At 36.5% G+C, this 58,103-nt stretch overlaps 5 protein-coding genes across 5 annotated transcripts; 1 reads left to right on the forward strand and 4 right to left on the reverse strand.

Annotated features, from left to right (window-relative positions):
- Positions 1 to 1,089: 1,089 nt before the first annotated feature.
- On the reverse strand, positions 1,090 to 9,968 carry LOC109011120 (GPI transamidase component PIG-T). The gene is made up of 5 exons (XM_018992189.2): positions 9,474 to 9,968; positions 7,566 to 8,822; positions 5,142 to 5,291; positions 4,872 to 5,052; positions 1,090 to 1,423 (listed from the first exon to the last, which is right to left on the reverse strand). Exons 1-5 carry the CDS (start codon positions 9,723 to 9,725, stop codon positions 1,242 to 1,244), a joined length of 2,022 nt encoding a protein of 673 aa, XP_018847734.1. The 5' UTR covers positions 9,726 to 9,968; the 3' UTR covers positions 1,090 to 1,241.
- An 11,641-nt stretch (positions 9,969 to 21,609) lies between these two features.
- On the reverse strand, positions 21,610 to 22,302 carry LOC118348399 (uncharacterized protein At4g02000-like). The gene has a single exon (XM_035689963.1). The coding sequence runs from the start codon at positions 22,300 to 22,302 to the stop codon at positions 21,610 to 21,612; it is 693 nt and encodes a 230-aa protein (XP_035545856.1).
- A 386-nt stretch (positions 22,303 to 22,688) lies between these two features.
- LOC109011121 (xyloglucan endotransglucosylase/hydrolase protein 2-like) lies at positions 22,689 to 24,574 on the reverse strand. The gene is made up of 4 exons (XM_018992190.2): positions 24,348 to 24,574; positions 23,836 to 23,936; positions 23,320 to 23,513; positions 22,689 to 23,179 (listed from the first exon to the last, which is right to left on the reverse strand). The coding sequence occupies exons 1-4, from the start codon at positions 24,535 to 24,537 to the stop codon at positions 22,765 to 22,767; spliced, it is 900 nt and encodes a 299-aa protein (XP_018847735.1). The 5' UTR covers positions 24,538 to 24,574; the 3' UTR covers positions 22,689 to 22,764.
- An 8,983-nt stretch (positions 24,575 to 33,557) lies between these two features.
- LOC109011119 (small ubiquitin-related modifier 1-like) lies at positions 33,558 to 39,671 on the forward strand. Its single transcript, XM_018992188.2, has 3 exons — positions 33,558 to 33,811; positions 38,770 to 38,919; positions 39,247 to 39,671. The coding sequence occupies exons 1-3, from the start codon at positions 33,719 to 33,721 to the stop codon at positions 39,313 to 39,315; spliced, it is 312 nt and encodes a 103-aa protein (XP_018847733.1). The 5' UTR covers positions 33,558 to 33,718; the 3' UTR covers positions 39,316 to 39,671.
- A 1,566-nt stretch (positions 39,672 to 41,237) lies between these two features.
- On the reverse strand, positions 41,238 to 50,480 carry LOC109011118 (ER lumen protein-retaining receptor). The gene is made up of 6 exons (XM_018992187.2): positions 50,084 to 50,480; positions 44,860 to 45,125; positions 44,460 to 44,575; positions 42,695 to 42,768; positions 41,745 to 41,808; positions 41,238 to 41,628 (listed from the first exon to the last, which is right to left on the reverse strand). The coding sequence occupies exons 1-6, from the start codon at positions 50,172 to 50,174 to the stop codon at positions 41,592 to 41,594; spliced, it is 648 nt and encodes a 215-aa protein (XP_018847732.1). The 5' UTR covers positions 50,175 to 50,480; the 3' UTR covers positions 41,238 to 41,591.
- Between the last annotated feature and the right edge of the window lie 7,623 nt (positions 50,481 to 58,103).

A 58,103-nucleotide genomic window follows, 5' to 3' on the forward strand; every position in this document is an offset into this window, starting at 1 on the left:
AAGCTTCAGTTTTGTTTGAATCTTAGTTTCATACGGTGCCCTGATGTTTGTTGGAGTTTTGTGGAGGGTTGTGATCAGAGGGGGAACTGTGTAGATGCTACTTAGTCTCGTTTGGTTACACAGTTCAGATGAGATGATATGTTTTGTTGAAAGTTGTAATAGAAATTTTTAATATTATTTTTGTTTTAAAATTTGAAACATTTCCACTAACCTATAATAGAAAATTACAATAAGTTTAAAACTGCGTTTGGATGTTGAGCTAAAATCAATTTTATGAATAGTAGTGAATTTAGTAGTAGAGAGAGTTATGTGAGGCCATCTAAACTGAGTTTAAAGTGTGTTTGAATATTAAAATGAGTTTAATACTTTTATGGGAAGTTGAAAAAGATTGTAGATTCCACGTAAAAATATGTGTTAAGTTAAAAAAAGTTGTGGGTCCCACATATAACGAGGTTTTGAGTTGAGATGAATTTAATAATTTGAGAGTTAGGTATTTGGATGTTAGATTAAGTTTAAAATTAGACTGAGTTCAGCTGAGTCTTGCAACCAATGCAGCCTAAATTTATTTTTTCTTTGACAAACTAAATAACAATTGAATAATAAAACAACTCTCTCTTATCTATCTTTCACTTTTGTTTTTTTCTTGCTCTTTTTCTATTCTTCACAGCATGGAGACTGCTTTGGAGTTGGAAAATTGTAGAATTGTTGGCTTGCTAGCAACCATGGTGGAGGAAAATGAAGTCTGGTTGCATTCAAGTGAGAATTTAGTTTGTTCATAGATAGCTACTTTATATGGTTAATATTAAATGTCGGTGACAATTGGTTTCATCAATTACTGTTCATCATTACATACAACACACTTTGCCAGTGCAAATATCAAATCCTAATTCCGCCCCTGCCCCTGTTCAAATCAAGTACTCAGTTCATAACTTCATCCAACCAAAGAAAATATCATGAATTCATTTGTAAATGTGATAAATCATGTTTGGAACTTAAATGGTAGAATTGTGATTACTTAGTTAAGGAAAATGGAAGAATAAATGATAATTGGTAACTAAATAAGAAAATTCTTGAACAAGAATGTCCAGATTTCCATATGAACCAATTCATTCAATGTGAGTTTTTCAAAAAACTGCGTATAACCCACTCCTAAAAATCTGGGTGTTAGTTTTGGAATTGTTGTACACTAAACTCAAATGCAGGTATTGTACATGGAAGTATCTAGTTGGTTACCAATGTCATCATTGGGAATAATATTGCCAAGCAATGGCAATCCCAGTCACTAACACAACTTTAACTATAAGTTTCAAGCTGATGAATGATGATGAAGCCGATGGTGACTGGGGATGTTCCCATTTTTTTCCTCTAATCTTGGCAGACAACATGGATAGCAGCTGAGCAAGCCGACCAGCTTTCTTGGCAGCTGCAAGCGGCATAATGAAAAGCAAGCATTAGAAGCTGATAACAACAAGCCAGTTAAATTATAGAATATTAATCACAAGGATAAGTTACATCTGCGTTCTGTAGATAAGAATGATGATTACTCAACCTACATGACTTCAACAATACCGGCGGGGGAAAGAAAAATGGATTTCCAGAGTTAACCCATAACATTTTTACATTATGTTTCTCTTTAGATAAAAACAAGAGAAGAAAATACCTAAAACGGCTTGTATCTGGCAACATTAAAGGAATTTCAAATCTCTAAATGATGAACTATCAGGGTAAGAAATTTTCTTCTCTACTTTTAGATAGAGGGTTGATTAATTCACTTCATATATCTATTGGATACTTGGTTGCATTTATGGAAAATGGGGAAGTGGTTCGTCTTAAATAAACACTTAAGCATCTTAGTGAATGAAGTAAGAAGAAAAAAGTGGTATTACAATGTGTTGCACTATAATTTGTTGTCCAAATAAAACCAATCAAAAAAAATTTGTTGTCCAAATCCTAGAACATTGAGACTAAATTAACTAAGGCCTCGTTTGTTTTGGGAAAATATCTCATCTCATCTCATTTCATCTAATCATTATAATTTTCTCAACTTCCAATACAAAATAAAATAAACAATTCAACTTTTTCAAATCCCAAAACAAAAATAATATTAAAAAATATACTCTAACAATATTTTATTCAACTTTTTAATTTTAATCTCATCTCATCTCCGAAAACAAACGAGACCTAAGACTCGTTTAATAGTTCACAATAAATTAAGGTAGGTAAGATCTCTTCTTTATTCTTCTTTGAAGATCTTTCTTTTGCACGCACAAACAAATATGTATTGTTCTTAACTTCTTAGCATTTAGTTGAAAATCAGACTTATAATGGAGCAGAGCTTCCTTTGAGCATGCTGAAAGATTATTCTCAAGTGCTATTTCAATGGATGACTGTCCTTGGGCAGTCTTCCATCTTTCTCTCTTTGGGTTTGTTTTCCTAACTTCATATGTTAGAGTGGAATCCCTTGGAGGTCCTCTCATATTCTAGCTGTATAGTTGTGGTCCTCTTACATGCTGTATGCTTGAGGCTGCTCTTCTTCTTCAATAAAATTTTCCACTAACTATAAAAAAAACTATTCGCTAAGATTAAGGTTTTATTGAATTGAGCCAAGTTGAATGGTGATTGATGATATGATTTTTCTATCCTAACCAGCAGAGATATGTGGACAAACTCACACTCAGAAGTTTTAATATAGTCGTTTATTAATCTCAATGTATATATTCTTAAATGATTCCATGCAACCCAACCTTACAAAATGGACTTAGATCATAGATGGTTTTCACCACCACAAGTGATGACTGTTATTATGTCCAATACTGTAGTGGCACAAAGAAATCTCAAATCACTTCTGAGCTAATACTACAAAAGGACTAGTCAAGGTTACAATTAGAGTTCCTTGGAATTATTATAAAGGCCAAAAACTTCTCCCTCCCACAAGATATCATTCACCACCTTCACCACCTACATACTCAATACATGGTGGTACAATTTCCCCTCCTAGATCTTTGAGGACCTCATAAGGCCATTCTGTTCTAGCTAGCACAATTCAAGTCCGACACTTCTAGTTGAGATTGTTCTAATATTATTTGTACCATTGGGAGATGTGGAGGGGGTCTTGTGGGATGTCAAAGCTCAATTGAAGGGAGTTATGGAGTATGTGAGAGATCTGATGATTAAAGTGGATAAGGGGCTAGACCTAGTCGTAGGTTTTGGTGGTGGGTTGAGAATGAATGAGGGAGGGTGGGGGGTAGATCCTTCGTGTTTGAAGGCCACAAGTGTGCCGGCAAAGGGCGTTTCAATGCCGTCACAAATAGGGTCGTTGGACGCTAGCATCTTTGTCCATGCCAGTGTCATTATGCCTCTTGAGGGAGCTGTAGGGCCTCAGGCACCAGTTGCAGATGGGGTTGGTACTTCTGTCCAGGGTTCATTTTTAGTTGAAGACGGGGGTCCCTCCAGGGTCTCGAGTACTTTGGAAGAAACAATCGAGCCTCTTTTAGAAGATGCAAACGGGGTAACAGAAGGTAGTGCTTCCCCTACCTGTTCTATTCCTGAGGGAGCAGTAGGGTCAGACAAAGTGGCACGACAAGGATCGTCAGGGGGTGGAGCAAATACGAGCAATGTTGATGGAGGGGAGGAACCTATAATGGTGACAATAACAATGGATAACAACCATATAGCTGTCGAGCGACCATATGGCAGTAAGGAAATTATTAGTTTGTCGTTGGTGCCTCGTGTGGGGGAAGGTTTAGAGTCGGGAGTGCAGTTTGGTACTGTGGCTGGAGATAATTTCGTTCCCCTGGTTTCTCTTCCTCTAATAAACGATATAGCGAGTTCACCATCGGATTGGATTCTGAATAAAGTTAACGGGATTCAGCAAATCCTGGGGCTTTCATATGGAACATGGAGAATGTGAAGACCAATTTAAAACACTACTCATTGCGATTGAGACAAGCCACGAGCTTGAAACCAAATCAAATTTTAAGGAAAGCAGGGAGTTAAAGCGTCTTTCGTGGGCAATCAACTACGATGCTAAGGGAGGTAGCTCAAGTCGAGGGAAGACTAAAGGGAGGGCATTTTGAAGACGTTCACGTAGTGGGATGTTCAAGTAGAGGATTAGTTTTATGGAAACAAGGGGCTGAGGTTGGGGAGGTATTTTGGGTAGGTTTCATGGGCTTTTTGGGTCATTAGGGGCTCTCTTGTATGGGTTAGGTGTTTTCTTGTATACGTCCAGTATACTTGGTTACCCCTATTTATATATATAATATTATTACTTATAAAAAAAAAATATATTATTTGTACCAACCCAATGAAAGTCCAAGCCGCATCTGGACTTATACTTTAAAATAACTAATCAAAATTACAATTGAAACTCCTTGGAAAGGGAAAAAAAAGCCTTCTCCCTCCAAGCAATGTGAAATCCTAGATCACCATTTCTTATGCTCAATACAAGACATTACAATCTCTTCCTCTCAAATTCTTGATGCCCTTGTCAAGCCATTCCATATAGGTGGGGCAGCTCAAGTCCCACACTCTTGACTATGATTGCTTTGATACCATTTGCAACAACATAAAAAAGCACAAGCCACATCTAGACTTGTGCTCTAAAAGGATTAGTCAAGGTTAGAATTTGGGATGACTTAGTATTTCTTCATTCATTCCCATCCAAAATCAGAGCCCCTTAAAATCATTATAAAGGGCAAGAACTTCTCCTCCCCCTAGGTAATGTGGGATCTCATTCACCACCCCCTATATTTAATACAAAGGATTATAAATACTATCGTCTAAATCATGAAAAGTGGTTGCTTACTCATTGGCCTACGAATTTGAATTATCTTAAATAAATAAAAAATGGCCAACACCAACAGATGAGTTACCTCTATTTTTTAGAAATCTTTCCTCCTCGCCAACACGTCTTCGAAGCACATTGAGTAAAGATCCAAAATATAATGCAAATGCTGTGCATGTAATTGTGATCACATTGTAAGGCATGCTAAAATCAGGAGTTGTCAAGGGTACAAGCAAGACTTCTGAGTAAGATCGAACACGACTCTTTTCCTGCACCAAAAATCCAGACTGTCTATCAGAGCAGTCAAAGAAATCAAAAGCACACTTATTACCAATGATATACAAGGAGTGGATGATACCTGAAATTTAGACAACATAGGCGACCTTTTCAAAGAGCTATCTTCAAAATAATGTGTTCTTGCATGAAAATTAGGGAAGCTTATTATTGCTGATGGAATGTCAAACCCTTGATTAGCATCTGGAGGATATTCATCAATGTGCAAAAATCCCTATGGAGACATCATATGGTAAAAAAGAATATCAACCATTTTGTAGTATAAAACCAAATGCACAATAAAGATGCACTTTACATGTTATAATAAACACTTCCAATAGTTTCTGATGTTATAACTTGCAATGTTGAATGCCAAATCATTCGAAAAGAACTCTCGCATAATACATATAGGCTCAAATGAAATTGAGGCACTAAGGTCACTGATCATTTACACAAGTTGCAAAAGGAAGCTTATGCCAGGTGAGCAAGGAATGTTTTCAAAAATTAAAAGATGAACAAAAAATAGAAGGTACATTCATAGTATAAGTAAACTACGCAGCTTCATTTCCAGTCTTGACTAGAGACCCTTATCTTTCCTTATTATCATCTTCTTCATATTCATCACAACAGACCTATGTTTTCCTTTATCCTGCTATACACACAAATAGAGACAGAGAGAGACAGAGAGAGAGAGTAAAAGAAATGTAATTGCTGATCATTAGGTTCGAAAAGTTTACATAATTTAGGCCCTCAAATTTGGAATTGTTAACTCCATACCCATGAAAAAGATAATGTAGATTTTCTCATAATCATAAACAAATAACCACAAAAACAAATAAAATTAATGGAAGCACAACATGGAAAGGGTAAACCTACTTCAGCTTCCATGGAAACAAGGCTATTCTCATCAAACAATCGTCATTAACCAAACACAAAGATAGCAGAGTACATCTCTAAATTAACCTCACCAAAAGTACAGTCATAGCAGTGGAACAGGAACCCCATGTACACTTGTACCGGGCATCCCAACTACAATACAAGCCTTCTTTGGGGTCAATATCACATCAAAACCATTCTATGGCCCCCACATTATACAGTGTTGGAATCATTTTTTTAGTCTTTTCTTTTCATTTTTTCTCCAGACAATTAAAAAAAAAAAGTCATACTGAGAAAAGATCAAATTGGTATACGGCTTTGTTGAGTTGGTATAGTCTAGGAATAGAGGAAGAAAAACTTCATGGAAAACATCAAAATTGATTTAAATGAAGGATGCCTCTTGAGTAATACAAATTTTCACCTTCAAAACCCTTCCAAAATTATTGAAAATAAATCTGGTCATTTAACAGGTTAAGAGAGAGATAGTACTTTTACATGGCAATGAAATATGAGTGAAAAAAATATTGCATATTTTTTTTTGATAGAGTTCCTTCCCGTTTTTCATGTATACAGAGTGCCTTCCCCTTTTTCATATTGCATATTAGAATTCAAAGATCGACTTTCTTTAAACAGAGTGCCTTCCCGTTTTTCATGTATACTAAATTCCATTTGCTTTACATGTTTTCAGAGTTGAGGAATAGACATTGCAGTCAGTTTGAATTTACGGTAGTTTTGAGTCCCAATAATTAGGAGAGGTAACTACTGATGAGTACAGATCATATAATAGTAGAGCATTTCAACTACCTTTTGGTCTTCTTCTTGTTTGGAGGTGGTTGATGAAGGTTTTTTTTTATTGACACCGGGTGTCCAAGAACAACGTCTTGACTAATCCCGGGGGTGCACAGGCCCTCGGCAAGGAGTTTTCCGCAAGTGCACATCGTGTAATTCAAGGGAAAAATCCCCTAGTCCTATGGCCCCTAGAGATTGTTTGCACCCAAGGGGATTTGAACCTTAAACCTGGGGCGAGCATACCCTCAAGCCCAAGGCCTTTACCACTTGAGCCAACCCCTAGGGGTTAATGGTTGATGAAAATTCAAACTGCTGAATTTGAAAATCTTTTTTTTTTTTTTCTGATAAGTAAGAAGTTTTATTGATCCACGTAAATAGGCAATGCCCAAGTACACAGGAAGTATACAAGAAAAAAACCTAATTACAAACTACCCACTACGAAAAGTAGCATAAAAGTCATTAAAGCTCACTCCATTCCATACAATGGATGAAGCCCAAAGCAACAAGTAAGAAGTTTATGACAATCTATACTTATTAAGTACATTACCAGACATGTTTGGGTCTAAATTATGAATTCATTTCAATGAATAAGAAAGATTCACTATTATAAGATATTCAAGTTACTTCATGGACACCATGTAACACTTTTCATACACCTCTTTTTTACACCTATGTAACCCATAACACCATCGGCAGTCTTTCACTCTAAATAGCATTATGTTTTGAATTGAGAAGATATGTGATTCAATCATACAACAGCAAGGCTCTTATCCAAAAGAATATGCTCATCCAAAAATAATCCAATAAAACATTGTTGAGGAAATGCTAAATCATAGATTCGTACCTTATCAAACTCTAATGTTAAAGCAGCTGATTTTACGTCACAAGGAAATTTTAGGACCAGCTCCATAACCCCAGGTGATACTTTGTCTTCAGAAGGTGAAACACGCATTTTCTCTACAACATCAGTGACTGCCTGAGGTTGTCCATTGACAAAAACTCGTAGAGTATGATAATAAACTTTAACATACCAAGGCACCACTTGGAAAATGTCAACTTCCAACTTACAACTGCCTTCAACAATATTAGCCCCCAGGAAATGCTCATTCAATCCTGTGGATATTAAGGATATTGCAATAGCACCCCTTTCATTCCCACTACCCATTAAGAACCTGCTAGCATGTAATGGTGCTTGTGGGCACGACCAAACTACAGGAGACTTCCATTTAAGTCCTAAATCAAATGGCCGAGAGTCACTGTACTTTGCAACTGAATATTCGTAAAGAACAGATGAGCTACTGCCATGCAAGCTATTCACTTCTCTGAGCACACTATCGGGATTAACAGACAAATCAAAGAAAGGGTTGGTCCTCCAACCTTCAGAGCCCACATTATCAATCCAAGATATCACATTCTCCTTCCGCACATTCTCTAGTTCAGTTACTAGACCTCCCTCAAGTTGAAGGTAAATATTACTAGACTTGGCAAGAACACACCTTGAGGTGACTTTCCTCCCAAAAATCGAACTCAAAGACCAGCTTGGTTGTAATTTAGTTTCACTGGAATAAGTATTACTAGCTCCCTGACTATCAGGCTGAAGAACAACCGTAAGTGTTTGTTTTAGTACAATTCCTGATTCCAGCCTGCCCTCAAATTCAGGTGAGGTCAAGCGCAACTGCTGAGAATGATAAAATCCTCTATATATAGAAGGTCTGTCCATTAAGACAGAAAGCCCAGCTTTGTCTCGACATGGAAGAAGCTTCAACCAAGGAGTTAGGTTCTCAGTGCAAACAGCCTCACGGGGCAATGTGCCATACCTCAGACTGCCTGAAGAAGGATGAAAGCTCCATTCAGGAGCAGAATAAGTGGTAGAAGACTCTAGGAAGTTGATTGAAGCACAGAAAAGACCCGAAAGAGTGTGGGTTAGATTCTTCCAAGAAGCATCTACCAGATACTGAGGGACATCAAACGCAGCCCATAATTCCACTCCAGGAGGCTTCGCATTGCTGCTTGAGATGGGGTCAAATCCACCCCAGCGATCATAGTTCCATCGACCTTGCGTAAAAGATAATTCCATTTCCTTGACTCGAAATTTCTGAACCTGCCCAAGCAATACGATAAAAGTTTCAAAAAATATCAAATAATAAAAAGCCAGAAAAGAGGTGACCAAACAAAGGCAATTAGGGGACATGGAAAAAAGAAATTGGACATGCAGATTTGAGAATAAGGCGAGTAACATCGTGTTATGAATGCAAAAAATAATTTAAAACTTTATGACGTAGCAATCAGTATTGCCATGTATTTGGCCTGGTAATCAAGGTGCAAGTAGAGGAAGGGTATATTTTCATCCAAATGAACTGAGCAAATGCGTAACTTGAATTTCAAAATAGCATATAATCAAATTTGCTAGGGGATAGAATTCAGTAACACAGTGCTTGAAGTTGAGTGGAGAGCATTAGTCACATAGCATAAACCTATGTTGTTGTTACTCTGATAAACCTCAATAGAAACAGTAGCCATTCGTTTTTTGTTCTCTCTCGCACTCTTTCTATTTTTAGCACTAATAGATAATACCTTTCTTTTTATGTCAATTATCAAAGAAATTTACCGAGCTGGGGTTTTAGAAACCATAATCAAAAGCACGAGACTGCAAGATCCATGAAATTAACTTTCTGTTCTCCCTATAACATATCTCACTCTCCAAAACTTTCTTAGAAACGAACAGAGGCTAAGAATAGGAACAGACACGTACCAGCTGAGCAATAGCTTTGGGGAAGAGGTGGTGGTGGCGGCCATGGGAGTCGGAGAGAGAAGGCGGAGCTCTGCTCTCGAAATGGAAATGTGCTAATACTTTCCGATCGGGTAAAGGTCTCAGCAGCAACTCTTCCGAGAATTCTTCTTCATCTGATTCTTGAAAATCCGATCCGAAAGCGATTGCGGAGAAGATGATTTGTAAGGAGAGTACGAGGAAGAGCGAGAGAGTCGGTCTTGGAAGGTGGGCCATTAGCAAGGTCTGGATTGCGGACTCCGGGTCAGTGAGCTTAGTATCAAGAGTTCGGGCTGCAAGTCTAGTACCTAGAGTGGTAGAGTGGGGGAGAGAGAGAGAGAGGAGTTGGGACGGTGACTCTAAGATCCTGATTCCAACTATAGACGATCCGGCGATCCGCCGTGAGACTACCGCAGGAGCTCCGACAAATGGTCAAAGCAAAACGAGTGGTTGGGCTAGAGCTTGAGCCATTAGAGAGCTGATATTATTGGGCTTCATGGACGATCCATATTGTTATAATTAAATTCAGACCCAGTCCAAAAAATAAAGACCTTCTTTTACCTTTTTTTTCTTTTAGAGCTGTGCTATGCATCAGCCGGAAGCCGCAGCACATCTCACATGTATATTTTTTTTTTTTTCACTCAATGCATTGAGTGTGCTGCGGCTTTGGGATGATGCGAATATTTTTTCTTTCTTTTAACAGCAGTCTCCACATGTTTACGATTTTACACTGTACACTTTGGATATAAGAACACTCCCAATAGATCTTTCATATTATCCTTTAAAATATATCATTAAAATTTACTTTTTCTATTTTAAATATTGATTTTTACAATTTACCATACATCAGCTTATTTATTTTTCTTCATATCATTTAAATATTATACTTTTTAATTTTTTTTATTCATTTCAAATATTTTCTCTAACTACCAACGATAACCTCATATCTTTTAATATTTACAATATTTTTCCATATACAATGTCATATAATATTATGTTCTATTTTAAATTAATCCAAATTTATAAGCTAAACTAAAATATAAATTAATTCAAAAAATAAAAAAATAATTATATCTGTCTCTCTACAAAACTCTCTAAAGAACAGAGAACGTACAATAATTGAAGGGAAATATTGGACTTGCAGTAATGGAAGGGAAATAATACTTTCCAGTGAAAGAAAAATGAAAATTTGAAAAAAAATACTGGACTTGCAGTAATTAAAGGGAAATAATACTGCCCAAAGAAAGAAAAATGAAAATCTAGAAAAACTATTGAGAAAGGGAAGTGCAAGAAATAAATAGATGGAGTGTGAAAAGGGGTTGAAATGAAATAAATTAAATCACAGTAGGAGAGGTGAAAGTATATAAATGGGAGAGATATAATAAAAAATTATTTACAAGTGTGAACAGTTATCGCTAGATGTAGCAGTAACACAACACTGTAGCCAATTGTAAATTGTAGACGAAATAAAGCATCCGTTGGATGCCACTTTTAAACAATTTTCTTCAAATTATACAAAAAGAAGGGTTTTACAAAACCCGATGGGAGTGCTCTAAGAAAATAATTGGAAAGGATATTTACACCCCTATCGAGCTGGGCCTAACTCATTCCGGGAGGCCTAGCGACTGAAGCATAGTCAGCCCACGAGTCAAGTTAAGAAGGAGGCCCAAAGACAATGAGCGAAGAGAGTCGACGTGAAAAGATTGGATGACATCTCCACTGACACAACCTTGCACACACACATAGTAGCAAAGCCAAGCCGTATTAAGGGGTCAGATACAAAACGTGGACAGAGATCCCGACGAGGATCCCTGTCCCTGACATAGCACAGAAGGTGGCCGCACTCACCAACCTGCCACTTAGGACATGATCTAAGAGAGCCACGCTATATTAAAGGCAACAATAAGGTACCTAGTACGGAAGACGGACGCATCTGACATGGGAGGAGGCATAAAAACCAAATTCCAAGTTAGAATATGACTTACATCCTCTCATATACAAAAAATTCTATCTAAGGATCAATGAACTGACTTAGGCAACATAGGTGTTTCACCAACCCCGAGCTCTCACCTTCCTTGTATTACAGGAGACTAAACTCGATGACCGATGTGCGAAACACATTGTTAACAATAATTAATCTACAACTCTCTTGTAACTTTATAATAAATAAATGATAGTTTATTAAACTCAATTTTAATGTAATGATACGAATGAATTGTGAAAGAGACCTCTATAAAAAGAGGAAATTTCTACAAATCTATAGATTTCTCGAGAGATAAAGGCTGCTCAAAGTATTGGCTCTCTCCTCCAGATTTCTACTGCAAATGTGTCTTCTTTAACCTCCCATAAGCCATATTATACTCCATTGTATTGAGACAAATGAGAGGCCATTAGAGACTGTAAAATCACTAAATATAGTATATTTCGACCCTAAAGAATCCATGGACTTAGGTTTTTATGCCGAACTATGTAAATTTCAGTGTCACTCTCTTTATTTATATTTTATATGATATATTTATAATTTATTTTATCGATGAACATCTAAGCACTATATCAATGTTCAAGCCGTCATCGTGGGCCATTCAAACATATTATTGGGCCATTCAATCATATTGTTGGGTTTCAATCCTGTCAAACAAAATGTACCAACAATTTGACACTATTTGTGGGATCAAGATTTATCATCCTTAAAACAAAAAAGATGATCGATGTGCTTGCAAGATCTTCTCCATAAAGGCAAATAAGTGTCCGTCCCTTCTCCTTCATTGACTATTTCTTTTGATTACATTAGGATTGTCTAAAACATAAAACAATAAAACAATAAAACAAAAACAATAAAACAAAAACAACACAAAACAAAAACAAAAACAAAAACAAAAACAAAAACAAAACAAATTTTTTTTAAAGAAATAAAGAAATCAGTGCATGGCATGATTCATGTATGCACATGCAGGTTGAACGTGAAGTGGGTGAATGTTCAACTCGCCATTAGGACCTGAGCAATGAGACTCACCCCGAGCAACAAGTGTGGCATGCACTTGGCTCACGGGCGAGCAACAATGCTCACCCCAAACAATATGTAGGCTTCAGGCAAGTAGTTTGCTCGCCACACCTGGCATGCAAAAAAGCTCACCAAGCTACACATACTTGGTAAGCACTTCACTTGCTAGACTGAAGATGGATCACGAGGTAAAAGCTTGGGTGAGCAATGTTCACCCTAAGCAATACACATGCGAGCAATGCTGCTTATCACGAATAATGAGCAAGTGCCCACCTCGAAATCAAGCAACAAATCTGGGTTGCAGGCAAGTAGCTGGCGGGCACCTTACCCCCAATGGGCAAGCATTGTAGCTCATCCTGAGCAAAAGGCGTGGCAGGCACTTGGTTCGTTCGCATCATGGGTGAGCAATGCCTCACCCTTGAGCGCAAAATGGCAAACAATTAGCCCACCCACGCAATAAATATCGGGCAAGAAATGATGCTCGACCCAGGCAACAGGCAAGCCGGCCACTAGCTCGCCTTGAGCAACAAGGATTGTAGGCTATTAATGTAGCTTGCCTCCAAGCACAAGCGCAGGAACTTAGCCCGTCCCGCGCAATAGGCATCACAGGTGAGCCATGGAGCTCATCACTTGCAAAGCACATGGCTAATAGTCAAGCAACAATGCTCGTCCCAATGAAAAATTGCGAAAGGCTAACACTCATCCTGCACATACATGGAGACCCTCGAGTGAGCAATGAAGCTCGCCCCAATGATGGAGAGACTCGAGTAACCGAGTCTTGACTGAGTAATGACCAAGGCAGTCAGCCCACCTGCATGGAAGGAGTCTCAAATAAGCAATGATCAAGGTGCACAATGAAGCGCGCCTGGGTAGAGAGGTTCAAGCAAGCATTCGAGATCACTTCCGAGTAACCAAGGGGCTCACTGGCGGGCTGTGAAGGTTGCTCTAGAGTAATGAAGCTCACCCAAAAACTTGCAATTTCACTTATACTAAACAAGTTTGAAGTTGAGTGTTCCACCCATACACCTCCCTAGAATTCTACAAGGCTCCAAAAGAGAATGAACAAATATGAACATGGCGATATAAAAGCTTACATACAACATAGTTTGCTAGTCGGTCTAAATCAACAACGCTTAGGCCTCCTAGGCTCAACCATGAGACCCCATACACTCAAGCAACACAAGAGAATACCCAAGCTAGATGAATAAAAAAACACCCAAGTACAGACAACCTCCATCAAGCAAAAACCACTTAAAGACTAATAGTCTGCATCCAGCAAAGCCGCTCAGAGACGGACAATCTCTAGCAAACAAAAACCACTCAGAGATGGACAATCTCCATCAACAAAAATCAATCAATGGCAAACAATCTCCATCAGGAAAAAATCACTCAGAAGCAAACAATCTTCATAAAGCAAAAATTAAAAACAGTAGCTAAATGGCTCGGGTTTGCCTTTCTCAAACTCGTTATTTGGATTTTATTTTCACTAACAAATTTTAGTTTTTGGAGGTTTTCCCCACAAAGCTCATTAAGATTCCAAGAGAATCTATAAGGATGAATAAGCAGGAACACACTTTACTTGCTAGTCTTGACCAAAAGTAAGTTAAGGTAATGCAGATACACATCCCAAACAAGAACCCTAGGGTGAATAAATGGAATAAAGAGGATGCACAATGACGATCAACCCCTACCATAAGAAAATCTTGGAAACCAGCCACCTAACCTTGAGCACCAACAGCGGGGTCGCTTTTGAGCACCACTCAGGCACCTCAACTCCTTATCTTTACCAAAACAGACCGCCCTGGAACACTAGCTTAGGTGTGTCGAATCTTCACCAAGGTCCTCAAGGTTGAGGCTCACCTAGGTGACTCGAGCCCTCATTACACTCTAGCAAAAGAAGAGAGAGAGGAAAATCCTAACAATGGGTTGTCTTTTGAGCCACACTTAAACACTCCAAAAATCAAACTATCACCAAACATTCGGTCATGGCTCAAGTTTGCAAGTCTCAAACTCGTGATTTGGATTATTTAAACTAATCAGTTTGGCTTTTTGTGAAAACTTCTCAGAACAGTCAGGCCGTCCTAGAGTCAGACACTCGAACCTCCCGGCACATCAAACAAGGCATACATATGCCTTCATGCAGCAGCACGATAGAGCAAGCCTCCAGCCACAATAGCGCGATCAAGAAAGACTCTTGCCAAGTGAGAAATGTTAGTGTATGTGCATGTGGCTGAGGCTAACACTCTCACAAGAAAGTCGGGCCACCCTAAAGTCAAGCATGTTGACCTCCCATGAAACTGGTGAATAGGGCTAATGCACATGTATGTGACCGGGGTTAACACTCGCACAAAAATCAAGACCACTCCAAGAGATAAGCATTCAAGCTCCTGCAAAACAAGCGACCAAGGTTAATGCACACGTGTGCGATGGAGGTTAACATTTATGCCTTAACAAAGCAGTTGAGCAATCCTCCTACTACCTCGTCAAAGTGGTTGAGTAAGCCTCCCGCTACAAAAATGGTCGAATGAAGTTCTTGTTACCTTAGCGAGAAGTGTTAGCATATGCGCATGAGACCGGAGCTACCTCTCTCACCTTAATAATTGCAGCGGGTTACTTTCAGAAAAATAGCCTTCGAACTCCATAACCGCCTTGCGGGGTTGCCTTTGGAAATGAGTCGACGAGCTTGACAACTGCCTAAGATGGACTCATGGGTTGATGGGCTCTCTGACCACTAAGTACAAGTTACAACAAACTAACTCAAACCTTAACACCAATGTAAAATTGCCTCAAGAGGGCAAGAAATCCACTAGCACCAAGGAAAATAAAAACAGTTACCAACTACGAAATACACACTCTTTGCTAATGATAGATGGTCCTAAGCTCGGTTATCAAATATACGCTCACACAAACAAATTTCCTAGAGGCCCATCCTCAGAGACCCTAGCCAAGACTTACATGTCTCTTTGAGGTCTGCCCTCGAAGACCTTCATTCCATCAAGCGACACTAAACCAGGGACAAGTTCCCAGAATTTGTATTTCTACAGTTTTCATAAGCAGTTCCATCATGGTTGACTTGAAGATTCTCAAAACCTTTTTGTTGGACAATTTGACCTCAAGAAGTGCATGCATCTATTGGATATAATATGAACGAGGTTCAACCCTTTGAAAATTCATCACAAATAATAAAAGAAAGGTTAAGGTAAGGAATAGATAAATCCAAAAGATAAACCAAGGAAGTGATCAAGCCAAAAGACTCGGATATAAAGAGGTGAAAGTGACATATATAAGGTAAGTATGACTCAACTACTCAAAAGAAAAAAAAAAAAAACCTCTATAAAATGAGAGAATATCTACAGATCTATAGACTTCTCGATAGACAAAGACTTCTCAAATTATTACATTGGCTCTCTCTAGATTTCTACAGCGAATGCTTCTTCTTTAGCCTCACCAAAATATTATTTCATCCATTGTATTAAGAGATATAAGAGGTTATGAGATACTGTAAAATTACCCAAATATAATAGATTTTACCCTCAAACAACCCGTAGATGTAGGCTTTTATGCCTAACCACGTATATTTATCTCTCTCTCTCTCTCTATTTGTACTTTATATGCTCTTTTTTTTTTTATCTATTTAATCGATGAACATCCGAGTACTATATTAACGCCCAAGCCATCATCGTGGGTCATTCAACCGTATTGTTGGGCTCCAAGTTTCAACCCATTGGAATAATGCATTAGCACTTTCCATTTTATATTAGATGTAAAGCAAAGTTTTTTTTCTCAACAAGTATGCTTCATTAGAAACTTAGAAATAGTGAATACAACTAGTCTGGACATGAAAGTAAAAAATACAGTGGTAGTAAATAAAGTAAGTAACTTAGAAATGTGGATCTTTTCTACTGAACAAGTTGTTGGTTGCTACCCATTGCGCAATGGAATGCACGCATCAATTCTGAGAGCAATATAATTTTACTATGGTATAGTCCTCGAAACTTTGTAGAAAAACCTGTGTCACTAATGATGCCTTCTATTATGCAATCAGTGTTCGGCTACATTTGTTGTAGAGCTGTTATGACTTTTTGTGAGTCTCCTACCATGACATTCTTTTTTTTTTTTTGTCTTGAGAATGCTTCTTGGACTCCTATGAGTGCTGCCCTTGCTTCTCCTAGATGTGGATTGCTGCTAGTTGAAAATGATGTCACTACAAATTGGACTTAGCCATTGTGTGCTCTGCCAACTGATGCTGAGGTGCTACCTCGTGCTCTCATAGCCACATCAAAATTGATTGAGATATGCTCTTGTGATGGGAGGGGTCTTTCAAGTAGGTTGATTGTTGTTTTCCACTCCCATGCCTTACTGTGATCTTTATAAGTCTTAAGGACTTGTGTCACAAACTGATCTATGAGAATGGTTTTGGACTCATGTATTCTCCTGTTTCTACAGTACCACAATGTGTCCATTGTAATGATTGCATACAGTTGGAAATTATGAAGATCTTCCGATAAGATATTCAACCTATTTATAGGATCTAGGATTGACAATGTCCAGCTTGAGATATCATTTCCTCTTGCAGTAGAAATGTCTAATGGCCAAGATGACTGTCTCCATAGGATTCTAGAATACGGGCATTTCAAAAAGAAATGGGAAGTAGCTTCTTCATCAATGTTACAGAGAGGACAAAGGATTTGATCTTCATTAAAATTGAGGCAGGCCTTGAGCAGAGATCTAGTTGGTAGGATATTGCTAAGGACTTTCCACAGAAAAAGTTTTAACTTATCCTGGATTTTTAGGGACCAAACCTTCTTCCTAGTTAATGAGAAATGCACTGATGGTGTATTTTTGAAGTAATTTGTCAGTGCCACATATGCAGACTTGACAAAGAACTTTCCAGTGGAGTGATGGATCCATGTGATTTTATCTCTTATATTATTGAAATGGTGCTGAGCTAATGGAATTTTCTCTATCTCATTGACAGTTGATGGAGTAAAAAGAGTCTAAATGAGTATTGTATTCCATCGCCTAGGTTCCTCAAGGATTAGTTCAAATACTGACAAGAAGGGGTCTGTCCTTAGGATGTTTGAAGATGGCTCAGGAATAGGTGATGAGAGCGTGGGTATCCATGGATCATTCCAAGCTTTAGTGTCAACTCTATTGTTGATTTGAAAGCAGAAGCTGGATGCAGTGAAGTGTCTTTGTTTCAAAAGACATTTCCAGAATCTTGAGTCAGTTGGTTTAGGAAGTATTGCTAGCCAAGATGAATCTTTCACATACTTATCAAAAAGCAAGTTTCTCCACACAGTTTTGTGATTGGTACGAAGGGACCATCTAAGTGTGCTCAAAAGGGCTTTGTTGAAAGTAGAGGTAAGTCTTAGCCCTAAACCTTCCATGGATTTTGGTTGACAGATTGATTTGCATGATTTAGGGGTAAAGATGTGAGATTTGTTTGAGTCCGAGACCCACCAAAATCTCATACACATCCTATCTATTTTTTTTCATGGTTGTTTGTAGACATCATGTAAGCTGGTATAGAGCTAACCACAGATTTGATCAAGGTTGTCCTACCAGTTTGAGATAAAAGTTTGGCTTTCCAACCAGCTAGTTTGGCTTGAATTTTGGTCATCATGTCATTGAAGAGTTCAGTGTTAGGCCTACTATAGCTTAGAGGGAGACCTAAGTACTTGATTTTTGAAGAGGCGACTTTGAAATTTAAAGAGTTTTGAATTTCTCTGGTGATGTGGCAAGATGAATTCTTGCTGAATCGAATGAAAGATTTATTTTTATTGATGACTTGGCCAGACCAGCACGAGTAAGTCTCAAGGCAATCTTGGAATTGTTTGGTATTGTGTACAGTGGCAGATTCAAAAAGGATAAGGTCATTAGCAAACAAGAGGTGAGTGATTTTGTGGCCATTTATGCTGATTTTTATGCCTCTAATATTATCCTTTTGTTCTTCTCTAATGATGAGTCTAGAAAGCACCTCACTTCCAATGATAAAGAGGAAGGGGAATAGGGGATCCCCTTGTCTCAATCCTCTCTTTGGGTTAAATAAACCCTTACGCTCTCCATTGATAACCATTGAGAATGAAATTGTGGTTATACATTCTTTTATTCAATTAATCCACTTGCTTTGGAAGCCTAGACATTTCAGGACAGTAAGCAGAAAGTTCCATTCCATATAGTCAAAGGTTTTTTCCATGTCAATCTTGATTGTCATTTGACCCGTTTTCCCTCTTTTGTGTTTTAAATGATGGAAAATCTCTTGTGCTACAATAGTATTTTCCTAGATCACTTTCCCAAGGATGAATGCGGATTGCTCTAGAGAGATGAATTTATGGAGAATATTTTTCAATCTGTTTGCAAGGATTTTTGCTATAATTTTGTAGCAAACATTTGACAGGGCTTATTGGTTTATACTGGTAGACTATGTTTGGTGATTCAGTCTTAGGAATGAAGACAATATGGATGTTTATTTCTTTGAGGAGTTTACCATTAGTGAAGAAATTCTTGATGGCCTTTAAGAGGTCCTGTTTGATGATGTCCTAGTAAGTCTTATAGAAAATATCTATGATTCCATCAGGACCAGGGGACTTAGAAGAAGGAGTTTGTTTGATGGTGTTGAGAATTTCTTCATCAGATGGTATTCTACACAAATTCTCATTGTCCAGGTTGAAATTTTTTTCAGTGAATAAATTTTTCAGGTCCTCAGGAAAACTAGATTCAGTGGAGGAGTAAATCTTGTGAAAGTGATCAAGGAACATATTTTGGATTGGGATCTGTTATCCACTAGTTATTATGATTTTTCAAACAATAAATGTGGTTCCTTCTTCTTTTCATGGTGGATGACATATAAAAAAATTTTGTATTCAGATATGTTGTGGTGAGCCATTGCAGTCTCGTTTTCTATCTCCATAAAATTCCATCTCTCCTGAGTTGTTCATTAAGACACACAGTTAGACTTTCCTCTAATCTAATGGATTGATCTATGGGGTCATTTGATTGAATTAAAGAAAGCTGAGTGTTAAGTTGTTTGATCTTTGTCTGAATATATCCAAAGCATTCCCTGTTCCAAATCTTGAGATTTTTCTTAACATGTTTGAGCTTTTGGGTGAGAATAAAGGCAAGGGTACCTAAAATGATAATGTTCCAAAATTTTTGAATCACTTCCAGACTAGAAAGGTCCCTGGCCCAAAATTTCTCAAATTTGAAAGGTTTAGATGAATTTTTTGGGCTAGAGGTATTTAACAGGAGAGAGGCATGGTCTGAAGAATTGATGGGGAGGTGGATGATGGTTACATCTAGGAAGGGCATTGTCCACATAGAGTTTGCTATTCCTCTGTCTAGCCTTTCTCGAATGTGCCTAATCCCATGTCTTTTGTTAGTCCATGTGAACTTTCATCCAGAATAACCTATGTCAGCCAATCCATATTGGTTCATGAAGTGTTGGAGGCCTTTTGGTTGCGAGGGAGAGGCAAAGGCCTTGCCTCCAATTTTTTCTCTTTGGCTCATAATTGAATTAAAGTCTCCAATGGTTAATATAGGCCCTGAAAATGATTCTGTAATTGTGCTAATTGTATCCCAAAAAATTGGTTTTTGGCTATTTTGTGCTGGACAATATGCTAGAATGAGCAACTAAGGCATATGAGCAAGGTCCGAGTAAACCATAAAAACCATAGCATTACTAGAAATTAAAAGAGGTTCTACGTCCAACCCTGGACACCACATACACAAAAGACCTCCCCATTTTCTCAAGGGAGGGACATGCATATACAAATAAAAACCTAGCTTGTTAACAACACCAACAATATGTACATCAGACAAAATTATTTTCTCAAGGAAAACTAGATCAGGTTGGTGTGTCCTGATATGTGCCTGTAGTTCCCGAATTGCAGAGGAACGGGTAAGTCCTCTACAATTCCAACAAAAGTTCCTCATTTCTAATTTGGTGGCAGGATGGGCCCTGCCACCTTGGCCATGTCAGTGAGATCAACAAGCGTCTGAGAAATTGACTGAGAATTGTTACCATCTATTTGGACTGAAGTTGTGTTATTTGGGAGGCTCCATGACTTCTTTGCTTTCACTGTCAGTTTTTTCTTCTTCTTTCTTGTGCTTTGTGCATGGAGCATAACTGACAGTGTTTGAGAATCTTCTTCACTGTGTTGTGCTTCCTCTGTTGGATTTTTCTCCAATTGGCAGTAATCGTAGCTCTCTTCTTTGGTGGCATCTCTTTCATATTGTAAGTGGGTCCCCTCTTCGTAGTCTTGCTTTGACTTTTTGGTATGGAACTGGGTGGTTGGGGAATGATTTTTGGTGCCAAGGGATTGCGGATTGGTGATGATGAGAGGGATTGTTCATGGGCTTGAGGAGTGTTTATGGCAGTGGCGTTAGTCTCTAGGCTAGAGGTAGGTTGTTTGGGTTTTGATACTGGGTCTATAGGTGGGCTCGAATCAGATGAGGGTTTAAGGCCTATGCTTATTACAGATTCTCGTTGGTCATTGAGGAAGATGGGTCCAGATAGATTTTCAAAGTGTGTTAGGATCTGCTGGTAGACTGAAGGGCCATTAATGATAGAATTTATTGCCATTCTTCCAAAGGTTGGGGTGTTGTGTGAGACAGGATGTTGGGTTAGGTTGGTGGTTAATGAGATGTGTTCTTGGTGTGATAGTTTTGGGTGCTGAGGTGCTGACCGACATGGGGGAAATTCCATTGGTGGGCTCAATGTTTGGTTGATAGATGATGGAAGGGAAAGTGGGCTGCTAATATTTATTGGGGCCACCAAATTATTTATGGCCCACTGTTCATTGTGAAACACTGTAGCCCGTTTCCTAGATTTGATCTCTGAAAGTTCTGGCCTTCCGTTCCTGGTGCAAGTTGAGCTTCGTTGGTTCATGCATGGGGGTTCTTTCAGAGGTTGCATTGCATCTTCAATGTTGGAGGACTGCATACCTTCAGAGTACATTTTCCCCTTCCCCTTTCCTTTGCTTGTCGAGGTTCCTTCTAAGTATTGTGCATCAGGCTTTTGGATAGCAGTTGGTTCTCGGATATGAATTGGAGGGAGCACAACTCTTGAAACTTCTTTTTGTATAGCGAGTTCTTCTTGAGGGGGCTGAGGGATCCCCTCTAATCATTTCGCCTGACTGAGGTGTTCTCCACCCGCATCCATGGTCCATACTTTGAGAAATCTGGAGGAAACATATAGATTGGGCACGTTTGCACTATATGGCCAAGTCTTCCACATCCATAACAGAAGTCAGATAATCTTTCGTATTGTATCAAGATCTTTCTCACTTCTCCATTTGGTCTGGCTAACTCAAAACCTTCTAATAGTGGCTGCTCGACTTTCAGTTCCACTTTGAGCCGCAAATATCTTCTCAAGGTCACCCCGAAAATGGAGGCTCTATCAGATTTTATTAGGTTTCCAAAGACTTGGCCTATCCTCTCTGCATTCTTATTTGTGGGCATATCCATTGGTAGCCCATGGATTTGGATCCAGAACACAGAAAAGTTCAAAGCAATTTCATTAATGCTAAGTTCGGGGGGACAGTGACTTAGAACCATATGGAATCCTTTGAAATTCCATGGACTGTTAGCCAGAATCCTATCTTTGTCTTGCTGCTTGGGAAATGTGAACATAAACATGTTGGTATCTATATCTTCAACAATGAGGCCAATCACAAAACACCACACTGCTCTGATTATTGCGTGGAAGGTGTTTTTGTTGAGAGGTTTCATGGATATTAGCTTATCGTCAAGGGTGAGGTTGAGAAGTGATTCATTGGGATGATTTCTACTTCCAGTTGAAGATCTTTCCATGAAAGGGCTTCCGTTTGTGTGATGAGCTTGTCGATATCAGACCAGGATGACGTCATTTCGCTTGGTTCTGGTTTGGCTTTGATTGTGGTTTGTGTTTGTTCCAGTAGAGGGGAGGAGGTTTTGGTAGAGGTTGGGGGAGGGGAATGGGTTGACTACTAAGAGGGGGATGACTCGCATACGAGGTAGAGAGCACTCATCTTAGGAGAGAGAGTTGGTTCTTTGAACTTGGGATACCTTAGCACCATGTAGACGTAAAGCGAAGTTAATTACAAGCAAAAGCAAATCAAAGTTAATGCTGGAGTATATATAGAGAATGTTATTTCTCAAGGTTATAAATTGCATGACTTGTTTCCGTGTGAAGTGTATTACATGCATGGATAATAAAGTTTCTCTCTCGACAAAGTGTCTAAAACTTTATTAAATATCTTGCATACGTTCATGTGTTCTTGTTTTATTAATTAATTAATGGTGAAGGCACTCGAGGGGAAGATGATCGGTAGGGTATCTAGTCCTATCAGAACAATAATCATAGTTCATGTACATATTTCTCACGTTCTCGTATTCTCGTTGCTCTTTATGATTCAGCTCCCAGTACTTCTCCGTATTCCACCAATACCCGGTAGAATAACAATGTTCAAAGTCGGCGCCTGAGTTGATCTGATCATGATCAACTGAGCATGCACCGATTTCAAATCCTTGAAAGTGTGCTTTAAATGGTGCATTACTCCAATTCGTTTTTGTTTGGCCTCCGTCGGTAGCCCAGCTATCTCCATTCCACAAGCTGGCTTCGATTTGCATTGGCTGTGATGGGTACTCAACTCCTATGTCTCTCTCCATGTTCTTGAACACTCTGATGGGCGTATCATCCACAAAAAATCTGCAGTACGTACAGTGTCAGAAATTAAGGATCACGTCTTGAAAATTACTGATCATCGGACAGACAAACAGTAAGAATATAGACAGAAAGACATGATCAACAGAAGAGATCATATCTTGTTAATGTTCCTACGTACGTACACAATCTGGTGTTGGTTCCAGAGAATTTTGTAGGTATGAAAATCTGCTGTGGGATCAAACCAAAGAAGAATTCTTTGCTCCCTATTCCCTTGACCATTTACAAATACATTTGTTTGTAATGTGTACGGCTTCCCTTCCCTATTCCCCAAGAACTCGAAATCCAGCTCATCATGCTTATTACCATTAGAGGTTAGCTGCATAATTATATATAGATACAGATCACCTTGAAAATAATATATGATTTTCACTGAGAATCAAATGCATCGTGTATGACATATATAGTTTAACTAATGATCAGAAATACTTTGCTCGTAAAGAAATTTCATAAAAACAAACACACAAACTGATATAATTTGATATAGTACGTCAGATTATAAAATTATTTATATTATAAAATAGATTTAACGTATTACATGAAACTATATCAATTTATGAATTTACTTTTATGAAATGATCTCTTTACGGCTATAACACTTCTTTTAATTAATTATGATAAGAGAAGGTCTTAGGATTCACATAGAAAGCAGTAACTACTCCAGCAGAATCCCTGTCGGGTAGCTTCATCTTCAAATGAAAGAATCCAGAGGCATAGCTTAACTTGGATGCGAAACCAGCCCCTACAAGATACAGAAACATCATAGAACAGAGAGAAGCAGCAATTAGAGCTACCGTTTTAATTTGCTGGCGTGTAGAAAATTAATTTAAGCACGCGAGGTTGAGTGATTGAATTAATTAATAGTACTGATTGAATAAATCCTATATATATATCGAACAGATCATCTACCTAGTTTTAGTTTTCATGACCATATCATGTAATGACTAGAAGTTTTATATAGTTTATACCCTTGATTGCTTTCGTGGAAAACTATGATCTGGTGTGCATGCCGAGGCCAGATATGCATGTATATGCATAGTGTATATATATATACATAGGGGTGAGGAAAGGTAATTAATCGATAATTAGAATATCTATTTACAAAATAATAAGATAAATAATTAATAAGAAGGAGAAGGAGAGAATATATAACCCGAAGAACTATCCATTGAGAGCTGGATTTCTCTCCCTTGATTTAGAGATAAGACATGATCAAAACCCCAAGTAACATTATAGTTTTCGTAAAAGCTAATAATGTCAGTGCCTTCAGCACTTGAAAGCACCAGATCATCAAGGAGTGGTAGGAGGAACAGTAGTAAGAAAGCTGGTACTGAAAACCCCATGTTTAGTACTGAGTGTTTCGGCTTGATTAATAGCTAGTGTTTGTGAAGCTTATAGTATATATAACACATGCATGATGAGTCTGAACGGCATTCTCCTAAGAAATATCATAAAGCAAAAAGGGCGTGATGATCAGCCTGCATGCATGCATCATTTCCTCTACCTTACCCACACGCTATTGACTACTCCACCCTATCCTCCATAACCAACCACATCATTTCAGTAGTTTTTGGAAGCAACTCAAGCGGAAAAAGCGTACACAATATATCATCATTTTGGTAGATATATATATATATATTCGATCTAATTTATGGGTATATATATATATAATTAATATATGCAGAACAAGTACAATTCTAAAGATTATAAGTTATCTAGGATCTTCTCCTTTGTCAATTAGTCATGTCTATATGCAAACCTCTCTCTCTCTCTCTCTCTCTCTCTCTCTCTCTCTCTCTATATATATATATATATATATATGTGTGTGTGTGTGTTTGTGATCAGGATTTGAGCCAAGACAGTCTGTGTTTAGACGATAGAGTACGCTAAAAGAGAACCAGAAATTTCAGCTCCTCATGATTGTTGCAGTGATGGTCTTGAAGTAAATAGTTGAAAAGTAGTACTTGGTGTACGTGCCCATACAAATTATATATATATTTTTTAAATATTTTTTAAACATATTTAAGTATTTTAAAAAAAAATTAAAAAAAATACCAATACACTTATAGTCACTTCCTTAATTAATAAATAAAAAAAAATTTAAAAAAAATTAATACATGAGCAACCAAAGCATACTAACATTATTTATTTTATATATATAAGCTTCCCTAATGTTATACTTCTGCACTCTATATGTAATATGTTTGGTGGAGCGAGAAAAGGTGTCCCGATCGGTTTCTGCGTATAGCTTATGAATCAGTAAAGTGTAGGGCCACGCCATGATGGGCTTGGCATCACAAAAACATTGGGGCTTGGGCTGTCTTACACGTCTCAGAAAAATAAAATAAAATAAAATAAAATTGAGAGCCTACATCGCTCAAAATATCGATTCTATTATAATATTATTTAATCTTCTGTAATAGATTTTGTCCTGGCATTTGCTCTTATTGATCTAATACTAATCAGTTGGAGGGCAATTGGTTCTCTGTGTACATATTTTAGGGATTCAAAATTCAAATATGAAAAGAGAAATATTTTATTTATAAATAGATTTTGTAAAAATAAATTTATAAATTGAGGTAGTACGTTAAATTGTAAAATAGATTAAGCGTGTCATATTATGAAATCATGTCAGTTTGTGAGTTTATTTTTATGTGATCTATTTGTGATTATAGCACTTCCCCAATCAAAAATAGAAAAATAATGATAAGTAGCATATAAAAATACAAATAAGAATTAGAACAAAATATCGTACAGATAAATAATCAGAATGTTTAGATATATAGCAACCATATAGTTTGCAACTTATAAATTGTCTCAATATTATACAAGGTCACAGCTACTGAATTTTTACTCTGCAAACATATGATAGACGACCCACGGATCTTTATAATTGAAATTACAAATAATATATTTTTCATTTTGGCTTAATGCAGGATGAATGAGATCGCTTTGTATCAGTAGGCTCTGACATTCACAAATGATTTCTTGTAACTCTCTATTTATAAATTATCTTAATGCAATTGTAAAAGACGTGTTTCACGCCACCAACTATTTGGATGACCTGCAACAGATGAGAGGGCGGCACCAGTCGCCCAGAGGTGCTTTAATGCCTAAGTTAGAGAAACGTGATCTCAATATGCGTATATAAGCAAAAGTTAACGTTTAGTGTTACATTTAGGTGTTATTTATAGAGGTGTTAAGGACATAGATAAACACTTGTTATTTCGTAATAAGCGGACGAGATAACCATCATGATCTATCGATATTATCATATCACACGGTAAGCCCATGGGTCACATGTGCCCTTGGACAATGGACGCATGGGCTCTTGGACAGTGCGGCCCCCAATCTTGGGCCCAAAGGCAGAACTTGTCCACTAGTCATGAATTTATAATCAAGGGACTTAAATATCCCTTCTAATTTCTCTGCTAATTTCCTATGTGCTAGCACAAAGGGAATTAATTTATTTCATATATTTTTAATTATCGTGAAGGCACCTTACCTCGCTGGCTTGGGTTAGGTAGGCGGCCCATCAGACTTCCCTTCCTTCTACCCCGATGAGGATCCACATTAACTAAGGTATGGGTCCAAATTTGTCGTTGTACCCCAAAAATGTGGTCACGTAACTGTTCGCACACTTTTATTCTCTCCCATTGAAAAAAATGGTAACCGTCGGCATTGTCACCCGTTTGGCTTCCCAAGAACCTCCTCATCATTACCCTTTCTCCTTTTTCATTTTCTTGATTCATTTCATCTCTCCCATTTGTGAAGTATATCTTCTTGCATTTTCACATTCTCTCTCATTTTTCTTCTCGCACCTTGTCTCATGGCTAACTGCGGCTCCTCACATACCCCTAACCAACCTTCGACCTAGACTCCGACAAAGGCCTCTTCCCACACTGTTGCGGAGTCTTCCGACGATCGAGCCCCTTGATTCTTCAAATGATTCACTTGGCGTTCCACCCTTACTAAGCGAGACCTAAAGAAAGTTAAGGTCCACCTATCACATCCCCCATTCTGTAGAGCTTTCTATTCCAGAGGGAGGATGCGTTGATAAGGAAGGGTACTCGAGATCTGTTGCCCTCTCGGTTTGTGCCCCAGCACACGGCTTGCGATTCCCCTTCATTCACCCAGTCCGCGATGTCTTGGACTTTTTGGGGTTGGTTCCTGCTCAACTTCATTCATATGCGTGGCGTGTTCTACTATGCTCGTGCATGGTTTTTTTTCATGACCTTGGAGCCTTTGGGGGAGACATACCCAAACTTGACCGCCAAGGAATTCCTATCTTTTTATTCCATCAAGGGATTACCAGGTAACATTTGTAGTTTCCGCATTCGTTCACAATATTTGGCGGCTTTTGAGCCCCGCCACTCTAGTGCCAAACGATGGCAAAGAAAAGTTTCCTTTATTTCTAGTGGAGGTTGGGAATTTCCCGCCTTCGAAAGACACATTCAAGATTTTCCCGTTCGTGCGAATTAGGGTAAAGTCTCTAACGACAAAAGCCTCTTGCTAGAGCTAACTGATAAAGAACGCTCTCGCGTTGATATAGTCATCAACTAAGCTAAAGAAAATGATGGTGGTCTAGGGACCGAGCAACTCCTGACCACTACTAACATCGACAGATTCCTCGTGGTGCCTGATCGCGCCCACGTTGGGGGGTGTAAACTTAAGGTCGTGATACCTTCAACAAAGAGGCGTGCTTCTGTGTCTGTTGAGCGTCCCCGAAAATGCCCTCATCATAGTAAAGGCGGCGAGGGTGAAACCATAGAGCCGCCGTGAAGGTGGAAGTGGAATCAAAAGGGGCCATGTCTTCTGGTTCTAACGTTGCTGTTGGTAGGGGTATAAAAATTAATCGAAAAATCAGACCGGACCGGCCTGAATTGGTGGAACTGGTCCGGTTTTGGACCGGTTCGCTTAATTCCAAAATCGGTTGGTACCGGTCGAGTTCCAGTTCTATGCTTTTTAGGATTGAACCGGACCCGTTCATTATATTATATATTTTAATTAATTTTTTTAATATTATATAAAATTTATAAATAACATATATAATAATATTAAATGTAATTATATATAAGATATTGTTATTATAATTTATAACATAAAATTTTAATCATACGTAATAAATTTATTTGATCATATGCTTTAAACATAAAATATATATATTAACAACATTTTATAGCAGTTTTTTTATTTGTTTTATATCAGTTTTTTATAACAGATTTGTTTATACATAACATATTTTTCTTATAAAGCAGATTTTTGTAAATAGTAACAGATTTTTAATAAAAAAAAATTTTTTAAAGTAGTTTTTTTTTTAAATAGATTTTTTATGACAAATTTATATTTTATTAAAACCGAAAAATCGGATCGGAACCGATAAAACTGGAGGTACCGATTTAGGATGGTAACCAGTGCATAATTGGTTTTCAAAAATGCAAAATCGGTGCATACCGGTTCAGTCTTAAATTTTGTCCAAATCCTCTCCTGTGAGGCGCCCAAAGCCTCTCCTGTGAGGGTGTCGCCGCCCACATCACCAGGTCTTGATGACCTCAATTGGCTCATGGGGCAAGCCCTTGTTGACCTGGCAATGACCTTCGACTTTGATTTGCCTTCTAAGAGCATTCCCAATGGGTTATGTAAAACCCATATTTTTGTAAAACTTGAAAGAAATAGCTCAATATAGTCTATCCAATGGATTATGCATTTTATAACTAATATCCAGTTTACTACAGTACCATCTCTACCTCTATGGAATACTATTCACACTTGTATAAATATTTAATTCATTTATCTCTCTACTTTTTTACTCTTTATTCATTTTTTTATCTACTTTATACTTTATTTGAAATGAATAAAATATATTAAAAAAGTATAATATTTAAATGATATAAAGAAAAAATAGATAAGTTGATATATGATATATTGTAAAAGTCAGTATGTAAAATAGAAAAAGTGAGTTTTGGTAATGTATTTTAAAGGATAAGATGAAAAATCCATTGGGAATACTCTAGAGTCTGGCTCAGTGGGTTCTCCCTCTTTCGAGTTCCCATCCCTTCTCTCCTCGACTTCGATTTCTAATGTCAACGAGATTTTTGCAGACATCTACAACGCATTCTCTATGGGCGTGTTTGGGATGGCCACGCTTGAAGCTCTTGCCCCTCAAGTTGGGGGTGCCCAAACCAACATCTACAAACTCTGTGGTGGGCAATATTCTATGCCTAATTCCCTACCAGCGACCACCTCAGGGGGTGAGACCCCGCCAACAGATCAAGAGAGGGTCTCTATTCCCTCCCCTTCCCCCTCTTCTTTTGGCAGTGATGGGGACTCCTTAACTCCCCAGGAGGGGGGCGAGTCATCCTTGGAAGAGGGGAGAGATGGGGCCAATCCAAATAGAGTTGGCGGCGGGAGTCTTGGCAACCATGGGGAAAGGGACCAAGGTGAATGCCAAGATGCCTTTGTGTTCGCATTAGTGCTGGAATGATCACACCCATGGGTTGGACAGCTTCTCTGGAGAACCCCTTCAGGGGAGATGCGAAGGGTGCAGCCTATCAGGGCTAATACCCATTTTCATGAAAGCATCTCAAAATAAAATGTCGGCTGAGCCCCTGTTTTCTACTAGGACCCGCTTGGTCGCGTAGTTGGCTATCAGGAGGGTGATGACTAGGGCGTCGTCATAGGGTATAAGACCTCTTAACAGTCTTCATCTTTGAACGAAATGGTAGGGGAGTAATTTAGTATGGGGTGTTTGGGAGGCTTATCTGCCATATACACCCCATGATACCTTGTTCTACGAGCATGAGCCTTCCTGCTGGACGTTGTTGCACCTCCACCAGCAAACCCTCCCGCTATCATGCGGATTTCCCTAAAAAGAGCTTGGTCCCGCTCACGTGGCTGCTGAGGGGTGTTGTGTCTTTGTTCTCTCTCTTGTTTCTGTCATTTGGGACTTATGCTTCGTCTAGGTTCACGGTTGTGACCCGCTTCTCTCTTGGGCTTGAGATACTCGACCAACATTTGCTCGAGCTCCCCACTTCCCGCCAGGCTGGAAACCCTTTTTTTTTTTTTTTTTAATGTTGCACAATCTTCTGTCTAGTAAGTGTCTGACTGGTGGTACTTGCAATAATGATGCCCTCTCGCCGGCAGCCTGGTTGTTTTCTTGCACGCTTAGATTATTGTGGATGAGGCTGTGTCCTTGCTTTCGTTGATTGGAATATCTTTCACACCTCCCATCTTGATGACCCTGCCCGGTCTTCTTATCCTTGGTGCCCTTTAAGTTCCTAGCCTCCGACTTTGTTTCCTGTTTTCTGGACTCCACAAAAGCATGCAACGTGTTCTCAGCGTTAATGAATTCATCTACCCTATTCATGAACTCCTTCAATGTGGCGGGGGTCTTCCTGGCCAACTCAGCCATGAATGGGCTCCGCGGCCATATACCCTCTATGAAGGCGGCTAACGTAATCTTTTCATCTTGATCATCTGTGGTCAACTACTCCTTGTTGAAGCGGGTGAGATATGCTTTCAGGCTCTCTCTTTCTCTTTGTTTGATGGTGAGCAGATAGGCGACTGGCCTTCGGTGCCTCCTACTCACCATGAATTGCATTAGAAATTGTCTAGCTAACTCCTCAAAACTGCTAATGGATCCTAGAGGCAAAGTCCAGAACCAACCCCGTGCTATTCCCTTTAACGTTAAAGGGAAGGGCTCGACAAGCCACTTCCCTAAGAAAGCCATGAAGGGTCATGTGCGCTATGAAGTTCTCTAGATGATCTAGCGGGTCCCGTGGCCCATCATACATGTCCATCTGAAGAACCTTAAATTTGGGTGGGAGGGGTACTGCCATTACTTCCTCACTGTAGGGGAGGTCAGTCTGGTTAAGCAATTGTTCCACGGAAGTGGACCCTCCCATCCTTCTTGCCATCTCTTCATACTTGTCAATGAGGCTACACAATTCTTCATATAACCTCTTATTTTCCATCTCTTCAATATTAATGTCTCCCGCACTGTGTTAATCTCCTTCCACTTACCCATTTTGGACAGGTGGTGTAGCGGCGTTCTGCAGCTTCAATTCTTCATTCTCCTTTTGTAATTGCTCCACTACCATCACAACCTCTCTCAACTTCTGCTCGACTTCTGCTAGCCTCATTTTTATCTCTGTTGCATTCATCTCTTAATTACAGGTTGCTTGAGATCGCATAGTAGTTGGCATGTCAAAATCAGGTTGAAGTCTGTAGAGATCCCACTGATGGCGCCACTGTAAAGGACGTGTTTCACACCACCAACTACTTGGATGACCTCCAACAGATGAGAGGGCGGCACTGGTCGCCCAGGGGAGCTCCGATGACTAAGTTAGAGAAACATAATCTCAATGTGCATATATAAGCAAAAGTTAGCGTTTAGTGCTACCAAACTTGTGGTTGAACTTTGACTAATCATGGGAGCAAAAACACAAGAGAAATTATTTATACAAGTCTCATATAAGTTCATATTAAAAAAATAGATCTCACCTAAAAAAGTATAAAAAAATTATTCTTTATTAGTGAGATTCACTTTTTTACAAATGACTTGTATTAAATTTACCTATTTGACCCATAATAAATTGGAATGCCAGGGAATTGGACGTACCATACGATGGGTTTTGCTCCTACAAGGACATGGTTGTCGAAATGGTTGTTCCCTTGGAAAAAATTTCCAAAATTTGCTAGTCTATTGATAGCTTGTTTTTGTTTAATCGTGCATGTTGTAAAGGATGTTTGCATTTATCCATGCATTTCGACTATCCACACCATTTAGAAGAGGAAGAAAAATAAAAAATTAAATAAAAAAATGTTATTCATCGGTTTTATATCATACATTAATATTCAACTTGTCGTAAATATGTATATTTAAATAAAATAATAAAAATGACAGATCACATATTAATATACGGCGTAAAAGATTATAAATAGAAATTTTCAAAGATTATAAATAGAAATTTTCAAAGAATAATTATATTTAAATGAAAAAATATATCCATAATCTATTTTCTCATTATTCTCTCATCATTTCATGACTTAGTATTTGATGATAGGTTCACAAATGAAATATAATAAATAGTCTCCAATCATCTAATGACATATAAGAAAATTATAAGAAAATAATAAGAATTGAAATAATGGGCATCATTACTCTATTTAAATTACTACACATAATTTACGTGACAAATTGTCAAATAGTGGCATTTTTTTAATAGTGATAAACACACAACACTTTATATAACACTTTTTACAATACATATTATAAAATAAAAGTATTTTTATAAAATGATGTTAGTTTTATAAAATATTTTATGAAAATATCCCTCTTTTTAAAATATTGTTGTATAAATTGTAAAGTTTTGAATACAATTTCGGTGGCCGTTTCGATCAAGATACTGGAATAAAATATTTCAGTATCGGTACTGTTTTGTGTACCATTTCTGAATAGTATATACATGAATAAATTATATATATATACACAAATTATATTCTAAAATAACAATAAAATAAGTCATAAAACAAGTAATATTTCTCAATACAAGTCTTAAATTTTAACAATATACATACTTGTAAAACTAAATAAGTTCTCTATTAAAATAAAATCACTCATCTTCGTGAAGAAGAAACGAAACGAAGAAAAGGAAAAAAAAAAAAGTAAAAAGAAGTCGGCTAACCAATAAAAGAAGAAAAAAGAAGAAGTCGGCATCGCGGCGAACCAAGAAAAGGAGAAAAAACAAAACGAAATTAAATGAAGAAAAATAAAATCCATAAATATCCCTTACTTTTATTTAAAATTACATAAATGTCATAAATCCATAAATACATTTAGAATTTTGGATTTAGTATCGGCCAAAATCCAACATACCGGCCGAAACACTCCAATACAATTAAAATTTAAGCCGATAAAAAATAACAGACTTACCTGTACGGCTGTATTACGAAAACGAAATATTTCAGCCCACGGCACAAAATTAAAAAGCTTGATAAATTGTTGTGTGTTTATCAATTTTTTTTTTATTTTTTAATGCGACTTCAACCAATAGAGTCCGAGTATTCTCTCCTTCAATATCAACCGTTCATTTAAACATTACCTTTTTCGTCTTTATCTGATTCCCTCCCCTCCCCTCCCCAAAAACCGGAATCCAAATTCTTCTCAATTTCAGTTTATCCAGTTTCCCCCCCCCCCATCCTCAACAATAATCCCAAACAATGGTACTCGCTCGATTTCAGCAGACGCGTCACCGTAATGAGGCCATAAAAGTAATTTGGCCGTTTTTAAATAACCGTAGTGCCACTTCCGCGAGTGGGTTTGACGCATAAAGAAGCGTGTATCTGACGCTTAGTTCAACGTGCTCTTTTGGTGTCAATTGACTCAATTCGCACTTTTTATTTCTCCTTTCACCGTTGGCATTTCTGTTTCCGTTGGCTGAAAAAACCTTTAAAACGCTCACAGAGAGAGAGAGAGAGAGAGAGAGAGAGAGAATTTGGTGGATTACGAGAGTTGTGGTGAAGATGTCTGCAGCAGGTGGGGGTGTTGGTAGTGGTGGTCAAGAGGAGGACAAGAAGCCCATGGACCAGCACATTAATCTCAAAGTCAAGGGCCAGGTATATCTTCTTAAAACTAAAGGATACCGTCTTCATTATATAAATTTTTGTGCTTTCTTTTTTGTTTTCTTTTAAATATTTATGGGGTTTAGTTGTTTGATTTGTTTTGTCTCTATCTGGGAATTGAGTGGAACTATGGATGTTGTTTTGAATGTGTGTTTTGGTTGTGATGAAGTTTGAAACTTTGCAATGTTTATGTTTAATGGAGTTGTTTCAGCGTGTGTGAGGCTCAATTTGTGTTTTGGATTTTGGTTGAGGGATCATTTCTGTTGGAAGGAGGTGTGGTTTGAGATTTTGATTTTTCTGGGTTCTTCCCAAGCAATCGGAAGCTGTAAAATTCAGATGGTGCTGTGATAAATATTATGCCTCTGTGTGTGTGTGTGTGTGAGAGAGAGAGAGAGAGAGAGAGAGAGAGAGAGAGTGCAAGTGTACTTGAGTACCTAGTTGGATTAACTATGTGAGAGAGGATTTTGGACACGAAAGGCTCTTTAACTGCATTGCTGGGTTCTAATAAAAATTTGTGGCGATAACAGAAGAGAGAAATTCTTCTTTCTGATTTATATTTTTACCGATTTAAAAAAAAAAAAAACAGGAGAGAAATTGGCTGTGCAGTTATATTATTTCTGTTAGCTTGTCAACTCTTACCTTTATGACTTGGGATCTGGCCCTTTAAACCCACTCTTAGGGAGTAAGCCCCAGGTACACAATATGTCTGAATCTACACCTTAGCTAAGTAAGTGTGTGAAAGAATGTGATTTTATATTGAAAAGATGGTTTAATATTACTTACCAAAAGAAAACATGGTTTTATATTAACTCAAATTGTCAATATGGTGTGTTGCCAGTATATGTTTCAATGATGTTTATTCTGTGAAGGCTGCACTACGTGTTTGATTTTAGATTACTAGCATATGTCGTTGGATTCTTCGTATACCTTTGTGCTGTGTGAAACATAATTGGGTCCTATTTAACTTATCCCAATTGTGTGCTAGAAAATTCTTTTCTCCACTAAAAAAAATCCTTATTATATTTTATTTGAGTTTTGTGTAACGTCCCGGTCTCGAATGGGTCGAAGAGTTACTTCTTGTCACTTAAAATCATATCTCAACCTGACAGTCGTAGACTCCAAATTTTCAATGACGCATAGAATTCATTGTTTCAATTCAACTATTCCAGTATGATTAATCTAAAAACCACAAAATCTCAAAATAAACATCAACCTTTCAAAATACCAAGTCGACTAAGCAAAAAAAAAACAATTGAATAAACTTCTCCAATAGCCAAAGTACTCTCTCTGTACTTAATCCACTATGATCACGTAGTTTTATACACGCTTTCTACTCTTGATCTTCAGCTGAAACATCCAAAACATCTAAAAATATTGTTGAGATAAGGGGTGAGTTATCAACAATTCAGTAATTAGATTACATATACTAGTATGTAAACATGAGCCTTTTCAGAGAGTTCAGAATGTAAAAACAAAACATTTCAGTTTCAATATGCAGATCTCAAAACGTGTTATCAGAAAATTAGAGCGACATTTCACATGTTTATATTCAAAAATCAATTGTTCATATTCAAAGACCCTTCGGCATAACATGACTGAACATCTTCATCTTATCGTATCGTATCGTATCATCAGACAATATCATATATCATGTTTCACTTCCGTGGTAGGGTTGTGCTATCTATGGTGGCCAAACCAGACAGTATCAGAATGTGAAATTTTTCCTTATTCATTCTCGGAGTTCCGAGTGTGCACACAAGAAAGAACACGCAGAAAAATCACTTTGTTTTCAAAGTGAGTGCACTCATATCAAAGATGTTGGTACCAACCTTATAATAGAATCAGAACCATTGTATTAGAACCAGAAACAAAATCAAATATAGAATCAAAAAATCATGTCAAAGATTTTTTAGATACCATATCATATCAAATAGAGCACTGAACATTTTCATATCATTTTCACATAATCGAAACGGATTTAGGACATCTTCATATAACATGTACGAAATTCACAAATTTCATATTTGCTCTTTTGCATATTTAAGAAACAACATATCAAAATATTGATCATGTCTACACTAGTCATGTTAGAAAACACACAGATTTCATGAGTAATGTAGAACACATTACTGAGGTTGTTTTCACATTTCTTTTCAAAGCATATCATGCACATTTTTTCATAAAATCAACCTCATGGATTCTTTAATTTGTCTGAATTTTCCCACATTTTCCCACAACTATGCTGAATAAATATCAATCGTTACCTATAAAATACACATATAATTTATTTAAATTTCCAAACAAATACGTAATTCGTAATTACATTCTAAAATACTTAAAATAATCTATTTTAATTCCTCAAAACTTAAAATATCGTTACTCTCCAAAATATTTTAATTGTCACATAATTTCTCCAATGATCATGTGATTAAACTCTAAAATATCTCCAACTTCCAAACATCTGAATTCTCTGAATAATATTGTCATATAATTAATAAACATTGAATCACTTACTAGGGGCATATATGTAAATTTAAATTTCTAAGGGATTTAACCAAAGATGTGTTCTAACTAGTGAAGTGGAGGAAAGTGGCTTACGATAGAGTAACCAAATATCTTGGTCGTGGGTTTACCCATCAACTTCCGGCGTGGATGAGCAACGGTGGCTGTCCAAGCTGGCAGAACACGAAAATGAGAGAGAGAGAGAACGTGAGAGAAGAACTTACGGTGATTCACAGTGTTGCAATTTACATGCTACCGGTGCCATATGCATGTGGTATGTGTTTGGTGAATTGGAGTGGTGCCAGCCTCGGTGGTGGTGGTTTTCGTGAGGGTTGGTGTGAAGCCATGCGACATGGGGGTTGTCTACTTGCAGCATTTTTCTGAGGTCCACGAGGTGGCTCCAGTCTAAGTATTGCAGAACCGCCGTTGGTGGTGAGTACATGTGCTGCAACACCGCATTGCATGGTGTACATATAATGATTGCTAGAGGGGCTTCTCGGTGTTTTTCTTGGTGGTTCATAGGTGGATCATACGTGTTCTATTTTTGGATGGTTAAAACAGAGGAGTATGGGGGATTGTAGGGTTGCTGTGTGGAGGAACTGGGGCTTCCGTGGTGGTTGGATGGTGGTGTCCGGTGGGTTGCCTTGTGAGGAACTCAACTGGGTCATGCATACGTGACAGGCTCGGTTTGATTTTGGTGTGGTGTAACTCAACTTGCTGTAAGGGACGTCCAAGGCTTACGGTGGTCTCCATGGTGGTGCAACCGACACTGGTGGTGCAGTGTCTTAGACCTAGGTGATAGAAGGGTTGAAGGAGGCAAGTTGATGATGGAAGCTACGGTGGCTGGGCGTGCGGCTTTCTATTTTGCTGTGAAGCGTGGTGCATTGTGTGGAGTCAAAGGGAAGGTGCGACTAGGTTGGCTGTCGGTTGGGTGGTTTGCGGTCGTGAAGGTTCTTGGAGGATGAACCACGACAGTGGGGGTTGACCTTGGTGTCACCAGGCTTATGGGAGCAGTATGTCCATGGCGTTGGAGCTAGACACGACTAGTGTATTCTGTCGCGCGTTCTGCATGGTCTGGAGGTGAAAGGTGGTTTGCGACGATGGCTAGTTTGCTCTTAGAGAGTGGACTTTGGCTGTTGGTGCATGTAGGGACAGTGTTGTTGGCGTGGAGAAAAACAAAAGGAATTGGTGGTTTGCAGCAGACGGGAGAGACTGAGGGAGTTCGTGGGGGAGTGAGAGAAATGGTGAGAAAGAAAACTGACGGGGAGGAGAGAAACTGATAAACCGTTTAGGAAGGAGGAGAGGGAAAAGAGCAATTAAATTCACTTGTTAAAACAACGCCGTTTTACCGACGGGTTGGGTTCCTCCATGGGCTTGGGCTTGAGTGTTACATTTTGTGCTGTACAACTCATACATTGTATGGTCATTTTAGAGAACTCTGTCTTATTTTGTTGTCTTTTTTCCAACTGAAGTAGCTATGTAAATGCAAGTGACCGTTGATTGAAAACTTTTCTTAGTGTAGGTGCATATTTCATTTAAACGATCTCAAAAAATGCATTGATAACTATGGGTGGGATTGAGCCTCACACTGATCAAATAGATTACGGTCAATCCTGACCCCTTTTGAGAACTTTAGGGTACGTTTGGTTACCAAACTCATCTCAACTCATCATTACAATTTTTTTAAATTCCAACACAAAATATAATAAATAATTCAACTTTTTCAAATCTCCAAATAATAATAATATTAAAAAATAATATTCTAACAATATTTTATTATCTCAACTCAACTTAGTTTAACATCCATACGCAGCCTTAAACACAAATCCTTTTTTGAAAGATGTTGTGCATGTTATGACTGACTAATTAGTTGGAATAAATTATTGGCCAAACCTTTACATTTAACCATGTAAGAATGTCTACATCGAAAAATGCTGGAATTGTAAGCAAAATTGTTTTGCTATTCGGGACTAACTCGGAACTAAAAATGGGCTACCTGTTTCATGAACTTAACCCTTTTGAAATTTGAAATTTGAATTTGTTGTGGGTTGTTCACCCCATTTTTTGGTTGGATCTTTGGAACCTAAAAATTGAAACTTCTTGATCAAATCATATTGTCTATTTTATAGGATATTGTTATATGCTTGTGTGTGCGCTCGCTCCATTGAATACTTTTGAAATTGATTGTCAAGTTTATTTTGGCTGTGGAATTAGTAACCCAAAAGACAGAAGCCTTGTGTATCCAACTATTCCAAACTTGTAGTCCTAGCTTCTGCTCCCAGAAATCATGTATGGGTACACTGCACTGTCTTTTATAGCAGATCCCATCAATTTATTCTTTTGTTTGAGTGAACTTCGAGGAAAAAAAATGTTGTGTGGCAATGACGTGTGCTGCCTCCTTTCCCATTGTTTTCCTCTTAAAAATCTCCTCTGCTTTTGTCTGATTGTAGGATGGTAATGAGGTGTTCTTTAGGATTAAAAGAAGCACCCAGTTGCGGAAACTCATGACTGCATACTGTGATCGTCAATCTGTAGAGTTCAACTCTATTGCATTCTTGTTTGATGGGCGCAGACTTCGAGCAGAACAGACTCCAGATGAGGTAAGATTATTATTATTCTAAGTATTATGCATACTTTTTTTTTACCGTGAAATATTTTGGAAGGGGTTAGTCATATTCTGCTATTATACATCATAATAATTGGCGTCCAACCATTTGAAATGTTTCGAACTCATATGCTCATCATTTTTATTTGGGTTAACTGCATTATTCTTGGCTATGTTGTCCCTGTCAAGAGACTACATGGTTGAGCTGATAAACTAAATGTCAAGCCATGGATTAGTATGACATCCCAAACTGTATTTGCATCATCTTACATGCTGTTTTTTCTGTTTTCGCATCATGCACAAAACTTTGATTTTGGGTTAGCTTGAGATGGAGGACGGTGATGAGATTGATGCGATGCTTCACCAAACTGGAGGTGGGAACTATCCTTAACTTCAAATTGCTCTGCACAGAGATGTGGAAGCCGTGGCAAGGAGAGTTTGTGTGAAATGCAAAGATCTTGTTTTGCTTTATCTATGGAACTATTATTGATGTAATTGGAAATGAATCTAATGAAGAATTGAAAAGGTAAGTTGAGGTATTGGGTACCAGTGATACTTCAGACTTTTAATGCATGGTTATGGACCCTGGGTCCTCCATTATGCCTTCTCTGTGTGTGAGCTCACATTGTTTATTCGTTCCAAGGTGTTCAGGGTTCTCTCCTCTTTGATGTGTTAATGCGAAACTTTGATTTTTGATGGTAAGAGACTATTTATTGTTCTTCTATGTACTTCCATATAGTTTTTCTATCCTGCTTTGTTGTAGTCTGAAATTGCGTTGGAACTGTCTTAATCTGCAACTGTCATTAGGAAGTGATATTAACCTGAATATATTTTCTTTGTTATCTTCGCTCTTTTACAATTTTCAATTACTTCGGATTTTAAAAATTCTGGAATGGATTAGGAAATATTATTCCTGTTTTACATCCTTCATTGGACTAAAGTTCTATCATAATGCTGTCCTTCCAACCTTCCTGCTCTTTATCAAGCCAAAATCTTAGAGTTTCATTCATGAAAAATTTCATATGCAAGCCTATGAAAAGGAAACATTTTACACAATTAATGACTACGAAATTTTTAAAATTTAAATTTTTAAACCAAGTTTCGTCATATAAGCGATTTGATGGATGGTGCCTCTACACACTGGATTGTTTTGCAAATATAAGAGTTTTGCTACATACTTCTCCTATACCACACGTCATATATGTTTTAATTTTTTTTAATTTTATTTTTACTAAATTAATTAAGTTATTCTACTTATTATATTTACACCATATACTTGTTAAGATAAAATAAAATTAAAAAAAAAAAGATTAAAAAATCAAAATAGGTGTGCGGTATAAGAATGATGAGTAGAATACATTTTCATTCATTTTTCAGTTTTATTCCTCTGGTTTGTTTTGAAAAGTGAGATGATCTCATTTCATCTAAAATATTTTCATAATTTCCTTCACAATCATTAATTAAATACAAATACTTTTTAATTTTAATTCTTTAATTTTTTCATCTAATCATTACAATTTTTTTAAATTTTTAAACAAAACATAAAAAACAATACTATTTTTTCAAATTTTAAATCAAAAATTATATTAAAAAATTATATTATAACAATATTTTAATTTTATAATATTTTTATTCAATTTTTTCTCTCATTTTTAAAAACTCAATAAAATTTCTTAACCCATACCCTTTTACTATTATTTACAAACAATTTTATTACTATTCCCATAATTCTCATGAAGAAAGGATTAGAATAATGCTGCATATAGTTGTGAGATGTGTAAATATCGTATAATCGCTTTAAAAAAGAGTGGAATTTACTATTAAAAAATTAATTTCTTTTCATATGGATCTTATATTTATTCACTTTTTTTAAAACGATTACACAATATTTACACACTCACGACTGCAAGCATCATTTCTCAAAAGATTATAAAGACTGCCAGTTTAACCCGAGGCCTCTGAAACTTTCTACTCATCAAGTCAAGACCAGGGTTTTTTTTCATTTCAGTTTTATTCCTCTAAAGTTCATAATAAAGAAATTGAAGGCATGTGTAGAAAAATATTGAAATAAGTGGAAAAAGAAATGTTAATTTATTTTTTCAAAATAACAATAACATACCCTAGTCATAGACTTTTTCTACTTATTTGATCCATATATACGTGTCTTTCCTTCATCTTCGTTAAGCAACACACAGATGACAGATCGAAGACACACAGAGCACTCAAAACACAAAGCCCAAAACGGGGCAATGGCGAGTAGAGACCACGCTAGAGGTTTCTCGGAATATACACAATGAAATGGCAAAGAAAAAAAAAATCAAGTCACGCTAGCAAATAGCAATCACATATCATATTAGAGTCTTTTATTTTGCCGGGGGGTGGTTTACAACACAGGTTTTGACCATTTCATCCTTCACAAAATTTACTAAAATTAGGTACAATAGTAGAGTAGAGTAGCTTGTTTCCTCCCTAGTGCTGATGCACATTGTTTGCCATGACTGCTACCTTAACATAATCCCAAAAAAATTCTCTTTTTGGTCCCTTTTTTGGCCTCATGAAAGCTTAATGTAAAAAAGTGACATCTCTCTGAGCTATTGGGTGGCAACCTCTGCATATCTTGTGCATTACATGACATCTTTAGTTCCCAGCAAAAGAGGGAGGAAGAATTCAAGCTGGCAATTGAAGCTTCTTGCTGTTCTTCCAGCTGCAATCCAAATTTCAGACATACACAAAAGACAAGAAGCCTTGAGCTGAATACCAATTACTAACCAAAAACGAAAGAAAGAAATAAAGAAAGAATGAAAAGGCAGGACCATATACCTATCAAAATAATAATAGAAGAAATCAGCATAAAGCAATGTTTGAACAAGCCCGGAGACCCAAGCTGCAATATCCAGACAATAGAACCAAGAAAAATTAACATGAACTCAAGTAGAAACCAAATTGTTCAATGAAAAACAATATACATACAATTCGACGCAAGACCTAATACGTTATATTTTGAAAACAGGGGGGATTTTAAATATCAGCTGCCTTCCAACAATATATGCCGTGGTCGATTTCAAACATCATTCATTCAACGAAAATGTGAAGTATTGGCCTTATGCATGAAAGAGGAGTTAGAATCTCAAAGTCTTAGGTTTAATGCTAAAAAAGCCACTCGAAAAAATATATATTGGCCAAAAAAAACAGCAAAATTGCAATGAAAAGTCATGTTAACATGATAAAAAATGGTGGGAATTTAAGACATATCTAAATCTCACTTTACAGGCATATTACTCTGCATGACTTTCATATGTTGACTCATACACTATTTTCATGTCATTCTAATCAAGAGGAATCATTGGCACCATTGCAGAAATTGTGTACTATGAGATAGAAACTTTATGCAACACAATCTCATAAAACACATTGCATAAGGCGTTACATGCCAAGGAGACGTGTTTATGTAATGGTTCACAGTTCCAAGTCTACATTATAGGCAGCATCAATATGCATGTCTTTATTAATTATACCAGATATGTACATAAACACAAATTTGCGACCAATATATATATATATAGACGCCCACTTGCACACACACACTTTCTCTTATATGAATAGAAAATGTTGTCACCAAAAGAAGAAAAAGAAAATAAAAGTATGCAAGAAGTCTACTATACATGTATCCAGTGCATGTGTACGGACATGTGTGACTAAAACCGAGACTCAGAAAACACCAGCAAACCTGCAGGAAGACAGAAATTCATAACAGGGAGAGAGGATCATACTTATCCAATGAACATAGTGTGGCTCAGTGAAGTAGCGATAAATCCAGTTGAGAATGTAGAGTGCCCGATAAGCACTGCATTAGACAGGCAGGTATTGAGCATGTAAAAGTATATTAGACAGACAGAAATTTCTTTGGCAAGTACAAAATTTTCACATTAACATAAATCAAGAATCAGGATACAACATGGTCAAATTAGGAATCTAGATCCTCTTGAGTTCCTACCCAAACTCTAAGGCATAGAGTGAGAGAGAGAGATACATGAAATGAGCCCTACAACATTTATTGAGCATTTAATCTTGCCCGAGAAATTCACTCAATTAGCTATAAATGTTATTGCATCCACTTCGTATGTTAATTTCTCCCAGTCTAGGCCCTAGAGCTTGGTTAGGAACACTGAAGGATCCAAATCCTCAAATTAGCCTATAAACATGTGCATCTATATAATTGAACCATTTCCAAGCGATCCTACTATGAGAGTTAAACTTTTTCAGTTTTGGCATTAAAACATTACAGGTGAGGAAGAAGAGACCACATAGACAGACAGACAGACAGGGAGGGAGAGAGGGAGGAAGGGAGGGAATAATATTAAGGCCCCGTTTGGATACAGAAACGGTTTCATCTCATCTTATTTCATCATTATAACTTTTTCAAAATCTCACACAAAATATAATAAACAATTCAATTTTTTCAAATCTCAAAATAATAATAATATTAAAAAATAATATTCTAACAATATTTTATTCAACTTTTAACTTTCATCTAAAATCATCTCATCTCATCTCATCTCACTATCTAAACAGGGCCTAAATGGCACTGCTGCAGAAAATGTTTGAGAAACCAATTATCTCCTCTCCCATCGTAAATAACATCTGACCCTATAGCATCTCCGAAAGATGCCCAGGAGAATCATGTTCTGCACAATGGCAATTAAGTCCAATTGCCCAAAGAAAATACTGTGATTGCATCTTTTGGTGGAAATTTAGAAAGATCAAAACTTCAATGCTTCACTGGAATCAAAACCTGAATATGGAGATTTCTTTCACACGCACCACTTTACTTCTCTTGCTATTAATATGAATGAGTATGAGATACCAGAAGAAATATGCATAACATTCCTAGCAAGCTCAAGAACTTATTACTTGTTATAACAAAAAAATGAAAGCTCAAGAACTCATCATAACTTGAGATCCATAACATTTTGGAATATAAGAGGATGAACCAAGGCTACTTCGGTATATAATTAAATAGCCATTGGTTTTCGTCCAAATTTTGCAGATATCAAGTTAGAATGTACTTTTTTTTAATATGTTAGAATTGTACTTATATAATCAACTATTTCCATTCCACTAGTGAAAATTGGAACTTCGCTGTCAGAAAAGTAGGGATATCATAGAGTGGATTAAAAATAAAAGGTGCCATCAAGGCACTGGGATTCTATACACCTAAGGTGCTAGGCACCATCCTACGCACTTGAGTGAGAGTGATGCAACCATTGAACCTCACTTAAAATCATATTAGCACCAACAGAAACCGATTTGAACTGCATGAAAGCCCATTATAGGTTATTAGCATTCAAGCAAAGAAGAATCTAAACATGAGTGTGCAAGTGTCACCCAATGATTAACCAGCATTGATATTTTCCGTTGTTCTAACACATACCAATTTGGAAGGGAAAGGCACTATTCTACCATGAAGGAATATGACTAAGCCAAAATCAACAATATCTACACCATTTTATAAATTTGGAAAAAGAATTAGCATACCCAAGAAGAAATACGTATTGTCCGGTCAGGTTGTCAATATTCCTAGTCCTCTGTAGCAATATGAGCTGAGGAAGTATGGCCACAGCTTCTAAATATAAGGAAAATGTCCACATGACCTGTCCATTTTATTTTTAACCGAATGAGAAAGAAAATACAAGAAAAGGAAGACAAACATCTTTAGGCACAAAGCTCTATAAAGGATGTAATGATGGTCAATCAGCTTGAAATTATTTTTTATAAGTAATCTGTAATCAAGTATTTCAGTAAAAGTTGAAAGGCATGGCCCAAGTAAATGGGTACCATATAAGAGGAACACCTAACCAGCTAAAAATTATAACTATCATATGCAGGATGTTCAAAAAATTAACAACTAAAAGAAGATGGAAAGTTGCAAACAGACCTCCTTTAAGGTGAACTTCTCATGGATAAGTAGGGCCAAGAGTAAGCAAGGCAGTGCAAGGAAATAATGGCGGAATGTATCATGGTCTTTGTCATAGGATCTACGAACAATCTTGTGGCGCCTCATATACCAAACAATTGAAAACGAGCTCCCCAAGAATATTAACTTCATGAAGGTATTATAAAGGGATACAAAGCTAGTAAAAATATCCAAGTACCGGGTAACAAAAACAATAGCATAGAGCTCTTGCGTCTTCAAGGAAATACCTATACATCATGAAACATATTAAAAATGAAAAAAATTTAGAATGTTCCAAAGTACAAAACTTATTTTTGAAATGTAAGATACTAGACAAGAAACATCGATAATATGGCCAAAGAATGAATGTCATGGAGAAAAAATAAAAAGAAGAAGAAGAAGAAATAAATAAATAAAAGATAAAGCCTCTAACACAAATTCCATGACATTACAAATAAAAAAAGTGTGGATGTAATATGGAGATCTCCTTGCACATACATGTGTGCCCTTACGTACACAAAAGAAGCAGAATTCACATCAGAACATCATACTAAAAATTATAAGAATCTTTGTAAGACCTTTACAGTCGAGCTTGTTACTTTGTGGCTATTAAAAATTTAGGACAAAGGGGCACTTTGTCCATTCCCAATTGACTTCTGACCACCTGTGATCTCCGACCAATTGAAGGTGTCAGTTGATGGTGGACAGAATGGCCACCAACGGCAGGTATGATCAGTGATTGGCCGGGGTTGGGTTGTAAACTTTCAACAATGTCTATACATACAGGCAGAGAGTATTTCCAATAATATATTTTTGTTAGAGAGAGACTATTCTTCCAAAAATAGTTCATCTCCCTGGTGATAATTTTGGGAGTGATTTTCAAAATCTTACAGGTAGGAGCAAGTACTAAAAAGCATTTTCAGAAAATAATGCGACCAATTTGAGAGGACCATCTATAAGAATCAAGAAAGGAGCAATATATTATGAATCTTTGTTTTTTATAAGCAAACAATTGTATTAATAAGAATAGGCATTGCCCAAGTACACAAGATGGTATACAAGAGGTAACACCCATCTAGGATGAAGAAATGGAAGCAATATAATATGAATCTCATTAAGCACATCCATAGAAGAACAAGTGAACAACTAGCAATCTTTTTTTTAGCAAGTATCAACCTGATAGATATAAAGTTGTGTTAGCATATCCCTAAAACAAACAATGGTAAGAGTTTGGTCATAACCAATGTATAATGGAATCGTCATCCAAAGTAATGAATTGATCTCAAAAAATTTAAAATGGTAAGTGACTTACACAGGTTGACATTTAAAAAATTGAGAATGATAGAAATTTAACGACCTAGGAATTTAACCCTCGAAGGATCAAACAAATCCTAAGGTTAAAGTGTCATGACTTATCAACAAGGTTAATATTATAAGGCCATAAACTGTGAGTAATACTTTACAAAAATCAAATGTTACAAACAGTCAAAAGGTGTTTAAATGGTTCCTCTAATGTTTGAACAATGCATTCAGGATGACAACTAGAATGATTTTTGGGAAGCACATTTGAAGATTGTTCAAATAATAATGGTTTTATGATCTCATTCGAAGAATGTCTTGGGAAGATCATGAGAAAGATTGTTTTTTATAGGTAGATCACGAGAAGGACAGATGGGGAGTTTTGGAAGTAGTAGGAAGGAACATCCACTGGAATATCAATTTCAATCGGGCGGCACAAGATTGGGAGATGGGGAGTTTTGTAGATTTTTATAGTCTCTTGTATTCTTGTCGTCCAAATTTCTAGCATGTAGATGATCTGTGGTGGTGTCCAGCAAGGAAAGGGGTGTTCACTGTCCGCTCTTTCTACAATGTTCTCACACAAGTTCCTGAGATACAGTTTCCTTGGAGAAAGCTTTGGCGCAATAAGGCTCCTCCCAAGGCTTCGTTCTTTGTGTAGACAACATCTTTGGGAAAGATTCTCACTACGGATAATCTGATAAAAAGAAGCATAATCATTGCAGACTGGTGTAGCATGTGTAAAAGAGGGGGTGAGTCGGTGAATCATTTATTTTTACATTGCGAGGTAGCCAGGAATATGTGGGATGAGGTGTTTAACAGAATGGACATAGCGTGGGTTATGCCGAGAACCGTGCTGGATGTTTTGGCCTGCTGGACCGCAATTCAAGGTGTGCGATAGATCAAAGCGGTTTGGAAGATGATTTCTATCTGTATTATGTGGTGCTTGTGGCAAGAGCGCAATGAAAGGATTTTTTAAGACAAAGAGAGATCTATGGCAGAGTTAAAAATGTTATTTTTTAGGACTCTTTGTACTTGGGCCATTGCTGTGGACTTTAATGGCATGGATCTCCATGAATTTTTAGTTTCTAATGCTCCTACTTAAAATAGGGCATATTCTGATTTGAAATTGACAGTTGATTGGATGAATAAAGACTTATTTTACTTATCAAAAAAAAAAAAAAAAGACAGATCTAAAAACTTGTCTTTTAACCTGGACCATTTAAGCAAAAAGCTAGGACCATTTGAATGGTATCTAAAACTTTGGATTTTATACCTTAAGATTCTTGTGCGAAACAGATCTGAGAATTATACTTAAGCAAGATTATTCAAGCCGCGAAATGATATCCCGAATTCTAACATAAAGGTTTTTTTGTGCTTTTCAAAGAGCATATAGATACAACTTTTTCTCACGACTACAGACCGCCAGACCCTTCCACAGAATATTTTAAGTTCACAAGTGAGGATTAGAGAGAGAGAGAGAGAGAGAGAGAGAGAGAGAGAGAGAGAGTGAACAATTTCTTCAAAAATCTTGAGAGGTAAACAATTTCTTTGAAAAGTTGAAGTCAGAATAAATGCTTAAAGCTAATTTTGGTCATATTAAGTGTGGGTTTTCTCCTGCTTGACCAGCTGACCTGCCATCACTGGTCTTTATGATAAATCTTAAAGCAGCAACACAATCTTAAGAAGCGTTATCCTGCTTTAGGGACCATCATCTTAGAGCACTCTCATTGGATTAGTTAAAAGCTAAATCCAATGAGTATTTAGCAATTAAAGAGTAAAATATGCTCACATTGAATTAGTCAAATTCCAAATGGAATTTACTATAGTGTCTTTCAAAAGTTTTTCCAAATTTGAAGGTTACTGTACATACATCAAACACATATTTTATTAATTATTTCTCTCTCCCTTTCTTTCTATCACATATTTTATCACAATTAATATATTAATTTGATTTAGTGGTATATTAATTTAATAAGAACATGATTATTAATTAACATATAATAAGTAGAATAGTAAAATATGATAAAATTAAATAAATTAATAATTAAAAAATTAAATATTTTTGAAATTATTAGTTATTCATTACCATATAATGAATAAATGTATAATCTAATGTGGAGATTTGATGCGAATAACCAAAACTAAATTCATCTTATATTATTTTATTATTATATAATGAAAAAATAGCTATTTCAATGTGGAGATTTATGTGAATGGAATAGTCAAAAGTTAAATTTCTCTTACATTCATCAAAATTGTCCTTTAACTTTGACTAATCCAATGAGAGTGCTCTTACAAGCTAGCAAGTTCCGTTTCCTCTTTATTCTATTGAATTTGATCAAACCATGGTTGCTGGACATAAACATAAAAGCATTGTTTTTCTTAGGTGAATAGCTTCTCTATGCCCGTTGGTTACTCGTTAACCTTTTTATCTTTCCATAAGATAGACCTGTTCTAATGGGATAACATCTACAATTTGTGATGGAAATGGAAGCTCATCACGATCATGTGGTTTTAGTCTACAAATCAATGCGTAAATAACTTGGCCCAGCCAAAAGTGATTTGTGACAAATGGTGATTTTAAGATTACGAAGAAGTAGAAAAGGTTAGAATAAATTTCAACAATCACACAAGACACCAAGATTTTTTTTTTTTTTTATAAGTAAGAATCTTTATTGAATCAAATGAAACTAGGCAATGCCCATGTACACAGGAAGTATACCAAATGAGACACAAGACAACAAGATTTACATGGGTCAGCTTAAGAAAAACCTACATCAACTGAAGGAGACGATCGCAAAGAAATTTACTAATCATAAAGATATAGTACAAGAGAGTGGCAACAAATCACTCAAACCCAAAACTCCCATATACCTAAGTTTCACACTCTCATGGTAGAGACTATACAAAACTGAACTGAAACAAAAAACAACAAATCTGTGATTTGTGTGTTTTTCTTCCACTCTCGCTCAATTTAAGATACATGCTTTTATTTAAGAGCTAGTGTACGGATTTTTAGATACAAGAGATAAAATGTGAGAAGCATTAAATTGGATAGACAAAAGAAATTTCACGTGGCTAGGAATCATAGTTTTGGCAATTCGGTTGAAAAACAATGCATGCATTTATCACCTTCAAAGAAAGCAAATTGCTTCCAGAAAATGCTATGTGCTACATTATCATCCATTTACTATCTTATTGTGATGCCTATCATTATTAATACTACCATTTACTTATAAAAAATAAAAATAAAAACTATCTTACTGCGATGATGTAGCATTATCCGTAAACTCTTGGATTTTTCATCTAAAAATCATAACAGATTTAATAGTTGATGGATAACATCACATCAGCACAGCGTGAAAGAACAATATATAACATAACTCGATTACTTTCTCACGTGAAGGAAGTCAAGCCACTCAACAACTCCAATGCCATCTCCAAGATTGGGTTCTCCTCATAAGCAGCCGTTAGCTGATCTCCACACAGATTATTCGCAACATTACTCAACTTTTACCTACGCAGGCTTCTAGACATCCAAAATCAACGTCGACCAAAAAGATACCGTATGCCCATTGCCTACGTTGGCCGAATCTTCCTCTTAGGCCGATTTAACTCTAATATCCTAATTTCATGCGGGTAGACTTCGTTGTACCTATAGTTATGGGCTTAAATTAAATAACCTCTTCTAAGCTTAATCAGTTAACACATTCTGTAATTTGTTAATTTTGCAACAAGACCCGACGATATTCACATAATGACCAGAATAATTAGCCCACAAAAACACATTAGTAACATAAATCCAGAAACCCCAAATCGCAAAAATTATGTCATGCCAGCGATACATGTATATAGTTATATATACGTATAATGTAAGAAATGAATACATAGGATTCAGCATATATACCAGCGCAGGATTTGATAGTGTGGATCTTGAGGAGCAAGACGAGGACGCTGGCTAAATGGGTCATGTCACCAGCCAATCTGAATATATTCATCTTCGATTCGACGGACGGATCGACCAGAAAACTGTTCCCCCGGATCTCTCTCTCTCTCTCTTTTACCCCCCAGAAAGTTCTTGCGCGTCCTTTTTTTGCTGAGATTTAACTCCCTCTCTGTACGCGCGAGAGAGAGGAGCTTGGTTGGAGCAGCTCTTCGGTGCTTGTTTTTCTTGTAGCGTGCTTAATAAGGTTAGGGGCGAGAGTCAGATCTAAGAAATATAGAAAAGAAGTTCGGTCGGTTATCGCTCTACTTGGCAGGGGGGACCGGTTTACGTTTCATCCGCCACTCACGGACGTTGTCATGGACATACGAGAAAGCAAAATTATCATATATCTCATCTCATTTTAATATTATAATTTTTTAAAATTTTTATATTAAATATAATAAATAATTTAATATTTTTAAATTTTAATTTAATTTTTAATTTTTTAAATAATAATAATATTAAAAAATAATATTTTAACTTTTATCTAAAACTAAAAATTTTTATCTCACTATTCAAACTTATCATTTTTCTAATGAAATTTAAGCTCGCATTTAGATAAAAAAAAAAGTGTTTTACCTTATTTTAATTTAACTCATTTCATTATTATAATTTTTTTAAATTTTTATATAAAATATGATAAATAATTTAATTTTTTCAAATCTCAAAATAATAATAATGTTAAAAAATAATATTTTTAATAATATTTTATTTAACTTTTAACTTTCATTTAAAATAATTTTATTTCATTTCATCTCAGTATCTAAACAGACATTTATCTAATTTTTTAATATTAAAAATCATTTTTATTAATTTATTAAAAAGTACAAAAAAAAATTATAAAAAAATAGTAGGATTATGAATTATGGAATTATCATTCTTAGTTATTTTATATACAATAATCTCGTCTTATTCTTATCACGCTGTGGCAATTTGCTTTTACTCCTCGATTATTGAATTAAATTTTTGATATTCCAAATAACAAAATTAGCAATTTATAGATAATACCACATTAATACAATAGTGAACAAGGGTGCATTATATAGTATTTGTCTTAATTATAACATGCAAACAAATATGGACGAATATTCCCTATATTTTTAGTAAATTTATTGGAGAATTTATTTAAATCTCAATTATTATTTCAAATTTCATAGATGCGATTTTTATTTATTGCATCTGCAATAATTTTTTTAGATTTAAAAACTCATATAAATCTTAAAATAACTCTATTAATCCATATAGAAGAAATTATCATTGACAGTTTAGAGATTAAATAAGATAAAAGGAGAAATATGCCCAACTTAATTAAATTCTTTATAAAGAAGAATTAGGTTTGCAGAAAAATATCATAAAAAAATAAAAAAAAATCTTAAAAATTAATATAATTTTATACAATATATTATATCTATCTTATATAAATAATTATATATTATAATATATCATATAAAATTATATCAATTTATAAAATAATTCTAAATATTTTTTCAAATAAATTGGCAGGTCACAAGGAGTATGGATGACGCACTTCATACACGTAAATGGACGAGTAGCCCAAAAGATGGAGCAGCATGGTACAGTAGAGGCTCTGCTTGAACTTTTACACCGTGCAATTGTTTACCAAGAGAATTAGCATTGATTTTATTAAATTTATTTTTAAAATTTAATGAAAAGTACATATTTTTTATAAATTTAAAATTTCTTTATCCATAATTCTATATTGAATTAACCATTAGATTCATCAAAATAATAATATAATAATTTTTTAATAATAATTTTTTTAATTTTTTTTTCATATTTTACAATTATACTAACCGTATATACATTAATAATTTAATTTGATATTTAAATTATTGATACTAACTAGAGGGTCATTTATATTGCTAAGGTAAAAAAATGCATCAACACCTACCTTGCAGTAGTGTTAGTAAAAAAGGTATTCAAAAGAAAAGATGAAGGAATTACATTATTCAAATTATAGGAAATGTAAGAAATACATTTTATAATAAATATAATAGAAATAGAGAATGAATAGTGGGTCTTCAAATATAGAGATGAAGATGAAGATACTGTAACTCAAAGCTTGAGCTTTGATAGTATACCGAATCCAATGTCAGCATTTTAACCCCCAAATCATCAAATTTTGATAAAAACTCCCTTTTGATGAGACCGATGCTAGTGCTCTAACACCAAAGGCCTCCCGATCTTCAAACTTTAGTCTGGTTCGTTTTTGTGGATGAGATAAGATAAAAATTAAAAATTAAATAAAATATTATTAGAATATATTTTTTTAATATTATTTTTATTTTAAAATTTTTTAAAATTTGAATTATTTATTTTATTTTATGTAAAAAATTGATAATGTTGTAATAATGAGATGAGATGAATTGAGAATAATTGTAAAAATAAAAGCAACCTAGTCACGCAACAACGTTTCATGTTTCAAGATCTGTCTTAATAACCACCACTAGTTTCGAGTACCAACATCCTTATCAAATTCAATGGATTTTTTTTTATCAACACATTTTCTTATTGTCACCGAATGTTTGGGAACAACATTCTAACTAATCTTAAAAATGCACATGTCCTCGATAAGGAGTTTCCTGCAAGTGACATCGGATAATTAAAGGTAAAAATCTCTTAATCCGATAGTCCCTATAAATTATTTACACCTAATAAAATTAGAATCTTGAACCTTAAAATGAGCATACACCAAAGACCAAGGCTTTTAACACTTAGCCAATCCCTAGGGGTTAACTCCATGGAATTTATTCTCGGGTTGTATGTCCCATTTTAAAATTTATGCAGAAAGTTTTATATTTTCACCTCAAATTATCAAAGTTAATGTAACATGATTCAACTATTGATAACTGATCAAATAAATTATTATCGTTTAATTCTAGCTATTGAGATGTTCGAAAAATAATTAATGTCACACGATTTACTTGCATTGAATTACTCAAATGCCGGCTAAAACTAGTTTTTGCTTGGGTACTCAGATAAATATATGAGATACTATAACTTCAGCTAAAACATATTATATTATTTTTTACATTATCGTAGACAAAACATATTATATTGACGTTTGTGGTTTCATAATTATTTGAGAAAGAGTTGAATTTATTTATATATATTCAATAGTTAAATACCATTAGATAATAATCTAGATTTTAACCATTGAATTAAAACCGCTGTTAGATTAGAAGATGGTTAACTAAAAATCACACTTAAAATAAATAATCGTAAATAAAAATATTTTTAATGAAATTACAAATATGACAATTAGATTTTAAAAATATGTCCAGTAGATGTGCTAAAGAAGGAAATAACAAAACGATATTAAAAATATTATTTTAATAATTTAGCTACACTTATACATTATCTAATAATATTATATATGTGATGTATAAGAAGTGCATTATATAAACTAGCCAATATGACATTTGTAGTTATATTTTAACTACAAGTTTTTCCAAGTGAGATCACTAGTTAGAATTATAGCTGCTGACTCAAAAGTAAGTTCCCTTGTTCTTGAGGATATTCACTGCTGGAATGAGAGGTTGGTTTGTGAAATCTTCAGTAGGGAAGAGGCTACTCAGATCTGCAGTCTACCACTGAGTAGGTATGGTGCGGATGATAAAAGCTTTTGGGGCTTCACTAAGGATGGAAGGTTTTCTGTGAGAAGTGCATACCACTTATGCACTGACATAGAATGGTATGCACTTCTCACAGAAAAAGTAAACTATGGGGAATGCTCGATCAGACAGGAACAGAAACATGTATGGGAGGGGTTATGGAGGCTTAATGTTCCTAACTCTACCAAGCAGTTTGTGTGGAGAGCACTGAATAATATATTGCCTACAAAGAAGAACTTGGCCCAGAAGAATGTTGTTGAGGTTGCCACATGCCAAACTTGTGGTATGGAGGAAGAAACAGTATGTCATGTCCTATGGACCTATCCAGCTGCAAGTGATGTATGGGCAGAAAGTCAGAGTGATCTACAGAAGTGGACATGTGAAGAGAATGAGTTCTTTTATATTTGGGCTGAGATGCAGTCAAAGTTGCAGAAGACAAAAGTAGAAGAGGTTGCCATGATCTTGAAAGGTTTATGGTTCAGAAGAAATATGATGGTATTTGAAGGCAAGTTTGATAGCCCAAGTAAGGTGATTGCTGCTGCTATATCAGGTCTCAAGTGTTTTCAACAATCTAGACTTGAGGGGAACCAGACCAAGGGGGTAAACATCCAAAGAAGGAAAGATACAAAGTGGAAGCCACCAGATAAAGGTGTAACAAAGGTAAATTTCGATGCTGCTATTGATAAACCGAATAACAAAGTTGGGTTGGGTATAGTAGCAAGGAATTATGAGGGAGAGCTTTTATTCTCATTATGTGCCTCAAAGATGTTTAGTGGAAGTTCAGATTTGGTTGAAGCTATTACCTTATGGAGAGCTATGGATTTAGTTGTGGAACTAGATGGTCGAAATGTGGTTTTTGAAGGCGATGCTAAAAGAGTAATAAAAGGGGTAGCAGGGAAGGGAATCATATGTGCTTCGATGGCTCAGCTTTTTGATGATATGCGAAGCAGACTGGTTCATAGGCAAGATTGGTCTGTGGAATTCATTTATAGGGAAGACAATAGTGTGGCTCATGAACTTGCTAAGAGGGCGTTGAGAATGGAAGGGGAATGCTGCTAGATTGAAGAGGGACCTATAGAGATTGTTGATATTGTTAAGAGAGAAATGCTTTGCACTAATTTAGAGCAACATCTTGTGGGTGACAGAGTGTAAACAGATGTTGTTTTGCACCATTTGTTTATGAATGAATGAGAAGTATTTCTGATGATTCAAAAAAAAAACTACAAGTTTAGAGAAATCAATGCCAATATCCGTGAACAAACTTGGGGTGAGATGATGTGAGCTACGGGTGGGCAAAAACTCCACCCACTCCGACTTCGTCCACAACACTTTGGCTTCGATGGAGTCGGAGTCCGAAGTCTATGTTGGCTTCGACGTCGTTCCACTTTAAGAGTAACGATGTCTTTTCATTCAGAAGGGGTCTAAAATGCAGGACCCCTTACTAAAGTAACTAAACAACATCGTTCCATTTCATGAATAAAAAGCCTTCTTCCCACTTTCGTAATTCCCATTTCGCACCTTGCACCTTGCACCTTGCACCTCTCTTGTCCACACTGTGCATCACCACCCTGTCGTCTGTCATTGCCTGAGGCCTCCGCAAGCCACCTTCCAGAGTTCATCAAACCAAAAATTATTTGTAAGCTCACTCACTCACTTAGTTTTTTTTTAAATTTTAGGGTTCCAAAATCCCTTAATTGTCACATTGTGTTTTGAAATTTGTGAAATGCATATGATTTGTTATTTGCATTTCATTGATTTCGGTTTTTAGGCTATTAAATTTAAGAATTAAGGGATTTAGGTTTTGGAAAAATCAAGATTTTTGGTTCTAGACAAAGTTCGCTCAATGCCCTCTTGAGTGTGACTCGAGCGAACTTAATACAAATTGTTTACTTGAGTGTGGCTCCAATGTACTTCACACAAATTGTTCACTTGGGCCTTTGCTCGAGTGTGGCTCAAACGGACATTCAGTTTTTGTATTTTATTTATTTTTAAAATCATAAACATGACTAGACACATATGTTTTTCTTTTTTAATATATTTCCAATGTGTAGATAATTTTCATAACATGTTCAATGGCGGTTGTTTGTTAATTGTTTCAAATGATTTTATACCAAGGCTTTACAAGGCAAACTATGGATGCTACACCATCTCACCGCAATTCTCCATAAAAGGATGACTCATAGTCGTTGGCGTCACCGACAAGTACTTCGGGCCATAGACCCTCTTCTAAAGCAGTTACCTCATGTGCAAGTAGTTAAGTTCCAATAGATCTAGAAGATGTTGATATGCTTAATGAGGAGGAGGAGTTGATGAATGTTGTAGTAGATCAACCAGAACGACCTAGTAAAAAAATGTCGTGGACATGGAAACATTTCACCAAAATTCATAGTGATCATGAGAACTCGCAGGCTCGATGCCACTACTGTGGGCAACTATGTGATTATCATTCGAAGAAGCAAGGCACGTCAGTATTAATAGCACATCTTATGGGCTCCCACCGGTATAAGATACACAAATGAGTGGTGGGAACTGATCAGACAAAGCTGAGTTACAAGATTTCGACGGCCACTAATGGCACGCAGATTAAGAAGTTGTCAATCTCTCAACACAGTGAGAAGATGTTGGAGGATGTTCTTGTGGAGACGATCATCACTGATGAAATGCTTTTTACCATAGTTAAGAAAGTAGGCTTCTGCAAATTTGTGCACACTTTAGAGTCACAATTTTCTATGTTTTCATGGTATACGATGATGCGCAATTGTTTGAAGAGGCATGCCAAGAATAATGTAGCAATGAAGGAAATATTTGTTGCCACTAACTAGAGAGTGTCATTTATGACTGATACGTGGATGTCCATACAAAATGTGGGTTATATGTGTATCATAGCCTACTTTATTGATAGTGAGTAGACGTTGCAGAAATAGATTATTAGCTTCAAACAAATTTTTAATCACAAGGGTTTATCCATTGGCAAGGGGATAGATGAATGTATAAATGATTGGGGGATCAGAAAAATATTTTGTATCACAGTTGACAATGCCAGTGCAAATGACACGGTCATTAATTGGTTCAGGCGTAATATGATGGTAAATAAGGATATCATTCGTGAGCACCAGTTTATCCATGTTCGATGTTGTGCTCATATCATCAATCTCATAGTTTCTAAGGGGTTAAAGGAGGCTGATGTTTCCCTTACTAAAGTCCAAAACCTTGTGAGATATATAAGAGCTTCCCTCCAACAGTTTTGCCAGTTTAAGGCAATAGTTGAATAGCTTGAGATCCCATCTTCTAGTATATTGCAACTGGACGTTCCGACTCGATGGAACTCTATATACATAATGTTTGATGTAGTGCAGAAGTACCAAAGAGCATTTGAGCGGATGGAGGTCGAGGATGGGGGCATGAGGTATGCTTTACTGGAGTCAGTTAGGGGGAGAATGGGGCTCAGTGCGTCAGACACTGTTGATTGGGCCAATGTCAGGTATTTTATTCAACTTTTGAAGTTATTTTATGACATAACTATGTGGATATCTGAGACAAAATATCTTACTGCGAACATGTACTTCGAAGAACTCTCGGGGCTTTATTTTCACTTACAACAGGGTTGTGTAAATAGTGTGAGTTTGTTGAATGATATGGCTATGAGGATGAAATACAAATATAATAAATATTGGGGATGTTGAGAAGATAAATATATTATTATTTGTGACTGTGATCCTTGACCCCCGATATAAGTTGGCGATTATAGAATTTTGGATTAGGGATGTCCTCGATTATGAGAACGTTGATTAGTTTATTAAAGAGTTTAAATGTGATATTGATGATTTATATAGTCATTACAACAATAGTGGTTAGTCTTCAACCGAAGGTGGTAGCTCTTCACACACGACCGACTCGACATCTTCCTTAGATAACACAAATGCACAGAGTTCAAATGTTTTGATGCTACGACGGTATCATCAAAACTGTGTATCGAGAAATATTATGCAATGTAAGTCTAAGTTTGAGCGTTAATTTGTAGAAGATGTCGAGACAACTAGTGAACCATTCCAGATATTAACTTGGTGTATGGTGAATTCTACCAGTCATTTCTCAAGTAGTTAGGGATGCATTAGTCATTCCTATCACTACGGTTGCCTCAGAGTCGGCGTTTAGCATCAGAAATTATGTCTTGGATGCTTATCGGAGTTCATTGTCTCCGACTACCGTCGAGGCCCTCGTTTGCACACAGAACTGGTTAAGTTCAACGCCCATTGGAGTAGATATTATTGATGTCGAGAGCTATAGACTTGAATCGAGTAACGTTA

This window comes from Juglans regia, chromosome 1 (genome assembly GCF_001411555.2).
Source record: "Juglans regia cultivar Chandler chromosome 1, Walnut 2.0, whole genome shotgun sequence".
In the NCBI taxonomy this organism is placed as follows: Eukaryota; Viridiplantae; Streptophyta; class Magnoliopsida; order Fagales; family Juglandaceae; genus Juglans; species Juglans regia.

Coding starts and splice junctions, on each gene's coding strand:
- LOC109011120 (XM_018992189.2), bottom strand. CDS start 9,725: ATGGCCCACCTTCCAAGACCGACTCTCTCGCTCTTCCTCGTACTCTCC. Junction 5,292..7,565: donor TAACATTAGAGTTTGATAAG/GTACGAATCTAT, acceptor ATGTCTCCATAG/GGATTTTTGCACATTGATGA. Junction 1,424..4,871: donor AAGATTTCTAAAAAATAGAG/GTAACTCATCTG, acceptor TGCCGCTTGCAG/CTGCCAAGAAAGCTGGTCGG.
- LOC118348399 (XM_035689963.1), bottom strand. CDS start 22,302: ATGGAAAGATCTTCAACTGGAAGTAGAAATCATCCCAATGAATCACTT.
- LOC109011121 (XM_018992190.2), bottom strand. CDS start 24,537: ATGGGGTTTTCAGTACCAGCTTTCTTACTACTGTTCCTCCTACCACTC. Junction 23,937..24,347: donor CTCAATGGATAGTTCTTCGG/GTTATATATTCT, acceptor TGTATCTTGTAG/GGGCTGGTTTCGCATCCAAG. Junction 23,514..23,835: donor GAGTAGTTACTGCTTTCTAT/GTGAATCCTAAG, acceptor ATAATTATGCAG/CTAACCTCTAATGGTAATAA.
- LOC109011119 (XM_018992188.2), top strand. CDS start 33,719: ATGTCTGCAGCAGGTGGGGGTGTTGGTAGTGGTGGTCAAGAGGAGGAC. Junction 33,812..38,769: donor ATCTCAAAGTCAAGGGCCAG/GTATATCTTCTT, acceptor GTCTGATTGTAG/GATGGTAATGAGGTGTTCTT. Junction 38,920..39,246: donor CAGAACAGACTCCAGATGAG/GTAAGATTATTA, acceptor ATTTTGGGTTAG/CTTGAGATGGAGGACGGTGA.
- LOC109011118 (XM_018992187.2), bottom strand. CDS start 50,174: ATGAATATATTCAGATTGGCTGGTGACATGACCCATTTAGCCAGCGTC. Junction 44,576..44,859: donor AGAAGTTCACCTTAAAGGAG/GTCTGTTTGCAA, acceptor TAAAATGGACAG/GTCATGTGGACATTTTCCTT. Junction 42,769..44,459: donor CAATACGTATTTCTTCTTGG/GTATGCTAATTC, acceptor TGTCTAATGCAG/TGCTTATCGGGCACTCTACA.